The 72,089-nt window shown below is 48.1% G+C and overlaps 1 protein-coding gene across 4 annotated transcripts; it reads right to left on the reverse strand.

Moving 5' to 3' along the window:
* Nucleotides 1–14,975: 14,975 nt before the first annotated feature.
* LOC122370335 (sodium/nucleoside cotransporter 1-like) lies at nucleotides 14,976–56,273 on the reverse strand. Of its 4 annotated transcripts, none has more exons than XM_043345829.1 (6): nucleotides 55,992–56,273; nucleotides 19,710–19,823; nucleotides 18,789–19,234; nucleotides 17,994–18,147; nucleotides 17,504–17,710; nucleotides 14,976–16,638 (listed from the first exon to the last, which is right to left on the reverse strand). In XM_043345829.1, the coding sequence occupies exons 1-6, from the start codon at nucleotides 56,064–56,066 to the stop codon at nucleotides 15,502–15,504; spliced, it is 2,133 nt and encodes a 710-aa protein (XP_043201764.1). In that variant the 5' UTR covers nucleotides 56,067–56,273; the 3' UTR covers nucleotides 14,976–15,501. The 4 variants fall into 4 exon arrangements, with proteins under 4 accessions (XP_043201764.1, XP_043201762.1, XP_043201766.1 ...); XM_043345827.1 differs by having other exon boundaries at nucleotides 18,789–19,237; nucleotides 55,992–56,269; XM_043345831.1 differs by lacking the exon at nucleotides 55,992–56,273 and adding an exon at nucleotides 26,373–26,934.
* Nucleotides 56,274–72,089: the final 15,816 nt, after the last annotated feature.

A 72,089-nucleotide genomic window follows, 5' to 3' on the forward strand; every position in this document is an offset into this window, starting at 1 on the left:
GATGATGCTGTTTGTTAGTTGATGTTCTTGGATTGTGGTGTATGCTGTGTAGATGGCGTATAGCTCTGCTGTGTATACAGATGTGTGGTCTGGGAGGCGGGCCCTGAAGGTGATTGTCGGTTATGCTTGGTGTCGGTGAAGAATGGTTGCTGCGGCTGTTCTGTCGTTGTGCTTTGAGCCGTCAGTGAAAAAGATGTTGGTCGGTTTGTGATGGTGTATGTATTCGAGGAAACTTTGCTGTATTTCTGTGTCTGTGTGTGTTTGCACTTTTTGCCGATCTTTTTAATGTATTTGTAGGTATCACCCCGAAGAACAAACTTGACGGTTCTCTGGCCTGCCCTTCCATGAAGATTTCCATTTGTGCTTCATCGTCATTGAGTGCAATTTTCCTCCACCCAATGAAAGGTAACTTTGTCGACTCAGAAGCAATAAGTGGCAGCTTAGGGGCAGCGCGCGCTGCAAATAGAGACAATACTGGCGCAGCAGAATGCGTAAACGGCGTAAACTATCAATTTATGTTAGGCGGCCTTGCATTAATTGATCGGTTACTGGCATAGGCGTAGGAACAGGGGGCAGGGGGCAATGGTCCCCCACTTTCGAATGGGGGCCAGCAATGTTAACCTTCGCCCCAGTGGGGGGGGGGGGCATATCCCAGTAAACATGCCGACGTCGGCCCAACGTCGGTTCAACCTCGGCCCGACATCGGCTGGACGTCGGATATGCCCGCATGTTCCGACGTCCAGCCGAAGTCCAGCCGACGTCGAGCCGACGTCGGGCCGAGATCGTTTGCCGAGGTTGACGAGATCGTTTGTCGTTGGACCGACGGGGCCGACGTCGGCATGTTTATTGGGACAACGCGCCAAAAATATCAACCGGCGGCGGGATTCGAGCCCCCCAGTCGCCGACGTCGGCATATTTACTGGGACAACACGCCAAAAGCATCAGCCGGCGATGGGATTCGAACCCCGTGTCATTCGAACGCGAGGCTAGTGCGCTAACCACTACACCACGCAACCGGCTAACAGATTAGGTTTGTTTTGTTGCCTTATGCCCTTTCGGTCTGACAAGACCATTTCAGAGCCGGGAGGATCATAGGATGGAGAGTCGGAGACATTGGTCTTCTTGGCGAGCACCCTGGGTCCAGTTCATATAGAGTCCCAGGTCCCTGGTCCCATTGCTGTTACGTGACACTTATTGGAAAGGGCGACCCCACAATGGATTCATATAGCCACTCTTACACACCTGCACCAACGTTTCCCAAAGTGTCCCTTTGATAAGTGGCACTTTGGCAAAGTGACACTTGCCGACTGGCCTTTCTATATGAACTGGGCCCGGCCCTGGTGAGTTGCCTGGGCTGAGCCTGACCAAAGGATAGGCCGAGCAGCCCCCAAGCACTCACTGCACCCGGCTACGGGCGAGCTCGGCTTACGGGCAATCCCAAATGGGATAAAGTTTCCTGTCCAGTCCGGATCAGGGGGTTGCGGCGTGGAGGAAGATTTGAGTTTCCTGAGGATATTTTGAATACAGAAGCTCTTTATGAAACATGAAACATGTATTTTATATTATTTTAACGGTCAAAAACAGCGGCCGATGTCGGTCCGACGTCGGCCCGACGTCGGTTGGACCTCAGCAATTGATCTCGGTCCGACGTCGGCCCGACGTCGGCTGGACCTCGGCTGGACGTCGGAACATGCGGGCATATCCGACATCCAGCCGACGTCGTGCCGAGGTTGGACCGACGTCGGGCCGACGTCGGCATGCCGATGCCGAGTTGCCGACGTCACCCCGACGTCGGCATGTTTACTGGGATGTTACCACCCTGTCGCGTTTTTTGCGTGTAAATAAAAAACCGCGGCGCGCAGCGCCGCGCCTCTTGGGGTACCTTTTTGTACATCAATTTTGGACAATGTGTGAATTTTTTGACCCCAGGTCATGTCAGGTCAGGTCACCAGGTCAAGTTAACTGACCAAGCCTAAAAAAGTTTGCAATCATGTCCAGCCTGCAGTGTTTGTCAGAAAGGTTTCAAACTTGGTTGATTGCATGATAATATGGGCGCCTACAATTTGTATATCTCGGATTTTTTATATCCGTGACCTAAGGTCAGGTCAGTGGCGTGACCTTACCATTATAAGTCATAGGAGAAAAATGAAAATGCCTCTAGATCCGTGTGTACGCATAGGAACAGTCCAAATATTTCAGAATCACCATGATTTGGACCACCCGTGATGACCAAGGTGTCATTTTTGCTGATAGCCTCTACAAAGGTCATCCGAGGTCATTTGAGGCTACAAACAGCGTTTTGCCAATAACTCGCGATTGGAAAGAGATAGAACGCTGTGGGTGGTCTCATTGTGTTTGTCTTGTTGAGACGCATCGACTGACATACAACATGACCTTTTCCGGTCAGGTCATGACCTTGACCTGAGGTCAAATTTTCAAGTTGACCTTTCGAGGTCAGATTATAGTTCATTCGACGCGTCTCGGCGAGAGGAACACGATTCTGGCAATAGAAATGTCGTGGCTTTTTTTAGTCAAAAGTTATTGTCGAAAAACACTTTTTGTAAAAACAGCTATTTTTGGAGTTTTTGCCCTCTGGAGGCTAAACCGTTGACCTGAGGTCAATTTTGATGATGACCTTTTCAAAAGAAGAGTTTAAAAGCTATCGATTGCTGTTCCATGCGTTTTTCTAGCTATCATAGTTCCTGAGATAAATGCATGTTTTCTGAAAAATATTATGACTTTTGGCAAATTTTGACCTTTGATGACCTCCAGTGACCCCAATGTTGCTCTAAGATGAAAATGACCTTACTACTTTCAAACGTACGCATCGAGAGCTATCGATTGCTTTTTTCCGCATCTTTCTAGCCCTCTTAGTTTTTGAGTTAGAGGTGGGTGGTAACATATGCCCCCCCCCCCACTAGGGCGAAGTTGGCTAAGACCGCCACTGGGGCGCGGGTTAACTGCCCCCCCCCCCCCCCACACACACACCTTTCGCTGACTTTTCACTTCTCACGTTTCACGCTCGCTCGTAATAGAAAATATTTTTGGATGCTTCTGGAATTCGCATGGGTGCCAACCATTGGCGGATCCAAGGTGCCCAGTAAACATGCCGACGTTGGCCCAACGTCGGTTCAACCTCGGCCCGACATCGGCTGGACGTCGGATATGCCCGCATGTTCCGACGTCCGGCCGAAGTCGAGGTCGTTTGCCGAGGTTGACGAGATTGTTTGTCGTTGGACCGACGGGGCCGACGTCGGCATGTTTATTGGGACAACGCGCCAAAAATATCAACCGGCGGCGGGATTCGAGCCCCCCAGTCGCCGACGTCGGCATGTTTACTGGGACAGCACGCCAAAAGCATCAGCCGGCGTCGGCGATGGGATTCGAACCCCGTGTCATTTGAACGCGAGGTTAGTGCGCTAACCACTACACCACTCAGCCAGATAGCAAATTTACTTTGTTTTGTTGGGTTATGCCCTTTCGGTCTGACAAGACCATTTCAGAGCCGGAAGGATGATAGGATGGAGACATTGGTCTTCTTGGCGAGCACCCTGGGTCCAGTTCATATAGAGTCCCTGGTCCCATTGCTGTTACGTGACACTTATTGGAAAGGGCGACCCCACAATGGATTCATATACCTAGCTGTTACAGTTAGTATGCGAAATCCGTTAGTTTGCAACGCAACTAGTTTCGTTGCAAACTACCTGACCGGCCAGGTAGCTTGCAACGAAACTAGTTCCGTTGCAAACTAACTGACCGTCCAGTTAGTTTGCAAACTAACTAGTTAGGATGCAAACTACCTAGGTACAGGTCCCGCGGGTTTTAAGCGTAGGTTTTGCCTTTCCGGCTATATCTTTTTCGTCTTCAGCTTTGTAGGCCTGAAGATGTGACCGATTTATTCGTATAGCTCCCTCCCATGATCATGGAAAAAGGTTTGATCGTATGCCGGCTAGTTTCGGAGAAATTAAAAGAAAACCTCAAAATTCGCCGTTTGGGGCATTCTGACCGCGGCTTTCCTGCAGTCGCCTATGACTACAGTGGTGCCACCCAACGGGTAGGACGCTGAAACACAGAGGCATGAATGAATCCAGCGCGTGATGAACGGTGGATAGAGGCGGGACTCGGCGGAGGCTATCACTGCGGCCCGCGCAGGGCGTCCTTGGACAGCGGGCGAGCCTTCGGGCGGTGAGGCCAGAGGTCACGACAGCCAGGCGCTGTTTGGCATGAAGGGAGGGGAGGCGCTCGCCTCAGCCAGCCTCGCCTCGGCCAACTCAGCCAGTTTGGTGGTAGTGGTGGTGGTGGTGGTGGTGGGGGGGGGGGGGGGGGGGGCAGGCGAGAGGGGCTAGAACGAACGGTATAAAATAGAATTGAAATGTCGTGCCATGGTCAACTTACAATATTATTTACCTAATAAGCATTTATTTCCATTACAAATGAACTCACCATATTAAATTGAGAAATATACGGATGTGATTTATCGATGTTACCATTTACATTTAATGAAAACCCTACTTTTTATTAGGGGTGATAAAATGAACCCCTCTCCTTGGTTTTTCCTGAATAACTCGCGTAAATAGTGGCGGATAGCAGCGAAGCTTTCAGTGCCGTGATTTGACCTTTAAGGTCAAATATTTTTAATAAGGTAAATATAAGGGAACTCGAGATTCTGACCCTAGCTATCGAATGCGACCATCAGAAATTGGATCGGACGATCGGTGTAGAAAAAATAGGGGGACACAAAATTTCAATCCGTGATTTGACCTTTAAGGTCAAATATTTTTAATAAGGTATATATAAGGGAATTCGAGATTCTGACCCTAGCTATCGAATGCAACCTTCAGAAATCGGATCGGACGATCGGTGTAGAAAAAATCGGGGGACTCAATATTTCAATCCGTGATGTGACCTTTAAGGTCAAATATCCGTGATTTGACCTTTAAGGTCAAATATTTATAACAAGGTATATATTAGGGAACTCGAAGTTCTGACCCTAGCTATCGAATGCGACCATCAGAAATCGGATCGGACGATCGGTGTAGAAAAAATAGGGGGACTCAAAATTTCAATCCGTGATTTGACCTTTAAGGTCAAATATTTTTAATAAGGTATGTATTAGGGAACTCGAGATTCTGACATTAGCTATCGAATGCGACCATCAGAAATTGGATCGGACGATCGGTGTAGAAGTAATTGGGGGACTCAAAATTTCAATCCGTGATTTGACATTTAAGGTCAAATATTTTTAATAAGGTATATTTTAGGGAACTCGAGATTCTGACCTTAGCTATCGAATGCGACCATCAGAAATTGGATCGGCCGATCGGTGTAGAAAAAATAGGGGACTCAAAATTTCAATCCGTGATTTGACCTTTAAGGTCAAATATTTTTAATAGTGTATATATAGGGAATTCGAGATTCTGACCCTAGCTTTCGAATGCGACCTTCAGAAATCGAATCGGACGATCGGTGTAGGAAAAATCGGGGACTCAATTTCAATCCGTGATTTGACCTTTAAGGTCAAATATTTTTAATAAGGTATATATTAGGGAATTCGAGATTCTGACCCTAGCTATCGAATGCGACTTTCAGAAATGGGATCGGACGATCGATGTAGAAAAAATCGGGGGACTCAAAATTTCAATCCGTGATTTGACCTTTAAGGTCAAAAATTTTTAATAAGGTATATATAAGGGAACTCGAGATTCTGACCCTAGCTATCGAATGCGACCATCAAAATTTGGATCGGACGATTGGTTAAGAAAAAATCGGGGACTCAAAATTTCAATCCGTGATTTGACCTTTAAGGTCAAATATTTTTAATAGGGTATATATTAGGGAATTCGAGATTCTGACCCTAGCTATCGAATGCAAACTTAAGAAATCGGATCGGACGATCGGTGTAGAAAAAAATCGGGGGACTCAAAATTTCAATCCGTGATGTGACCTTTAAGGTCAAATATCCGTGATTTGACCTTTAAGGTCAAATATTTATAACAAGGTATATATTAGGGAACTCGAGATTCTGACCCTAGCTATCGAATGCGACCATCAGAAATCGGATCGGACGATCGGTGTAGAAAAAATTGAGGGACTCAAAATTTCAATCCGTGATTTGACCTTTAAGGTCAAATATTTTTAGTAAGGTATATATTAGGGAACTCGAGATTCTGACCCTAGCTATCGAATGCGACCATCAGAAATTGGATCGGACGATCGGTGTAGAAAAAATAGGGAGACTCAAAATTTCAATCCGTGATTTGACCTTTAAGGTCAAATATTTTTGATAAGGTATATATAAGGGAATTCTAGATTCTGACCCTAGCTATCGAATAATCGGATCGGACGATCGGTGTAGAAAAAAATCGGGGGACTCAAAATTTCAATCCGTGATGTGACCTTTAAGGTCGAATATCCGTGATTTGACCTTTAAGGTCAAATATTTTTAATAAGGTATATATTATGGAACTCGAGATTCTGACCCTAGCTATCGAATGCGACCATCAGAAATTGGATCGTACGATCGGTGTAGAAAAAATAGGGGACTCAAAATTTCAATCCGTGATTTGACCTTTAAGGTCAAATATTTTTAATAAGGTATATACTAGGGAATTCGAGATTCTGACCCTAGCTTTCGAATGCGACCTTCAGAAATCGGATCGGACGATCGGTGTAGGAAAAATCGGGGACTCAATTTCAATCCGTGATTTGACCTTTAAGGTCACATATTTTTAATAAGGTATATATTAGGGAATTCGAGATTCTGACCCTAGCTATCGAATGCGACCTTCAGATATCGGATCGGACGATCGGTGTAGAAAAAATCGGGGACTCAAAATTTCAATCCGTGATGTGACCTTTAAGGTCAAATATCCGTGATTTGACCTTTAAGGTCAAATATTTATAACAAGGTATATATAAGGGAACTCGAGATTCTGACCCTAGCTATCGAATGCGACCATCAGAAATCGGATCGGACGATCGGTGTAGAAATAATAGGGGACTCACAATTTCAATCCCTGATTTGACCTTTAAGGTCAAATATTTTTAATAAGGTATGTATTAGGGAACTCGAGATTCTGACCCTAGCTATCGAATGCGACCTTCAGAAATCGGATCGGACGATCGGTGTAGAAAAAATCGGGGGACTCAAAATTTCAATCCGTGATGTGACCTTCAAGGTCGAATATCCGTGATTTGACCTTTAAGGTCAAATATTTTTAATAAGGTATATATTAGGGAACTCGAGATTCTGACCCTAGCTATCGAATGCGACCATCAGAAATTGGATCGGACGATCGGTGTAGAAAAAATAGGGGGACTCAAAATTTCAATCCGTGATTTGACCTTTAAGGTCAAATATTTTTAATAAGGTATATATTAGGGAATTCGAGATTCTGACCCTAGCTATCGAATGCGACCTTCAGAAATCGGATCGGACGATCGGTGTAGAAAAAATCGGGGGACTCAAAATTTCAATGCGTGATGTGACCTTTAAGGTCGAATATCCGTGATTTGACCTTTAAGGTCAAATATTTTTAATAAGGTATATTTTAGGGAACTCGAGATTCTGACCCTAGCTATCGAATGCGACCATCAGAAATTGGATCGGACGATCGGTGTAGAAAAAATAGGGGGACTCAAAATTTCAATCCGTGATGTGACCTTTAAGGTCGAATATCCGTGATTTGACCTTTAAGGTCAAATATTTTTCATAAGGTATATATTAGGGAACTCGAGATTCTGACCCTAGCCCGCGCCCTGGTGGGGGGGGGGGGCTATTTTTTGCCCCCCCTCCAGACTTTTCGTCATATCTCCAGAACCGCTGCGCCGATCGTCACCAAACTTTCAGTACCCTCCCGGACATCAATTTTACACATTGTGACCAAAAATTTTTCCAAAGGCTATGATAGGTTGGCCGGAAATGACGTCAGAGTGACGTCATGTTCTGCCGTTTTCGACCTAAAAAAGGGTTTCGCGGGAAGAGCTGTCAGGCCTATAGCTTTGCAAATACAGAAAAATGATAAGGACATAAAAGCTGTAGAATTGACAGGGCTACAAAACTGTAATCTCGGATTTTTGAAATTTCTGGATTTTGACCCCCAAAAATCAAAAAATAGATTTTTTGAATATAATAGCAAAAAAATCCAAAAAGTTTTTGGAATTTCGCAAAAACCGGAATATATGTGATAGTTCTTACCGCCTTCTATCCACATACCAAATTTCAGATTGATACCTCTTTTTTTGGCGAAGTTTTAGCGGAAAAACTGTTCAAAATTGATGACGTCAAATTTTCAAACTCAATTTTTAGCAATTCTAGACCCCGTAGCGCAAAACAAAGACCACCATTAGACTCCCCGTGACGAGCTGCATCGAATCAATACCCATTTTATGCAAAACTATCAACTTTAAAATTTGACCTTTTTTGACCTGACCTTGACCTGACCTTCACCAGAAAGTGACCTAAGCCGTACCTGATAATCTTATAACCAACACCATTGAATTGGAAATGAAAAATTAGCCATAAAACATGCATCGCACAACCTTAGTACCTAAAGTTAGGTTCATGTGACCTGACCTGTGACCTTTGGTGACCTGACCTGTGACCTGACCTTGTATAGTGAGCTCTTATAGCAACATATGTACTAGGCAACTGACGCCCTATCGCTGATTCTCGACAAAATGCGTTTTCTTCGGTGTTATAGCGCATTCCCTAGATGACCCGTGAACGGTGAAACATTGCACCTTTGACCTGACCTGTGACGTCATCGGTGACCCCGAGGTCAATGAAATTTGGTTTCCCCCGACAAATTTGACAGGGCTATCGAACGCCGTTTGAATTTTGCGGATCCGTCCAGTAGTTTCGGAGATACGAGGGGGGGCAAAAAATAGCCCCCCCCCCACCACCAGGTCGCGTTATAAACAGACCCCACCAGGGCGCGGGCTAGCTATCGAATGCGACCATCAGAAATCGGATCGAACGATCGGTGTAGAAAAAATAGGGGGACTCAAAATTTCAATCCGTGATTTGACCTTTAAGGTCAAATATTTTTTATAAGGTATTTATTAGGGAACTCGAGATTCTGACCCTAGCTATCGAATGCGACCATCATAAATTGGATCGGACGATCGGTGTAGAAAAAATAGGGGACTCAAAATTTCAATCCGTGATTTGACCTTTAAGGTCAAATATTTTTAATAAGGTTTGTATTAGGGAACTCGAGATTCTGACCTTAGCTATCGAATGCGACCATCAGAAATTGGATCGGACGATCGGTGTAGAAAAAAATAGGGGGACTCAAAATTTCAATCCGTGATTTGACCTTTAAGGTCAAATATTTTTAATAATGTATATATTAGGGAACTCGAGATTCTGACCCTAGCTATCGAATGCGACCATCAGAAATTGGATCGGACGATCGGTGTAGAAAAAATAGGGGGACTCAAAATTTCAATCCGTGATTTGACCTTTCAGGTCAAATATTTTTAATAAGGTATATGTTAGGGAATTCGAGATTCTGACCCTAGCTTTCGAATGCGACCTTCAGAAATCGGATCGGACGATCGGTGTAGGAAAAATCGGGGACTCAATTTTAATCCGTGATTTGACCTTGAAGATGACCTTGAAATTTGAAATGAATACGATGTTCGGAATCAGCGTCCCAAACTGCATCGGATAGGTTGGGTTTAGTTGAAATTCGGACTCGACGCTGAATCCGTCGCGGAATACGACGCTAACTTCACGGACGTCCTTGATAAGTGGCACTTTGGCAAAGTGACACTTGCCGACTGGCCTTTCTATATGAACTGGGCCCGGCCCTGGTAAGTTGCCGGGGCTGAGCCTGACCAAAGGATAGGCCGAGCAGCCCCCAAGCACTCACTGCACCCGGCTACGGGCGAGCTCGGCTTACGGGCAATCCCAAATGGGATAAAGTTTCCCGTCCAGTCCGGATCAGGGGGTTGCGGCGTGAAGGAGGATTTGACTTTCCTGAGGATATTTTGAATACAGAAGCTCTTTATGATAGGTACATGAAACATGCATTTTATATTATTTTAACCTTCAAAACAGCGGCCGATGTCGGTCCGACGTCGCCCCGACGTCGGCCCGACGTCGGCTCGACCTCAGCAATTGATCTCGGTCCGACGTCGGCTCGACGTCGGCTGGACCTCGGCTGGACGTCGGTACATGCGGGCGTACCCCCTAATTCAATATACCCTGGGCGTACCCGACATCCAGCCGACGTCGTGCCGAGGTTGGACCGACGTCGGCATGCCGATGCCGAGATGTCGACGTCACCCCGACGTCGGGCCGACGTCGGCATGTTTACTGGGTAGCAAGTAGCTTGGAAGCGATTGTGGCGCACCGTGCCATTATTGTCCTGAGGCCACCTAAGAATGTCATCAAAGGTGGAGTGACATGGGCCTGAGTGTACCATGGCTCATCCCACGCAGTGAGAGTATGTGACTAACAAGGAAGGAGCACACTCTAATCTCTATGTACTTGCAACCCTCCAGCAAAAGAGTGGTTGGTTAGGCTATGTGCTTTTGGTGTAATAACTTTGAATGACAGAGCCACTCCTGTAAAATGACTCAATAGAAATGAGAAGAGGGTTCGTGCACACAATTCGGCAATTCAACACCCATTAGACGTATTCATCAATACAGATCGCTTATTGTGATGTTGGCAACCAACCACCAACCACCTGGAGGGCCGTACACTAAATCTCGGCATAGACTGGCGGTACAGCTCTACGTAACATAGCAATTTCTTGTGTCGCAAAAAATATGCGCCTGTTGGGATGGCTGCCACCACTGCCAGCCAACAGCTTGTCAGTAAGCATGATTCGGCCATCGCTAATGTGGCAACGGGCAACCAGGGTTTCGTAGTCGTGGTAGTGCTCTTCCGACTCAGACTCCGACTCCGGGTTCCCGACCGACTCCGACTCCGACTCCGACTCCGACTCCGGGTCTGATACAAAGGGCAATGGTGGCTGCCAAAGTTCCGCGTGATATGACGCGCCATGTTAGGTCTACAGAGTGTCCAGAAAGTCCTGGCGCTTTTCAACATTTTTAAAATAAATGCCTTTGGTCCATAGATACTCAACAATATAACAAAACAATGACCAGGAACACCAAGCCACATGCTTCTGCTCAGTGCCCATTCATTGTAACCACCGTCTGTGCCGACGACGGCCTCGACGCAAGGGCAGAAACGCCTGCGGGTTTTGACGATGCAGGACATTTCCTGTCCTCCCATGCTGTAATGATGCAAGTCTTCAGCGACTCCAGGCGGGGATGAGAGGTGGCCTAGAGCTTATTCTGCAAAACGCGTAGCGTAGCATGCCTTAGTCGAGCGGGTTAACCCGCGCCCCACTGGGGGGGGGGGCTATTCATAGCCCCCTCCGTTTTTCAGCAATAACTTCCAAACCACTTGACCTATCGACGCCAAACTTTCAGTACCTTCGGCGGCATCAATTTGACACCTTGTGTCAAAATTTGAACTTCGTAACTACCATAGGTCGGCCGGAAATGACGTCAGAGTGACGTCATGTTCGGCCGATTTCGACGCAAAACGTTGAACCAAGGCAATCGCTCCTAAGAGCTCAGTGTTTAAGCTAGATCCAATTTCTTTGCAAGAGAGGACTCAGAATTGATTGTGCTATCATACTGCTATCTCGGATTTTCAAAATTTTGAAAATTTTGAAAATGTTAAATAATAAATTTTTTATTGTTATATATTTTTCAAAAGTTTTTGACTTTTCGAAAAACCGGAATATATGTGACAGAACGCATGCTTATGACTGACTCTAGCAAGTTATAGCTAAATATCTTAAAAAATGGCCAAGTTATACGCATTATTGAAAAAAATCACAATTATTAATTTTTCAAATTAAATTTTCAGTATCTATTTGACATCGTACACCAATATAAATAGCACCATCGTGTTTCTGAGCTCAAACTGCAGCCAATAAACACCTTTGTTGTTGAAAAAATTCAACTTCAAAATTTGACCTTTTTTGACCTGAAAGTGACCTGACCTAAGCTAAATTCGACTCAAAATGACCTCAAATGACACAGACGACATCAAATTCGAAATCTATGGCCTAAATGGACCATAAAACATGTGTCACGTGACCGACGCATGATATAATATTTCCGTGACCTGTGATGACCTGACCCTGACCTGAAAATCAAAGTACAAGTTTGGTACCCTCAGGGTATCTAGAGCATCTGTTCACGAGTGTGGCAACCAAAAATGAGCCTGATCTGACTTGTAAGACGGCGGCCAGAGCCCAAAATGTGAACAAGCCAAAATGCTGATAATTTTTACTTTGACCTGACCTGTGACGTCATCGGTGACCTCGAGGTCAATGAAATTAGGTTTTGCTCTACAGTTTTTCCGGGGCTATCAAACGCCGTTTGAATTTTGACGATCGACCCAGTAGTTTCGGAGTTAGGAGGGGGGCTATGGAGAGTCCCCCCCCCACCCCAGTAGGGCGTGTTATACGCAGACCCCATTGGGGCGCGGGTTAAGGCTGGGATAATAAGGTGACCTAATCTTATTTCACCACGGTGATCTGTCAGTTTGGTTTGGACGGCAGCGGCGTTGTTGGAGGGCGCTCCGTGCTGTTGAAGTGCGAAATGACCCTTAGGGCAAGTCGCCTTGATTGTCGTGTCCAGGAACCCCTCGTGGACCAGCCTGTCAGTCATTTATTTGACCTTGACGAAGATGATGGAACATTTGTGTCAATCTGACCCCAGATTTTCTTTGATTGCCGCTGAAATGCTGCTTCAGTCTCAGCAGCTTTGGCATACCGTGGTCGTAACTGAATGATAATATTTTCTAAGAAATTTCCGATCCGGAATGCACCTTTGCCTGCTCAACCGTTCGCCGGGAAACGCCGCATCGCGCTGCAACTCGCGCCTCGTTCAAGCCGCACCGGGCCCCCGCGCGCGGGCTGTCAGCGACAAGGCGCATCTATTCTTAGCCCATATACCTAGCACTGAAAACGGTTTCAAGGTCATATTTACGCGACCCCTAGCTGAGCGGTGAAGGGTGAGGTGAGGTGAAGGGTGAGGTGAAGGGAGAGAGCGGAGCGGTGAGGGGTCATATCTGCGGTGATTGGTTGAAAGTCCAATAATCATAGCGCGCGTTAGACGACGTCCAAAAGAGGCGCCAGAACTTTCCGGTCACCCTGCTCGCGCACCGGGAGATCGCTCCGGTTTCGTTCATGCGGTCACCATTTCTCCCACGTGGACGAAGCTGAATCCTTAGAGACCAGCGGCCGGCGGCCAGCTTAAAAACCCGCCGAGAAGCACGAGTGTAGCCGTATCATGTCCACGGGCATCGCCATCATGTCGGTCTGTGTTTGTGTTAGGCACTTTTTGGAGCAATAAAAGACGAAAGCAAACATTCAGTTGTTATTAAGTCTTTGGCACTGGATAGTAGAAGTTATAACGCGAGCGCAAAATGCTTGCCTACTTAACCCGCGCCGGGCAGGTGCTCTAAGATTCCGCGCCGGGCCGGGGGGGGGGGTGTGTGTCTGAACACCCCCCCTTCTAACTCGGCTCCTGAGCCACGTAGCGACACGCGGTAAGCGGCAATCGAAAGAACGTCCAAAATCAGGACGAAAACACTTCGGTCATTTTTTGGGTCAGGTCAAAGGCCAGGTTACCAGAGGTCACCAAAGGTCAAATGTCCACTATTTCAACATTCTGGAAACTGCCAACGGCTATCTCGGGAACCGATAGAGCTACAGCGCCGCGGAAAAGCGCATTCGATAGCCCTTTTACAGACCTTTCTTGGTAATGTTCTCAGATTTGACCTCAGGTCAACGGTTTAGCCTCCAGGGGGCAAAAACTCCAAAAATAGCCGTTTTTACGAAAAACATTTTTTCGGCAATAACTTTTGACTCAAAAGAGTCATGACATTACTTTTGCCACCATCGTGTTCCTCTCGTCGAGACGCGTCGAATGAACTATAATTTGACCTTGAAAGGTCAACTTGAAAATTTGACCTCAGGTTAAGGTCATGACCTGACCGGAAAAGGTCATGATGTATATCAGTCGATCCGCAACGTCGAGCCGAACACATCTAAGGCGTTTTCAGCGCTCTAGCGCGTCTCTATCAGAAGTTATTAGCGAAAAAACTGTTAGATTCTGTTCGTGACCTGAGATGACCTTGGTGACATAACGAGGGGTCACAGTTGTCATTTTCCGGTTCAGTGTGTCCATTTTACCTACATCTCGATGTTTGAGAGTGTCTAGAATAACGTTCGTGCAAAACAGACGCTTTTCAATTTTCTCCCATTGACTTATAATGGAGAGGTCGCAAAATTGACCTGACCTTAGGTCACCGATATCAAAATTCCGAGATAAGCATTTTATAGATATTGTTGCTCTAATCAATCGCTGAAAGTTTCAAGGCAATCGATCGATCGGTGTAGCTATGACGAGCATTCTTATTTTTCTGAGGTGAGGTCACTTGGCGTGACCTGGTGACCTGACCTAAGGTGACCTGGATCTGAAATTTTCACAACATGTGCGGAAAAGATGCACGAACAGGTGTGCCAAAAACGATATCTTTTTCGATTTTTGAGATATCTGTGAAAAACCGCAGGGGGTGTTCAAACACCCCCCGGCCCGGTGCGGGTGAATCATGACACAGGCTTGAAATTTGCAAGATGCAGTGTTAGCTTTTCAGAACAAAAACAAGATGTGTGAAAAAATAACTTATTTGTGATCACCGGAAGCGAATTTTGCCGTGAGGCCACTGGTTAAAAACAACTGAAAAGTGATACCACGGATTCTAGACTTCACTTATCTTTCCGGAGTCGGAGTCGAGGCAGCTGGACCGACTCCGACTCCGACTCCGGCTCCTGGCTGCTTGCCACGACTCCGGGCGACTCCGACTCCGAAACCCTGGTGGCAACCATAAAAATAGCGGCAAACTGCAATGACGTACGATACAAAATGCATCAGTTCTGTGACTTGTGTATTCTGGCTACGGGGAAGCCTATGAATATGAATAAAGCTAAAATGATATGGTCATTAAACTCTTAGCTGAGTCCCTGCTAAAATCTAGCATTTTGATTCGGGTGGACGGACATGGCACGATTAGCGAGCGGTGATCAAACTGTTAGCTAAATTTCCATTCAAACCTTTTCCGATATGCTGCTTTCATTATTATTACAGACACTTGACATATTACGGACACTTGGATGTAAAAATGATGGCTGGCACTTTCTCAGCTATCGTGATATAGCACATTATACATTCCTCACTCACGCATGTATATAATGGACTGGAATACCTGACACGTCATAACGTAAAATTGGCGACCGGCTTTTCCATTTCACAACCACGGCTGTTGGACGAAACCCGCGCGATAAAGCACTGTGAATAGCTGCCCGGGAAAAGCAGCTCTCTTCATAACTAGTTCCGACAGCGGGCGTCCTGAGCAATCGGCGTCAGCGCTCCGTGAGTCAGCTCTCAGCCGCCGGGCTACGTCAGCGGCGCCGCTGTGGTCGCCAGCGTGACGACCGACTCGGCCAGCGCGGTGGCGTTCGCGGCCAGCGCGGTGGCGTTCGCGGCCAGCGCGGTGGCGTTCTCGGCCAGCGCGGTGGCGTTTTCGGCCAGCGCGGTGGCGGCCGAGCCGGCCAGCGCGGCGCCGACCGCGCTCGGATCGCTGACCAGGGCGCCGGCGATGCAGGCGGTGAGGAAGCAGGCCACATTTCCGGCCAGCATGGCGCTGAAGGCCAGCCGCGCCAGGTCGGAGCGCCGCTCGGGCGCCAGCGCCGAGATGCCGCTGATCTGGATGCCCATGGCGCCCAGGTTGGAGAAGCCGCAGAGCGCGTACGTGGCGATGACGGTGCCGCGCGCCGACAGCTCGCCGGCGTCCACCATCTCCTTGAGGCGCGAGTAGGCCACGAACTCGTTCAGGATCGTCTTCAACGCGATCAGCTCCCCGAGCTGGTCGCAGTCCTCCCAGGGGGCGCCCATCAGCCAGGCCACCGGCTTGAACACCTTGGAGGCGATGTACTCGAACGAGAGGGCCGCTCCGGCCGCCTCCTCGAAACTGACCAGCTCGCCCAGCCAGCCCAGCACGCCGTTCACGAACGCGATGAAGGCGATGAAGGCGATCAGCGAGGCTGCGATGTAGCCGCAGATTTTCACCACGGACATGGCGCCGCGGGAGGCGGCGTCCAGGGCGTTCACCTCGTCCCCCTTCTCCACGTTGATGTCGTCGACGGTGGTGCGCGAGCGGCGAGTCTCCGGGTAGACGAGCTTTGAGACGGCGAGCGCGGCCGGCGCCGACATGACGCTGGCCGAGAGCAGGTGCGACGGTGACACGCCGAACGAGATGTAGGCGGCCAGCACCGAGCCGGCGATGGTGGCGAAGCCGCCCGTCATGATAGCGTGCAGCTCGGACATGGTCAGCTTGGAGATGAACGGCTTGATGAGCAGCGGTGCCTCCGACTGGCCGATGAAGATGTTGGCGGCGGCGTTGAGCGACTCGCAGGCGGTGGTGCCGACAGTGACCTGCAGCAGCCAGCCGATCTGCACGATCACCCGCTGCATGATGCCGTAGTAGTACAAAATCTGGATGGCGAAGCTGAAGAACACTATCACCGGCAGCACCTGCGGCATGGCGAGTACCAGGATCAGATGCAGAGTTTGGGCACTAGAGTTAGAGCTATAACATGCTTCAGTGCATCAGAGAGACACGTGACAGTGACCTGTCTGTCCAGACCGACACGTCTGTCCAGACAGACACATCTGTCCAGACAGACACATCTGTCCAGACACAGACACATCTGTCCAGACACAGACACGTCTGGCACGTCACAGACACGTCTGTCCAGACATACACGTCTGGCACGTCACAGACACGTCTGTCCAGACAGACACGTCTGGAACGGCACAGACACATCTGTCCAGACACGTCTGTAACGGCACAGACACGTCTGTCCAGACACGTCTGGAACGGCACAGACACATCTGTCCAGACACAGACACGTCTGGCACGTCACAGACACGTCTGTCCAGACACGTCTGGCACGTCACAGACACATCTGTCCAGACAGACACGTCTGGAACGGCACAGACACATCTGTCCAGACACGTCTGGAACGGCGCAGATGCAGCTGTCCAGACACAGACACGTCTGGAACGGCACAGACACATCTGTCCAGACACGTCTGTAACGGCACAGACACGTCTGTCCAGACACAGACAAAGCGACAAACAGGCACGTGCCCGTCGCTGACTCGTGTCTGCGATGATGTGTGATGATGATGTGTGATGATGATTCATGATGAAGTTAACTGAAGTTAATTGGGTAAAGAACACCAAATTGAAGCATTATTGCAGAACATCAGAATTTCTCACAGTAATCAGGACGAAAGAATATAAAAATGTGCAACAGTAAATACACTATATAAAAACACTTGGCTGATAAATCCTTCTTCTAGCTCACTCAACTCATTAAGTAGCGCATAATCACCTGGAAGGCGAAGACGTAGATGTCGGGGTCGGGATTGTCGACTAGAAAGCCGAAGACGAACTTGCTGCCCTCGTCGGTGTAGGAGAGGAAGGTGTTGACCTTGTCGCCGATGCACTGGAACACCTGCTGGCCGACCTCCCAGCGGAGGATGAGCAGGCCGAAGCACAGCTGCAGGCCCAGACCCCACAGAACGTGTCGCCAGACGACCTGAAACGCCGCAGTGACGGCCGTCAGCACGTCCCGTATCCGGTCCCGTATAATCAGAGTAAACGTCAGCAGCTCAGCCAGAAACACAAACAGGCGCCATCGACATGCGCTGGCAAAGGTCGATTGATGTGGCTTAGCGCTGCGATGTCTCGACTCCTAGGATTACAAACACTGCACGATTAGATGTGGCACAATCAGAGAGCGCCTCGCTGGCGTTCATGGCGCGTGCCTTGGGCCACCCGGTCGGTCCGAGACGGGCGCCCGTTCGGTGGCACCTACATACCTTGCCGGGATGGTGGGAGCAGAGCCAGCAGAGCAGTACGAACACCACGGCGCCCAGCGCCGAGACCAGGCGCGCCCGCTCGCCCACCGTGTCCAGTATCAGGTAGACGAGGATGCCGCCTGCGACCAGCAGAGCGCTGAGGTACCGGACAGCCCTGGAACCGCCCAGGACAGGCGTCAGCTCCGGAGCTCCGGTCTGGGGCCGCTGCTCCCGCCGGAGCGGGGCAGGCCGACCGGAAGTCCGGCCGGCAGCCGGCGCGTCCTCGATAGCGCGACGCGCCGGATTACCAGTGGAGTGCGAAAGGAAGCCGATCGGCCCGAGCGCGGCCTTGGACACGTTTGTTGGAAGCAAATGTCGGCCCAGGCCGTTACGAAAAATGTAGCTCATTGAAACTGCTTTATATATATATATATATATATATATATATATATATATATATATATATATATATATATATATATATATATATATATATATATATATATATATATATATATATATATATATATATATGTATATATCGGTATGTTCTCTGTTGTGAGTTAAGGTTCTTAAAATCAAATTAACAACAATAAAATTAATGTTAAGCGCATAATCATAATGAGAACAATATGATAAGGATGACTTCAAAAGACTTACTTTCATTTGAGCTTGACACATTCTGAAAACAATTTGTTCACGCCTTCTGGACACAACTAAATACAAAAGGAAGCCGTATCGTTTTATATACTCGTAGGTGTGTGAAAAGTTGCTTCCCGTGGCCACGAGTGTGTCCGCAGGTCTGGCAGAACGTACCTGTGGGACCACAGTGCGGCGCCCATCGTGCTGGCCGGCTGCAGCACGCCTGTGTGGACCGCCTCGCCGCAGCACGGCTTCAGGGCGTAGTAGTAGAGCGCGCCGGCGTACGCCAGCACCGTGATGATGATGAGGAAGCCCACGCCGTCGCAGTAGTCGATGGGTTCGCCGCGCTGTACGGTGTTCACGATGGCGCCGATCAAGTAGGCGTTGTAGGCCAGGAACAGCAGCGTCTTGACGGCGATCCAGAAGGAGCGCGTGTGCCGTCGGTAGAGGCCGACCAGCGCGGCGCGCGAGCTCACCACGGCGCGCGTCAGGCAGCCGTCCGCGGCCGGCTCGTCGTGCTCCGGGACAGCGTCCTGGCCGTCCGGCGGCACTCGGCCGGCCTCCGGGGGCACTCGGCCGGCCTCCGGGTCCGCCAGGTAGCGCAGCTTGGCCGGGTCACTCTGCTGGCAGGGCGGCGACCGTCAGCGACCGGCGGCGACTGCAGTGACACGGTCTGGGAGCGGCACGGCGGCCTCCCACTCACGGAAACTGCCTGATCCCAGCGGCCACCGGAGCCGACAACAGCACTGCACCAGCGGCCACCGGAGCCGACAACAACACTGCACCAGCGGCCACCGGAGCCGACAACAACACTGCACCAGCGGCCACCGGAGCCGACAACAACACTGCACCAGCGGCCACCGGAGCCGACAACAACACTGCACCAGCGGCCACCGGAACCGACAACAACACTGCACCAGCGGCCACCGGAGCCGACAACAACACTGCACCGGCGGCCACCGGAGCCGACAACAACACTGCACTCCAACCAAGGTGTGCAAGGCAATAATGCATGCAATACCGTTTCTCAATCTATGACCGCAAACTGGAGCACGATGGGATGTTACTAGCGTGTGGTGACGGTGATGTGCCTACCTGGAACTCGTCCGCAGGCCCTCCCAGATCGACTGTGGCGAGTCCGTTGGCGGCGCCGTCCGGCTGCAGCGCCGGGTTGTCGTAGGCGGCCATCTCGATACTGAGCGGCACCACCTGCAGCACCAGCGGGCACCACCGTCAGCACACACACACCGTCCGTCTCTGTCAGACCAGTCACTGGACACACGGACAGTCACACGCAGTCACACCCCGGGTAGTGAAGAGCAACGCGCAGCTCAGCTGCTCATGGGCATGGGCGAATCCTGATGGTCATTGTTTTTCACTCGGTTAGCCGGGCGGTGCCGCCGCGTTTGGCGTACCTATGCCGTCAGCAAGGGACGACCTCTCGCCTGGGTGCGCTCTCACAGGTGCGAGAGGCGACCGTGACAGGTGCCACTTGTCGGTGGAGTTCAGGATCCCCCGTATCAACACGTCGGCCCACCACAGCTGCTACCCTAACCGAACAGAATGCGGCTAGTACAACTTTACCAAGCGTGTGTTCGGCCTCCGGAAAATGGTGAATTATTTTCTGGGGTCACCGACAATGATTGGGAATCAACTTTGGTATCGGGAGGATGGAAAGTTATCGCAGATGTTTTCCACCACTGGAAAGGATCCTCAGAGCAGGGTCGCAGGGACATCATTCCTTTGTCGTCAGCTGGTAGCCAAGACGCGACGTGCAACTGGTAGGTACGAGTGTGTGCGTCGGAATTCGTACTCCGTGTGGGCGCATCGGACCACACGCCCCCACAACTTCGCTGGTAGGAATGTAAATAAAAAATACTGGTACCCAACTTACCAGTATTTACCAGTACCTACCCAAATTCAATAAACCTTTTCCATGACGCCTTAGAGCCCTGCCTAGGTACATCAATGATCAATATGGCATCAGTTGTCATTGATGACGCATGAGACGAAATACACCGAGGTGGCGAACGTTTGTTTTGCGAAAAAAAAGTATCCAGCAAACAATGCTCCCTAAAACTGGACATACTGCACGTATTTTATCGTAAATAATTTTCCGACGGCGAAAACCGAGGGACAACATTTTCCGGGTGCCGAACACACTCAACGTAGGACGATGGTACCGCGTCTGACACTTTAGGGGGAGGCAATTCAAGTTCAAGTTAATGCATTAGGAAGGGTCCAAATGGTGGGTATTCTGCACCCAGTTTACACCCAGCACACAAACAATGTGAGACAGTGCAGGACAGTACTCGTATAATGCATGGTACAGGTCTCGGCGCGAGATAAGTGGGAAAAGCGTGGGACACGGGAAAGGCATCACGGACAGTCTCGGCGCTTCCAGTGGCGGACTGTCACGGACAGTGGACGGACAGTGGCGGCACGGTAGCGGAACTGTCGCTGTGGCCTGTCTGGATGTAAGCCTCACGCGCGGAAGGTGAAGTTCCGCCAACGGTTGTCCAATTTTCATGACGTCACGACACACAACAATTTTTAAAAATGATTTTTTTTGGAACTTCTAGACCTCGTTCGTAAACAAAAATAGCACCATTAAATTCACCGTGAAAAACTGCATCAGAGAGACACCTTTTACTTAGAAAATTGACCTCACTTGACCTGACCTTGACCTGGCCTCGACCTGAAATTCATCCAGATGTGGTCCATATCACTTATTGAGTGTGTCTATTGAATTCTATGAATAAAATGACATATGAAACATGTGTCGCACATGCCCTTTTCTATATTTCGTTTTTGGTGACCTGACCTGACCGGACCTTGACCTTGACCTTTGCATGCTATTGTATGCAACGAATATTGTCTTGGTAGTCTAAAGAGACGTTTTGGACTATCAGTCTCAGTCCATTCTTCGGCAACTACGGTGCAAGGCCGATAATAATGTAGAAGCTTGCATTTTGTACCCTTGACTTGACCTTGACCTGACCTCTGACCTACTAAAGCAAAAAACAAATCGGCTCTTAAGATCCGCCTTGTTGAGAGCTTTCGATTGCCGTTTTCCCCGTCTTTCCAAGACCATCGATTCGGAAGTTAGGCAGGGGGGGGGGGGTGGCAGAGTCTGCCTCCCCAGAAGGGCGCGTATGGCTGAATAGCCCATCGGGGCGCGGGATAGAGGTCACGAAAAATTCTGAGAAAATTTGGCTGAATGGCTCAAAATTTAAAATATGTTCAATTTTAACGTGTTTGTGTTGTAACACCTCAGATTACATCACTTCAAAAATGGTGTCATTGTGTCCCCTGTGATCAGCCGAATCGAATGACATGTGACATGCTCAATTTTGATGAGCTCATGAACCTTTGAGTTTAATTAATTAATTTAAAACCACTTGATTTTTAGTGGTCAGGTAAATGACCCAAAAGTCGGGAAAAGCGGGACCTGCTAGAACGTCTTATAGTGTGGCTGCTATGGGGTTTTTCGGGATGCTGATCACGAATATCATGTTATTTACAGGGTGTCCCATAAGTTCGTTCTCACATTTTATTTGCATGTTGAACAGAGTACTTTGCGTTTTGATATATTTATGACCCCTCAATGTGCTCCCCATTTAATAGGCAAACACATGAACACATGCTGCGGCATGCCAACCGGCATGTTTGGCTGCATAGCAGGCTTAAAGTTAAACCAGACTGACTTGACATGCGCCGTGAGCTCCTCGAGGCTGGAACAGCGCTACGCTTCGACGAGCCTAAATTTCAGCATAACCAACAATTTTTTTATGAAATTTTGATCCGATGAGGTGCCTGGCATGTGGTCTTGCCACAAACGCCTGTCACAGTCTCCTTCCACCGCTTTTAAGCTTTGCTTGGCCTGTGCACTGATGCACTGTCTTGCCTGAAGATGGGCCTACGACCTCTCGGATGCCATTTTCTCCTCTATAAATGTGTTCATACTCGCGGTTCGAGTTCAGCTTGAGGGCTGAAACTCCTCCTAGATTTTCTTGGAAAAGCATTATGCTTCCCAAAGCTGTTTCTGGGACACCAATCGCAACCTGGTCAGCGTCTGGACGCCTATAACCCTACAATACCGTGATCTTGGCCTTTCGCATAGGAACATAACGGGACGAAACGGAGGCCTCCTCCTTCGCCCTTATGGGGTTGTTTTCGGGTTTGGACGGGTGTTTCATCTCGAACGTGGACTAGTTAGTCCAGATGACCTGGTTGATGTCCTCAGCCCTTTAGTTTTTTTTTTTTAGCCTCAGGCATAACGAAACTCATGTTTGGCCATTTTAAGACGTTTTTGACTGTTTTGAGCCCTCCGGTAAGCAAAGCTTAAGTCACCTTGAGTTATGTACCCCGTAAGAACAATTTTAGACAGCTGGTAATCCATCCTGAAAAGTCTGCTTACCAACTTTCTAACCCTTTGACCTTTTTGATGGCCACTTTGGCGCCACGCAGTTTTGGCCACATGGCTCACTCCTGAGAGCTGACAAAAAATAGGATAAACTTGCAATGATTGACTCCCGACAAATCATCGGTGTCACTTGCTGACTGTGCGTCCAGTTAGCGATGGACATTGTCTACAGACTGGTAGGCCTCAATCACCCTCAATCGTCGCGAATGGTCACGTGCTGACTAAATACCGAGACGTACCCGTATTGGAGACCTCTATGTTGCGGCGTTAGCCGTCTGTGTAGGAAACGGGCTCTCTAGCAAAAACTATTTTGTCTACAGAAATTAGTTACTGTGGAGCAATGAGCATATTTCTACCAGCCATGGCAACCACGTAAGCTCAGTAACGAAGCAATTTCAGCGTGTCTTTAAGCAAGAGAGCCTAAAAACGTAAAATTTAGGTGAGAACGAACTTATGGGACACCCTGTATGATCATAGATGATGTCTTCATGCAATTACACCAGGTCAGGTCAAGTCAGGTCAGGTCAACCAGTAGGGGTCCTGCCGGGTAGAAGTGTCTACCGCCTCTGGAAGCTTCGTAACATGTTACGAAGGCATCAGATCTACTCTGTAAATGTTCAATCAGTTGCTAAATTCGAATTCAGCTCCAAAAACTAAAACTAAAAAACTAAAACTAAAACTAGCCTAAAACGAGTTTCCGAGTATAAAACTCAAAAAAGTAAACTGAGGTCATCAAAGGTCTATGACCTGACCAGACCTTCAGGTGACTTTGACACCTACCCTAATGCATGGGACCAACATCATATGTTTGAACGCTTGAAACCACGAAAAGACTGCACAACGCGCGGCTAATGCGAGCCGACATACGACGAATTGCGATTCGGGCCAAACATGATCTCGAGAAATAGGCCACAGATCAAAGATCATTTGGGTCAGGGTCATGAAACTTTCAGGGTAGGTGTAAAATTGATCAACTCTCGAGCGTACTGAAAGTTTCGTCGCGATCGGCTCCTTAGGGGAAGTTGGGGGAACGCCGAATACTTTTTTTCTGACGCCCGTAGCACGCAAGGTAGACAACATAAGCTATTCTTGTTGGCGTCATTCGAGAGGCCAGTCTTTTGCCTTTCAAACATACCAGGCGCATTTGATGAATTCGCATACCGTTAAGCGCACAAACTAAAAATATCAAAGAAGTGACTTTTTCGGCGTTGCCCCGGACTGCGGGGAAAGCCGAAAATGGGAGAAATGATCTACGGGAATGCCGAAATTGATGTTTTGCTATTTTATCTCAAATTTTGTCCAGAATTCGTCAAAGCTGACACGCGTTTTAAGAGCTTAAGGACGCTTGGTGCACACTGGAAGTTATAATTGTGTGATATAGTAAGAAAAGGGCAGGTAAATCATTCCTTATGGTAACAGGCCGTTGTGTCGGTTAAAAGTGTAATTTGTGTGACTAAAAATACGCGTTGCTAATTCTACAGCGGTAAAGTTCACGTAGCGTGCTTTAACGCGCGTAATTGCACGTTTTCGGCATTACCCCAGCCAGCCATACTTTCATTTGCAGGCCCATAACTTTTCAACGTGCTGTATAAATTTCAAATAGGCAGCACACTTATGCAAAGACGTGCTGAAGATTACTTGACTGAATTGGCCAGACAAACGGTAGCATAATGAGTAGGAAATGCAGCTTCGAAGACGCATGTAGTACAAAGGAAACGTACCTTGAAAACGCTCTTGGCGCCCTCACAGCCGAAGTATTCCGAATGACGACTGGTAACAAACATGCGATAATTGGTAGTCACTTAAGCTTCAGAGCATCACTGACAGGTGGCATCCATGTCGTACGGTTTTCGAAATATCTCGAATTTTGGCTTTGCCCCAACTCCGGCATTGCCCCAACTTCCCCTATTACGCGAGCTATTCGCGAAAAACCGAGGGCCGGGGTGGGGGGCCGTTCGACCCCCCTCCCCTCCTATACGGGTGAGGGTTTAATTGGTAACAAGGTACGAGTATACCATTCGATGAGCGGTTGACGTGCTGAGTTCACTGATGCTTTTATTCTTGCTCTGTCTTTATTAGATCAAAAGTTATAGGCAAAAAACTTGTGACGAGCTTTAGCAATATTTTTACCTTTAAACCCCTAAAACCCCCCTTAATGATGAGCTAGAGTAAAAAAATTAGCACAAGAGAGATATTTTATATGGGCCCATCCGTACCCTGTAAATTCAGTGTTTCTAAGTCCAATAGGTGCCCATCGCCAGGGGGATCGTAGCCCCCGGCCGTCCTTGTTATGAAAAAGGCTTGCGATGGTTAAGGGCCAAGGGGAAATGTCACTTCCCGAAACGGTGATGGAGAAGCCATTTACTTTTCCGATTGAAGCTTTGGCAATTGGCACCAACTAACGTTAGTTCAGTTTTTGTCGGGGATCATTTTGAGTCCGTTTTGGACGGACCAGTCTTGAAGACACTGCATTTTCTTTGCAAGCCGAGTTTTAAGTTTTGCTTGACCTTCGTTGCCCACAGTCCCGCAGAATCTAATGACTGAGTGTCATCAGCGTATGATGTAATTCCACCGTGAGCAGGAAAGTCGGGGAGATTATTTTCATTGATAAATATGAGGAAGAGGATTGGACGGACTAGTGACCCTTGGGGTACACCGTGCAGTAATGGCAGCAATTTTGATCCTGTCTGCCCTGGGTTCGTCAGGTAGCTTGCGAACCAGTAGGAGGTGATACCATACCACTCTAATTTGTTTAGGAGCGCTGGGTGGCTTACACTATCGAACATTTGACTTAGATCGATAGTTGTAAGTGGTGCTGTTTGACCTTGGTCAGTGGCACGTGTGACGTAGTCGACAACACTTCTGTGAGATTCATGGGTGTTTAGAAGCATTAACTGCATTTGTTTGTGTCATGTCATTGTCCTTTTTATCACTGGAGAGTGATCCCTTGCAAGCCGTTGGTAAAATATGTGCGATAAGCATAATACCTTACCTATCGCGGGACAGAACCGCCAGGCGGATATACGCTAGATTAGGCGCCGACGGCCGCTGCAATCGCTAAAGGAGCTCGAAAGTTCCGTCCACGCTCCGCTGCGTTTAACGTGGACCTGGTGTATGTGTGTGTGTGTGGGGGGGGGGGGAGGGCCTGGGAGACCAAGTAAAAGCATATCCACGTGCCCGATGGCGACTGGGGGCACTGTGGCCGAGGTTGGGATGCCGCCCGCCGCGCCGGCCGGGACGCCGGCGACGGCACCTGCTTCGGATGCGAACGGACAAACTCGCTCGCTGCCACAGCTGCAGCTGATTCTCACTGACGATGACGCCTGCCTCACCTGGTCACTGGCCACCATGATGAAACCTTTCGCTGATTGCTGCTGTCAATCACAAGCCGATGCACTTCTCAATCTCTCACTGGCTGCTGGATCTGAGATCACTCGTCTGACTCGCTCCTCGATCACTGATTAGTGGTGCTGAACAGCTCACCCTCGAAGCGCCTCTCCAGTCGCGGTTCGGCACCTATTGACCCCTAGGGCCGCCGGCCGGCAGCTTTATTCGCACGCACACCGCCCGCGGAAATGACGTGCAGCGGCGGCGGTCGGATTCCCTGGCGGCCGCCGCTTTTTCTCAGGGTGCGTTCTTTGCACGGAAATTTAACGTGAAATGTCACGGCTCAGTCACCTCCCGGCCGCGGACGTCCCGGTGTGACGTCACGGTGAGCGGTGACGTCACCGACCGGCGGACGGACACACGGACCGGTCTGCAGTCGATGACGTCACGCTGCGCCGGAGACGTCCCGTTACACTGCAGACTACAAACACCGTCCGGGCTCCAGCGCACACCACCCGTACAGACACCGTCCGGGCTCCAGCGCACACCACCCGTACAGACACCGTCGACACTGCTATCATGGATTTTTGTTGTTGTGAATCTTACCCTCGCCCGCACATGCCATTTTCCCATCCTAGAACGAACGCACATAGGGGGGAGGGTGCCACCCCCGCGCCATTTCATCCCGGTTGGAGATAGAGCTTCGTGGTAAGACCAAAAAGATTCCTTGGGAAGAGAAGAATCCAATGATACCCAGTTTTGCCTCCTCAGGTCAGTCATTGTCCTTCCAGGTCAGGTCAAACTAAAAATGTTGCTGTTTTGTGTCACCGTTGGATATTAAGTGCGCTGCCCATCATTCACCGATGACGATGCCGAATTGTGGTGCCAAGCCAGCTAGAACCTCTTTGTTACACTATCCGACCAGGTTTTTGCTGCTGAGGTCATTTCAGGTCATTTTAGGTCAAGGTCACTGATATGTGTTTGAATGTCTGTGTGTCTGTGTGTATACTTATCCCTCGCCCCGTTGGGGGGGCATTTTGGCCCCCCCCCTGTGGTTTTTCCTGAATAGCAAGAAAACGGCGGCGCGCAGCGCCGCCAAATTTTCAGTACCTTCCCGGGCATCAATTTGACACCTTCACACCAAATTTCAAGACTTAGGTCATCTTAGGTCAGGAGTTATTGAGGTCAAACTGAGGTCATGTTCGAGCAAAAATGAGCAAAAAACATGCAATCTTGAAACGCTCACCAAACCTACAATTATCAAGCAATTTCAAAGTTCTTTATATGGTCTAGTAGACAAAAAGCGGTGCTACAAAACTGCTATCTCGGATTTTCAAAATTTTGGGTTTTTGACCCCTAAAAATTTAAAAAAAAATGATTTTTTTTAGAAAAACTAAAAAAAATCCAAAACTTTTCCGAATTTCGAAAAAACCGGAACATATGTGATAGTCCCTGCGCTCTTCTATGTACATACCAAATTTCAGATCAATATCTTGCTTTTTGGCCAAGGTATAGCGAAAAAACTGTTTAAAAATGATGACGTCAAATTTTTTAACTCAATTTTTAGCGATTCTAGACCACGTACGGCGAAACAAAGACCACCATTGAACTCCCCGTGACAAGCTGCATCGATTCGATACCAATTTTATGCAAAAATATTAACTTTGAAATTTTACCTAATTTGACCTGACCTTGACCTGACCTTGACCTGACCTTGACCAAAACGTGACTTAAGCTGGCCCCAAAGGCTGCCTGACCCACATAATCGCATTTGTCATGTAAAATGGACCATAAAACATGCATCACACGACACTTTCATATTGTGACCCCCCAGTGACCTGACCTCTGTGACCTGACCTGGTATCAGTGACCTCAAATAGCAAAATATGTGTTTGAAGAACATTTCCCCATCGATGATTTTCAATGAAATGCATTTTACTGTCTGTGAACGGTGAAAATCTGACGTTTGACCTGACCTGTGACGTTATCGGTTTGACCTAGGTCAGTGAAATTTGGTCACATGACACATGGTAGTTCCCGGGTGGAGCTATCGAACGCCGTTTGAATGTTTGCACGAAACTGCCCCAGGTATGGGGCACTCGACAGTCATAAATTGCAAAAAAAAAAAACAACAACAAAAAACAAACACGAATGTGCCCCTAGGCATTGCGTACACGAACCTGCCCCACGACGTTTTTTGTAATACATTCCATTTTTTTTTTGCTGTTGAAAAATGACACTTTTTTAACAAACAAGCTTGCAACAGTTCCGTCATCCGTGAATAGGGTGAGGTTCTTACCCGCGAATTTTGAAAAGCTGAACCGCATTTCCGAGTCAGGATCACGAAAATGAATGCTATGAAAAAAGCTTGAAAAAACGCACGAATAATACAACCTAGGGTTTTTATCAAGCAGTATAGCAGGTACAGTGTTGTCTTGTACAGTGAACGGGGGGGGGGGGGGGGGAGGGCGGCAATGATAGCCATGTTTTTTATAATTTACCTTTAGCTTCGGCAGCCACTCGTGTTTCAGTGGCGGCGGAACACCTTCAATTAAGGGGGGACACTGCCGACTTTTGGTACCAATCTTAGGGCCAATGTTAAAATGACAAAATCAAAGGGGGCACGGTGCCCCGGTGCCCTCCCCGTTCCGCCGCCTATGTCGTGTTTCCATAAACTGCCGGAAGCGTATGTGCCCCATGCACGAAAGTGCCCCGCTCTCCCCTAGTCGAAAATGGACCAACTGTTAAATTAGTGGTATCCATAATAATCTTGAGTTAGCGTAGCCAAGCCAGCACTACACTTAAAAAGCTAACTTCTTCTCTACTCGGTTAAAAGGAATTGGGCGACGGTTTTGCATGTTGGGACATATGATGCAACGCAGACGATGTCTCGTGCTGTTTCAGTATCCGACCGCAGAGATCAGACACTGTTTGTAAGGCTGACCCGCAATATACACTGTTCCATGTAGGTTTACGTACCTTCTATCATACTAAGTACTAACGTACTAGCGCAAAACATCTCTGAATATCAGTGGAGCGATTCAAGGCCAGACTAGACCGCATTGCTCCTGTGGCACGCGAGTTGCACGTATCTACTCGGTTCTGTTTTTACAAATACCTAACTGGATGACGGGTCTGTCGCTTTGGACCGACCGTACCACTAACTAGTACCGGAGGCGCGGCCCCCGAGGACGGCGGCCAGCAGGCGGAGCACAATGGGAGGCTGGTGACGAACCAGTGGGCCGTGCCCTACAATCCGCTGCTCAGCCTTCGCTACGAGTGTCACATCAACGTGGAGGTGTGCTCCTCTGTGGACGGAGTTAAAGGGACCCTCCCACCTTCAAAAAAGTTTATGAATTGGCATGGAAGTGATGTCGCTCGGTTCAGAAAGAGCGAAAACGAATATCTACCAAATTTCACCGAAAAATATTCACCGGTTTTCAAGATATTAGACTTTTACTTTTGTTTACTTTTTTGGGATCTCCGCTGTTTCTAGCGACTTTATTTTAGAATTGCGGCGTTTGCGGCAGATGTTGCGCGCAAATAGCATATACCACCGCGTGCTACAAAACGTTTTAGTCAAACATTTAAAAATCGTTAGATATCTGCGCTGACGTCACACATTCAGAGGGGTATTCCTAAGCATTAGCCCCTCTGAATCAAAATGCTGCAATTTTGAAATTCAATATTTCCGATTTAAGGCATTTCTCGATGTTGTGAGTGCCGAAACCGGTCATTGTGAGCCAGGGACCCCATTTTGGCTATCTCAACTCAAATCTAATGTTAAGGTGGGAGGGTCCCTTTAAGTACATTTTTATGTACAGGGTGGGGCAGCATAATCGGGAATGCTTTTTGGGCTCTAATCATGAGTAGGCATGACATTATTTTGATAAATTATAGCATGGCAATGAAACGCCCAAAAGTTGTGCATCATCTAACATGACTACATCCATGAGCATGCAACCTCCTGGAAAAGAGCAGCAAAATAGTTCGACGGTGCTCCAAGTGCTTTGCGCGCGCCCATAGACACTAATGTTAAACGAGTAAAACAAGAACATTTTGTTGAAACCCCTGCAATTCCACGTAGGGGAGAGTGGGGCAATGGCGGACGGTGGGTAATGCCGGCCACCCATCTCTAGTGAGTACTTTGTCCATCACTAATCAGTTGATGTTGTTTACATTTCAGTTGAGCGCCATTCTAGCACGTGGTGCAAGTTTGTCACGGTAGCTCCATTATTTTCATTTTTATAGCGTTAAATGTGTTTTTCGTATCTGATTTTTAATTTTTGTTGCATCTATTTGCTGACTGTGAAATGTGTTAACGCATTTTCAGAAGTGCTGCTTTGCAATGACCTTCAATTAAGCCTTTTTTAGGCGACTGCTGGATGTGAGGCGTTTGCGGCGCAATGCCTTTGACTGCTGCCTGCTTTCTTAAAATAAAGCTGACCTCGGGGTAATACCGGACACGTGTCCGGAATGACTCCACGCGGTTTTGTTTGCGACTTCTGTCGTTAAAGCTCAACGTTTCGGGTTGCTGTGTTTACAGCTGTGTTAGTTTGCTTGCTGTGTTTACGGTTGTGTTAGTTTGCTGCTCTGTTGGCGCCGCGCTGTTGTGTTGCAGCGAGTGCAGTGTTGTGTTGCAGTGCAGTGTACTGTTAACTGCTGAATACAGTTGTCGTTTCTTAATTCTCACTTAAATTTCCATCGAAAGAACGGTTTAAGGATGATTACCAGTGACGATATTTTGACTTTTTGTGCTATTGCACTTAGTGGCCGGCATTACCCCTCGCTTTTTTGCACCTCCATTTTTCACCACATTTTCGCGTAGGCTCTGAATCTGTCATCAGTGATCTGAGATACTAAAACTGGGTGCTATCTGAAAGCCTATTCCTTTGGCTATAACCACAGTCAAAATCACCATAAAATAGCTTCAAATAGCTAAGCTATTGAGCAAAATGCTTATGGTGTCGCCATTGCCCCACTCTCCCCTAAAGGTTGCTGGACAGGTCAACGTGTTATCACGGACAATAAGGATTGTGTGGGAATACTTAGGACAAAAGGTTAACGTAATCGTCGTAAAATAACTCTTAGCAGAGGACATACAGATGACTCACTTGAATATAAGGAAGACGCTCTTGAGCATATTAAAAAGAAACAATGTTCAAAACTTCAGCGACCAAAAATCTCACCACCGACTGGAATACGACAAAAAAGAATGGCAAGCCATATAGGGGATTGTATCGAGAATATTCCAGCGGTCATGCAAAGTAAACATCCTGTTGGGGTGATGGACCTATGGGTGGTCTTCAAGGGAGGTGCACGTGGTGCACCCTACTTCATCGAGCCCAGATAAAATGAGCACCTCTGGTAAATACATCCGCACTGTGGCAGACTCATGTGGAGCCGTCGGAACAGAGGATCACTGACGGTCCAGATCACGTCTTACGAGGACTCTGTCCGTGCTGGTACTGCAGTGAGGACGACATGTTATTGTGTAGGGCACCTCCACCTGAGATGAACCAAAAACTTCTGGTCCTTCAACTCCGCCGATTTAAATCCGACCAAATTCTTTACATGGAGCGTTTTTTGGTAGAAGGTTAATGAACAACTTATCATCAGTAAAGACGGTCTTCAGTGCAAGGTACGATGCTGATGGGCGATCATGGCGATCATGGACAAGCAGGAGGTTGCACGTGCATGCGCGTGCTTTTGGACCCGCCTTGAGAAGGTCATCGACGCCGAGGGCGGTCACATAGGATGAGAGATAGGTAAAAGGTGACCAATTGATGGGATGTTGCTAAAATAGTGCTTGGAGTTGTATTTTTAAATTCATGACCAAATAATCCCGTTTGATATTTATTCCCGATTATGCTGCCCCACCCTGTACATTTACAAGGGCTCCGACCGGCAAATGGTCCGGGCAGATCAGCTGATCGAGGCCAGCCAGGACGAGGTGGCAGCCTTCCGAGACCTCCGCTCCATTGGTGCGATCGAAGCATGCTGGCGGCTGTTCAGCTTCGAGATGAGCGACCGGTCACCAGCGGTGCTGGCGCTACAGGCTCATCTCGAAGACCATCAGCTGATCTTCTTCCAGCCTGGGGAGGAGCGGCAGGCAGTGGCTGGGGAGCCGCGCCACACGCAGCTGACTGCCTGGATGACCTACAACCGGGCGTCGGCCGGCGAGGACCCCGAGGGCCTCCGGGTCAGGCCCATGTCACTCCACTTTTGATGACATCATAAGGGGGCCTCAGGACAATTAATGGCGCGGTGCGCCACAATCGCTCCCAAGCTACTGGCCAACAGATGCCATTTTTGAAAATATTATTTTGAAATAAAGTTTCAAGTAATGAAAATATTGCAATGAAGTTGTAACTTAAATCAATACCATATCTAAAAACTTACTGAAAAATATAAAAAAACGACAATATATTCAAATACACAATTAATATATTGTCGTTTTTTATATATATCTGTCATGGATAACACACAATTACTGAAAATTGATTTATCCATAGTAAAAATATAAGCTCGATGCGTTTTTACGTTGCTTTCCTACTGCTGCAGAGGGTTTTTAAATCGTCTATATCTTCAAAACCGGCCATTTCTTAGGATATTGCTGCTTTTTTTGTCGCTGTAAAATTAGTTGGGCTTTCCATTGATATCAACGGCTGAGCGGTATGTGCAGAGTGCCATCAATAATCTTCAAATGAAGTTAGTCACTTTTAAGTACGTTGCAAAGGAATGGAGTACCCCTTTCGAGCATCAGGGATGACGTCACTCAGGATCTGTCTCTGATTGGTCGGCGGGGGAGTGACTGTACCTTCTGTAGATGGCCTTGCTCCGGGTGCTCTACCCGGACTTCCCCCTGAAGTACCGCTGGGACGCCGGCCAGAAGCGGTGGCACCGGCGCCGCAACATGCAGGCGGCGCCCACCATCGCACAGTGGCCCTTTTTCAGAATTAGCACGCATAAATTCAAAATATTTTTTCTCTTCTTTTGAGTAAAAAGCAGTCTAATCGTGTGCAAAACATTCCAAACTATCCGATGGTGCCATTTTTACCTCCTAAAAAATAATTATCTTTGGTAAAACTGACCGCAAAATCGAAGTTTGTCGAGAGGCGCGCGGACACCACCGGCGGACCCTAAAAAGTAGGGTGATATGAACATCAATTTGTAAGGCTTTCGGTGAGAAAATATTAAAAATTAGTGGCATGGCTGTGAAGCTGAGTTTACGTAGAAGCCCTAGAAACCACAATTTTCATTATATAAACTGAAATAGACCACTTTTGCCGAATATTGTGGACACAATAACAGGACAATTATTAACTGGAGATGGCGGCATACATATGAAGCTTTATGTTAAGTAGCACACTCTGGAACATGTCGTATTATACATCGTTCGAATCGCCGATCTCTTCTGACCATGTCCACCAAAGGGCATCGCGCCATTTTGCGCCATTTTGCTTCTACGGTGGAGAACGTGAGCCAGTTCAGTCCGCGAGCGGCTGAGGCTCCTGCTCGATACGACTAAGCTCATTGACCTGGCTCGAAGCTGGTGTCACCTGGTGGGCGCCTAAATGTGGCTTGACTTTTGCCATAAGATGTGCTTATTGAAATGTCATGTAGGCATAACGCTGTGCTCAAGAAAAACTGTCCGATTTCTTGTCGCGTTTGATGTCCAAGCCGCACAAGTCCCGTGGTCGGCTTAAGATCTAACGTCAAAAGCGCCTATGTGTTTGTATTGTTCGCGTCGCGCTGACCTTAGTTGCTGCCCGGCCGGGGCCGACTAACGGTGGCTGGCAACAGCTGCAGATGCGGTCACGTGACGCCCTGGGGCGTCCTGGCGGTCAGTGCAGCGCGGTCGGCTGGCGGGCTCGCCACACTTGCGTTCGGAGCGGCCTGGGCCGGCGGGCGAGCCGTGCGAACGTGCGCCAAATCTTGGGCCGAGCGGCCTGTCGCTGTTGGGCCGAATCTCCTTGGGCAGTTCGTTTCTTTTCTTGTCTTTGCATTGGCAGGGAATACGTCCTTGATCACGTGGTGATGTCTTGCACCACTTTCAGGCAGGGGTGTCGATTTTTCAAAATGGTTGGGGGTGCTCAACCCCTGCACCGGGTGAAAAATTGCAGCTTTGCCATGGGGCACGACCGTACAAGGCAGGGTTGGTTATCCCCATAAGTTACTGATAATGCCGGGATTTCCACTAACATTTCCCAAGGGCAGAACGTTCTTCTTGAAAATCATTCTGCTCGTCCTAGTACATGGCTACCTTATTACATTAACATCTTTCCGAAAAAAGTCGTATATTTGCCGGCAGCATGGCAGCAGCCCCGACACCTCTGTAATAAGGTGACAGAAACCAATGACGGCGATTAGCACCGGTGCAGCAGCCGCTGCGGTCCGCAGGGGCGGACATTGCGCGGAGGCAACGGTGGCTACGAGGCTCTGGCGGTAATCAGACGATCCCAATAATGATCGCTGAAAAATGACAGGTGATCGCATTTGATATTTACGGGTTTACGATTTTCCTCAGTGGCGTAGCCAGGTGGGCCGTGAGGCACGTGCCCCCCCCCCCCCATCAGGTTCGGGCCCCTCGGGTTATTCGGGCTTGAGGGGCCCTGAGGCGCCATTGGCCGCTACGAGTCAATGTTGGTCATATTTGGACAAAGAAGGATCCACGGGGCTCGTAAAAAAACCTCATGGGCCCACAAGTACCAACACTAAGATCTCCATAAGGGCCCCAAGCCAGTCTCTGAGGGCCCCTTGGCGGCCTCTGAGGGCCCCTTACCGGCTTCGGAGGGCCACATGTCGGACTCTGGGGGTCTTAGCCGGCTTATTCCCAGCCAGCTAATTTGGTCTTGGCCGTAGCTGGTTTTACGCTGGCTAGCTCCGGCATTTGCTCCGGCTAAAGTACGGGCAAGGTCTGGGGCTCTACTGGAGCTGACACACGAACCCGGAGCTCGCCCGCATCACAGCCGGACTTATGCCACACCAGCCGTGCCGTACCTCCACCGTACTTCAGCCACAGTAAGCCAGAGCAGCTATGGGGTGCAGCCGGACCGGTCGTAGGGAGCCGGACTTGAGCCATGGCAGGGAGCCTGACTTGAGCCAGACTTGGCGGTCCGGAACCATACCAACCCGGGAGCGCTACAGCAAATACTGGCTAGCCGGAATAGAGTCGTATCGACCCAAACCCCGGATTTGACGGCGTTCCGTTTATACCGGCCCAAGTCTGGCATGTCGCAGTTGCCGGAGCAAAACGGACTTGCGCCGAACCAAATTGCTGGCTGGGTAAGGGCGCCAGCTCTAGGAGCTCCGCACCCGCCTGTAATGGCCCCACACCCATTTCTCTGAGGGCCCCTACAACGGCGACTGTGAGGGCCCTCACCGACGCCCCTGAGCGCCACACCGGCGTCTCTGAGGCCCTACACCAATGCCTTTAAAACCCCTACATGGGCGGTTCTGAGGGCCCTCGTCAGGTACCAGCGACCCTGACGGTCCCACACAGGTGGCTCGGAGGGTCCCAGCGGCGTCTGAGAGCACCATGCCGGTCTCTGAGAACCCCACAAGGCTCCTGAAGGCACCGGTGACCTCTTGCTATCTTCTTGTCGGCCTATGAAGGGTCCGTTCCGTAACAGCAGTTCTGAGGGCCACACGCGCGCCTGTGATGGCCCTAAACCAGTGTCTCTGAGAGCCCCCACAACGGCGCCTGTGAGGGCCATCACCGGCAACTGTGAAGCCCCTACACCGGCGCCTCGGAGGGCCATACATTGCCATATCTGAGGGCCCCGCAAAAGTGCCTCTTAAGGCCCTATATCGGCGGCTCTGAGGGCCCAACACCGTCGCTTCTGAGGGCCCCACAAGTGCACATGACGGCCACCCACCGGTGACATTTGAAGGCCCCACACCGGCGACTCTGAGGGCCCCATCGGCGTCCGAGTCCGTGCCGGTCTCTAAAGACGACCCCACAGGGTTTCTGAAGGTACCACCGGCCTCTGATGGCCTTTGCCGGCCTCTGAGGGCCCGTCGCCGGTCTCTGGAGCCCACACCAGTGTCTTTGCAACTGAACGTCTTTTTTTCGCCCTGCTTCTTAAGACTAACTTTTCTTTTCTTTACATCTTATTTCATGCATTGTAAATTGCGTAATTGTTTTATTTTTAGTAGTGAAAGACTGCGGAACGAATTATTTTCCTCAAACAGAGTTAGTGGGAGTTATTGAGGGACAAAATGATTGGGGTTGCTAACTGGAACATTTGGGGGTGCCCGGAAAACCATTGGGGGTGCTCCTTTGAGCATTGGGGGTGCTGCAGCACCCCCAAAAGTATACAAATCGACACCCATGCTTTCAGGTAATGTGGGAATTAATGCGTGCTAATTCTGAAAAAGGGCCACTGTGCATCGGCCGGGTGGCGAGTCTTCACGCAGGCTCGGGGACGTGTTCTACCTTCGGGTGCTTTTACACGCCGCTCCCGGTGCCACGACCTTCGCCGATCTGTGCACCGGTGACGGCCCTCTCAGATCATTATTTATCGCGTCATTATTTATACCCCAGTCATGTGTGCGAGAGAGAGAGAGAGAGAGAGAGAGAGAGAGAGAGAGAGAGAGAGAGAGAGAGGGGGGGGAGGGAGAGAGCGAGAGAGGAGAGAGAGAGCATCTATCCGAGACAGATGGATGGTCTTTAGCCATTTTCACGACGGGCTATATGGCGAATGTACCTAATTTGACCAAATCTGCACCAAATCTCTTTTACAACACACATCTTTGTATCATGAATTGCGTTCAGTGTTTTAATCGAAAATAATGTTTTACAGTCTCATAAATGTGGTATATAAGCATCTCTGCAACCCGAACTGATCCTTTTAAGAAACACAATAACCTATTTTGACCAAATCTGCGCCAAATCTGCACCGAATTTGCACCAAATGCGTACCAGATGTCCGTCGTGAAAAGGGCTATGTTATTTGGATCCGACAGCACCAGCACGTCCTAGTCCATGCAGTAGAGAGGTCTGCCGAACAGCTCGGCTATTTGGAGGCCGCATTTCGCGGCAGACAATGGGCCGGCCGCTGTAGGTACAGGCACAGCGGAGCGCGTGGCGGCCGTCTGGGCAGCGCGGCTCGTGCAATCAGCCTCCAGCGGCCGAGGCGCAGCCGGCGGTAGGTCGCTGATGAGGCGGGTTACCCAGCAGCCCCGATAGTCCCGCTGACCGAGCCGGCCGGCTGCCTGCACTGCTGATGCAAACTGCGCCCTGCTGACGCCGGTATCACAGCGCGCGGCCTATCGCACTGTGCCGCGCGGACGAGGTCGTGTTGTGCAACAACTATCGTTCGGTCCCGCGTCGCGGCCGTGTGCGGTGCCTTTCGCTGACTGTGTGTGCAATGGCTGCTCCCGACAATGTGCCAGAGGGGATGTGCAGACCAACCAGGGCTGCGGCGATTGCGGGGGGGGGGGGGGGGGGCGTGATGAGTACTGTTTAGGCCCAAGAGAGCCATAAATCGCTTTTGTAACAGCCGAATGAATGAGACGCATGCATACACATCGTATGCGGGGGCCTTTAAAAACTGTTTGCCGAAATCAAGAGTAGAAATCAAGAGTATCGCCGTGCCTACCATTACCGAATTAGCAATAGCGAGTAGCGGTAAACAAGACAAAATTTCGCTCAACGTAAGCACGCAAATTTCTGATGGTTTCGGGACCAGCCCAAATATTATTACTACCTATACGCCATTCCGATTATTACCTTCTCATGTAAATATGCTGCACATTCCCTTCCCCCGTCTAACTCGGCTCCTGGGCCACGTAGCGACACGCTGTAAGCGATAGCTCTTAGTAGCGTTCTTTCCGAGACAAGCTCTCATATTTGACATTAGATCAACAGCTTAGCCCCCAGTGGCCAAAAACTAAAACAGCGGTTTTTACAAAAAAAAGTAAAAAACTTCGATTCAAGAATGGTACGACATTGCTTTTGATACCCGCGTCTTCCTCTCGTCAGTACTTACATACGTGTAGAATTAACCCGCCCCCCAATGGGGTCTGCGTATAACACGTCCTACTGGGGGGGGGGGGGGCTTTTCAAAGCCCCCCTCCTAACTCCGAAAAAACTGTCGAACAAAACCTAATTTCATGGACATCAAGTTCACCGATGACGTTACAGGTCAGGTCCAATAGAAAATTATCGTTGTTTGGTTTATATATATAAATGCAATGAATACCCTAAGCCTCATGCTAATAATTGTATTCAAAATAGGGCCAAGAAGACCTGACGATGTGCTATGCACGAAACAGTTGTCTCATTTTCTTGGCCCTATTTTGAATACAATTATTAGCATGAGGCTTAGGGTTTTCATTGCATTTATATATATAATCATGAGCCTTAAAACCGCGCTTTCTTTCATCATTGTTTGGTTTGCTCACATTTTGGGCTCCCGCTGTCTTGCAAGTCAGATCAGGCTCATTTTTGGTTTACCTACACACTCGTAAGCAGCCATGCTTTAGATACCCTGAGGTTACCGAGCTTTTACTTTAATCCGCGCCCCAGTGGCGGTCTCAGCCAACTTCGCCCTAGTGGGGGGGGGGGGGGGGCATATGTTACCACCCACCTCTAACTCAAAAACTAAGAAAGCTAGAAAGACGCGGTAAAAAGCAGTCGATAGCTCTCAATGCGTACGTTTGAAAGTATGTCGGTCATTTTTCACCTTAGAGCAATATTGGGGTCACCAGAGGTCATCAAAGGTCAAAATTTGCCTATTGTCATTATATTTTTCAGAAAACATGCCGCTATCTCAGGAACTATGGTAGCTAGAAAAACGCATGGAACAGCAAACGATACCTTTTGAGCTTTTCTTTTGAAAAGGTCATTATCAATATTGACTTCAGGTCAACGGTTTAGCCTTTAGATGGCAAAAACTCCAAAAATAGCTGTTTTTACGAAAAGTGTTTTTTCGACAATAACTTTCGACTACAAAAAGCCACGACATTTCTATTGCCAGAATCGTGTTCCCCTCGCCGAGACGTGTCGAATGAACTATAATTTGACCTTGAAGGGTCAACTTGAAAATGTGACCTCAGGTTAACCCGCGCCCTGATGGGGGGGGGGGCATTTTGGCCCCCCCCCTGTGGTTTTTCTTAAATAGCGAGAAAACGGCGGCGCGCAGCGCCGCCAAATTTTGGGTACCTTACCGGGCATCAATTTGACACCTTCACACAAAATTTCAAGTCACAGGTCACCTCAGGTCAGGAGTTATTGAGGTCAAACTGAGGTCATGTTCGAGTAAAAATGAGCAAAAAACATGACATCTTGAAACGCTCACCAATTCTACAGTTAACAAGCAATTTTAAAGTTCTTTTTGTGGTTGTGTAGACAAAAGACGGCGCTACAAAACTGCTATCTCGGATTTTCGACATTTTGGGATTTTGACCCCAAAAAATCAAAAAAAATGATTTTTTTAGAAAAACTCAAAAATTTTCCAAAAATTTTTCGAATTTCGAAAAATCCGGAAAATATGTGATAATCCCTGCGCTCTTCGATATACATACCAAATTTTAGCTCGATACCTCTTTTTTTGGCCAAGTTATAGCGAAAAAACTGTTAAAAATTGATGACGTCAAATTTTTGAACTCATTTTTTAGCAATTCTAGACCTGGTAGCACAAAACGGAGACCACCATTGAACTCCCCGTGACGAGCTGCATCGAATCGATACCCATTTTATGCAAAAATATCAACTTTGAAATTTGACCTAATTTGACCTGACCTTGACCTGACCTTGACCTGACCTTGACCAAAACGTGACCTAAGCTGGCCCTTAAGTCTGTCTGACCCACATAATCGCATTTGTCATGTAAAATGGACCATAAAACATGTATCACATGACACTTTCATATTGTGACCCCCCAGTGACCTGACCTCTGTGACCTGACCTGGTATCAGTGACCTCAAATAGCAAAATATGTGTTTGAAGAACATTTCCCCATCGATGATTTTCAATGAAATGCATTTTACACGATTTTACAACGCATTTCTTGAAATGCCTGTAAACGGTGAAAATTCGACCTTTGACCTGACCTGTGACGTCATCGGTTTGACCGAGGTCAATGAAATTGGGTCACAAGGTAGTTCCCCGTTGGGGCTATCCAACACCGTTTACCGCTTGTCGCTATGTTGCGTGGTTCTCGAGATCTTAGGGGGGGGGGCCAAAATGGCCCCCCCCCATCAGACCGCGTTGCTCGGCAGACCCCATCTGGGCGCGGGTTAAGGTCATGACCTTACCGGAAAAGGTCATGTTGCATATCAGTCGATGCGTCTCAACAAGACAAACACAATGAGACCATTCCCAGCGTTCTATCTCTTTCCAATCGCGAGTTATTGGCAAAAAAACTGTTTGTAGCCTCAAGTGACCTCGGATGACCTGTCTAGAGGCTATCAGCAAAAATGACACCTTGGTCATCACGAGTGGACTAAATCATTGTGATTCTAAAATATTTGGACTGTTCCAATGCGTACACACCAATCTAGAGGCATTTTCATTTTTCTCCATTGACTTGTAATGGAAAGGTCACGCCACTGACCTGACCTTAGGTCACGGATATAAAAAAAAATCCGAGATATACAAATTGTAGGCGCCCATAACAGCATGCAATCCACCAAGTTTAAAACCTTTCTAACAAACACTGCAGGCTGGACATGATTGCAAACTTTTTTAGGCTTGGTCAGTAAGCTTGACCTGGTGACCTGACCTGACATGACCTGGGGTCAAGAATTTTACACCTTGTCCAAAATCGATGTACCAAAAGCTACCCCTTTATTCACACGCAAAAAACGCGACAGGGTGGTAACATATGCCCCCCCCCCCACTGGGGCGAAGGTTAATTCTCAGGTCAGGGTCAAGTCATCACAGGTCACGGAAATCTTATATCATGGATCGGTTATTTGACACATGTTTTGTGGTACATTTTCATAGGCCATAGAGTTCAATTTCAATGTCATTTATGTCATTTGAGGTCATTTTGAGTTTACTTTAGCATAGGTCAAGCCACTTTTAGGTCGAAAAGGTCAAATTTTAAAGTTCCAACAAAAGAGAGGTCTATCGCATGCAGTTTGAGCTCAGAAACACGATGGTTACGAGCGAGCGAGCGCAGCGAGCGAAGCGAAGTCTTTTCAATACCTATAACGTAAAAATCTCAGTATGAGTGGCCCGGCCCGGCCCGGCCCGGCCCGGCCTGTAACGCTTTTGAGAGGCTTATATCTCAGCAACCGCTGGACCGATTGGCCTGCGGTCTTTTTTGCTGGATAGCCCCATTCCTTCTACCCCGTAATTGACTACTTTTGATACATCTCAGTGACCGTCGTGGTGAAAAGTCAAGGGTGTTCAAGAAGTTTTGCAAAAGTAGTGATTTTGAGAGGCCCATATCTCAGCAGCGGCTGGGGCGATTGTCTTGCGGTAATTTTTTTTTATAGAGTAGCTGCATCCCTTCTACCAAAGGTCGGATACTCTTGATCTATGTGAGTGACCCCCGCTGCACGTGCAAAATGCAAAAAGAAGAGGTGCCAAATTTGTTCCCATTTCAGTAACTCGGTAATTACTTGGGCGATTTCGCTGAAACTTGGCATACAGGTAGGCACCCACCAGGCAATACATTCCCATGTGTTGCGGATAGGGTGCTACTGCACGTGCGCACGTGCAGGGGGCGTTTCCAGATCTCGAGAACGGCTGAGCCGATTGCGCTCAAATTTGGTACACGGTTGGGGACCGGTTATTAGGGTGCCGTGCAAAAGTCATTTTGGACCCCGTTTGCACGTGCGCACGTGCAGGATGCCGCTTCCAGATCTCAGGAACGGCTGGGCCGATTGCGTTCAAATTTGGCACACCGCTAGCGACCGGTTAGAGGGGTGCTTTGCACAAGCCCGTTGGAAGTACACTCTCGCCCTTTCGCACGTGCAGGGCTCACTATCTCGCTCGCTCGTTCTTCGCCCAAAAGGCGTTTTACTGGTGCTATTTATATTGGTGTACGACGTCAAATACGTAGGTACTGAAAATGGATTTGAAAAATTCATAATTGTAATTTCTTTTTGCTATAATGCGTATAACTGCCATTTTTGAAGATATATGACTAAAACTTGCTTGAGTGAGTCATATGCATATCTTCTATTACATATTTTCGTTTTTTTCGAAATGTCAAAATCCTTTTGAAAGAAAGATGAAGATATAAGTTTTGAATTTTGATATGTATAATTTTCAAAATTTTCAAAATCTTGAAAATCCGAGATATCAGTTTGATAACGCAGTCTATTTTGAGTCCTCTCATGCAAAGAAATTGGATCTAGCTTAAAAACTGAGCTCTTGGGAGCGACTGCCGTGGCTCAATGTTTTGCGTCGAAATCGGCCGAACATGACGTTACTCTGACGTAATTTCCGGCCGACCTATGGTAGCTACGAAGTTAAAAAAAATTATACAGGTATCAAATTGATGCAGCTAATGGTACTGAAAGTTTGGCGTTTATACGTTAAGTGGCTTAGAAAGCATTGCAGAAAAACGGGAGGAGGGGCTATGAATAGACCCCCCAGTGGGGCGCGGGTTAACTATAATTTGACCTTAACCCTCGCCGGCACAGGGGGGGGGGTTGATGCAACCCCCCCCTAAGGTTTTTCGCAAATAACTCACGTAAAAGGCGGCCGATCGCGACGAAACTTTCAGTACCCTCGCATTGATCAATTTTACACATACCCTGAAACTTTCATGACCCTGACCCCAATGACCTTTGACCTGTGACCTCTTTTCTGTGACCATGTTTGGCCGAAATCGCGGTTCGGCGCATGTCGGCTCGCATTAGCCGCGCGTTTGCAAGCTTTTCGTGGTTTCAAACGTTCAAACATGTGATTTGATGTTGCTCCGATGCATTAGGGTGTGTTTCAAGGTCACCTGAAGGTCAGGTCAGGTCATTGACCTTTGGTGACCTCGGGTGACCTCGGTTCACTTTTTCGAGTTTTACATGTTTCTAGGCTAGTTTTTGGAGCTGAATTCGAATTTAGCAACCGTTTGAACATTTACGAAGTAGTTTTGGTGCCTTTGTAACATGTTACGAAGCTGTCCGAGGCGGTTGACACGTATTACGAATACCCGTCACAACCCCTACCGGTTGACCTGACCTGACCTGACCCGACCTGGTCTAAATGATTAAAGACATCATCTCTGATCAAAACTAACACGATATTCCTGATCAGCACCCCGGAAAACCACGTAGCAGCCACACTTTACGACTTTCTAACAGGTCCCGATTTTCCCGGTTTTCGGGTCATTGACCTGACCTTGAAGGTCACCCGATGACCTAGGACCTTAAAATTGGGTATCATCGGCTTCCTCTCGTGACGGGCAACACGCTCATTTTTTCCGCGAAGCTCTAGCTCGATCAGGGGCCAAACGCGAGGGGGGGGGGTCGTACCAACCCCCCCCCCTTGTGCCGTCGAAGGACTCAAAATGGCCTGTGCCGGGGAGGGTTAAAAGCAATTTGATCGAAGGTCAAGATCCTGACCGGACCGGAAAAGATCATGCTGCATGTCAGTCGATCCGTATCGTCAGTCTGAGCAGATATAAGGCATTTTCATCGCTCTTACATGTGCATATCAAAAGTCATTGTCACTAAAAAAAAAAAAAAACTGGACGACCATAACAAGGTGCCACAGGTACAATGCGCCGATGCAGTGGGCCACTTTCGACTGCAATCCGACGTTTCAGAGTGTTTAGAATGGCATTCGTCCAAGAGAGGCGCCTTTCAATTTTCTCCCATTTACTCATAATGGGAAGGTCGCAAAATTGACGTGACCTTAGGTCACCGATATCAAAATTCCGAGACATACATTTTGTACATACTGCTGCTCAAAGGTTAAAGCGATCGGCCACTCGGTGGAGCTATGACAGACATTAAAACTTTTTTTTCTGAGGTAAGGTCACTTGTCATGACCTAGTGACCCGGCTTTGAGTGACCTTGGTCTGATATTATAATAACATAACATAACATGTGTAGAAAAGATGCATGGTAAGGTTAGTCCATGGCGTTAGTATGAGTCCACGCCATCGGTGGTCACCCTTTCCCCCACCCCACCCCACCCCATCTGCCAGCGAATGGTGGCCCGCACGGGCGTCACGTCTGTGACCCGACTGTGGCTACGTGACGCTGTGTGGCGGCAGCCGCCACTGGGCCGTGACGTCACGTGACGCTGACATCACCCGGGGAGGCCGGGAGACAGTGACATGAACTGAGACCACCTGACATGACGTGTAGAGACAGTGACATGAACTGAGACCACCTGATAGGACGCGTAGAGACAGTGATGTATGTAGAGACCTGTGAAGACATGAACTTTGGAGACCTTTGTAGACAGTGAGCTCTCCATCGTGTGAGCGAGCCTATCCTAACTGAAGAGCATGCTGTAACTGCACGCTTACAGTGCCCACCGTTCAGCTCTACTCGAGCGAGGCTGGAGCACGACTCTGAAATAGGAGGGGCATTCCACGATAGATCGTACCAGGCCCGTCACCCTCATCTCTCAGATTTTAATGAAAATCGGTCCTATGGGTAATCATAGGCCCCAAAGACGCCTGGCAAAATATCAGACTTCTCAGATCAAAACTTTTTGAGTTATATTGCATTACATTTTTTTAACTTCGGTATGTAACGGTGAGTTTGATGGCCTATAACTCAAAAACGGGTTAAGCAACCAACAAAAAGTAAACAACACTAAGCTTGCGATGAATCAAAAATTAATATTACTATTTCAAAATTCCAAAGAAAAAATTTCATTGTTGAGCAAAAACCTTAATCTTTTTTTCATTTGCCTTAATGACTTTTGGGACCAAAATTTTTCACATTTTTATTTTTTTTCAAAATAAACTTCATGTCATTGCGAATCGACATGCAAAAAATTAGAAAGGTGTTCTTTCTATAAGTTCCTCATTTTCCCGCAAACAAAATGGGTTTCGGAGGGGTTGATACGACCCCAGCACGCCGTTTCGCTTCTAATAGAGCTAGAGCCTCGCGGAAAAAACGAGCGTGTGTGCCGTTACAAGTCGCAGCGATTGGTACCCGATTTTAAGGTCTCAGGCTAACCGGTAGCGTCTGAGGTCAGGTCACGTGACTGAAGTTACGGGTTCGGTTTTTAGTAAATAACTTCGCAAAAAATGGCCGCAGAGCCGCGATTTTGGCATAATTGTGTTCGCCTAGCTCAGGTGCATCGAATGGTATACTTTTTGCTAGGGTGAGGTCAACTTAAGTAGTTGACCTCGGGTCAAGGTCAGGTCAGAGCCTCTCAGGTCACGAAGCTGGGCAAAGGGTATCATATGGCATATCATTCGATTCGGAAGGTCTTCCCGAGTCCATTGGTGGCTTTCCTGACTCTCTAGCTCCATTTGATCGGGAGTTATTGACGAAAAACTCGTACGACCCTAGTGACGTCATAAATGACGTCACGCAAGGTTAACAATGCAAAAGTAAAGCATTGGAATTTGCGAGGAGTGCATGAAATCACGATACCATGTACGTGGGATAGTTTTAGATCATTCTCGGCGCCAAAATAACAGTTTTTATATTTCCCCATTGATTTATAACAGTGATGTCACGTGACCGACCTGACCTCATGTAACCTTGAAAAATTCCCAGACATACAAGTTTTGAGACCTCTGGAGGACACCATGTATGCGTCCTGTAACTTTTATCTCGGACAGCTATGGTCATTGGCGTCCAAAACAATGTCAGAACCAAACAGCCTTTTTCACCCTCGCGCTTATAGGAAAGAGGGTTGAATGAACCCTCTTTTCACTTTTTTCTGATGACTCAGACTTAAATTGAAATTTCAGTAACCCGTGATGTCACTAGGCAGCTTTACCACGCCATTTGTAAGCTCCCCTCCCGAAATCACTATTCGAAACCGTTATCGTGACGTAAAATAAATACATTTATAGAAAGAACACCTTCCTAATTTTTCGCATACTTCTTAACAATGAGCCAAATATTTTTGTAAAGAAATAAAAATTCAAAAAAAATTGGTCCCAAAGTCCAAAAAATACAAATGAAAGAAAACTCGATATGTCATATATCAAAAATAGCGTATTTTTCGAAATTTCAAAAATACATATTAATTTCTCGTTCATTGCAAGTTCAATGTTATATAACATTTGGCATTTGAATAATCCGTCTTAGAGTTACAGCCCGGCAAACTTAGCGCTGCAAAGCAAGATCCAAAAAATGTTATACACCATAACTCAAAAAATACTTATCTGATAAGCCTGAAATTGTTACAGGTGGATTCAGAGCCCCTGATTACCCCTGAGACCAATTCTCGTCAAATTCCGAGAGATGAGGGTGTCAAATTGGAAAAAAGTGGTACGATCTATCGTGGAATGCCCCACGAATGTCTGCTCATTCCAAATATTGACATGATGGTGCACGTAGACTTATCCTTCGCCCCAGTGGGGGGGGGGGGGGCATATGTTACCACCCTGTCGCGTTTTTTGCGTGTGAATAAGAAACCGCGGCGCGTAGCGCCGCGCCGCTTGGGGTGGCTTTTGGTACATCAATTTTGGACAATGTGTGAAATTTTGACCCCAGGTCATGTCAGGTCAGGTCACCAGGTCAAGTTAACTGACCAAGCCTAAAAAAGTTTGAAATCATGTCCAGCCTGCAGTGTTTGTCAGAAAGGTTTTAAACTTGGTGGATTGCATGCTGTTATGGGCGCCTACAATTTGTATATCTCGGATTTTTTATATCCGTGACCTAAGGTCAGGTCAGTGGCGTGACCTTTCCATTACAAGTCAATGGAGAAAAATGAAAATGCCTCTAGATCCGTGTGTACGCATAGGAACAGTCCAAATATTTCAGAATCATAATGATTTAGGCCATTCGTGATGACCAAGGTGTCATTTTTGCTGATAGCCTCTAGAAAGGTCATCCGAGGTCATTTGAGGCTACAGTTTTTTTTTTGCCAATAACTCGCGATTGGAAAGAGATAGAACACTGATGATGGTCTCATTGTGTTTGTCTTGTTGAGACACATCGACTGATATGCAACATGACCTTTTCCGGTCAGGTCATGACCTTGACCTGAGGTCAAATTTTTAAGTTGACCTTTCAAGGTCAAATTATAGTTCATTCGACGCGTCTCGGCGAGGGGAACAGGATTCTGGCAATAGAAATGTCGTGGCTTTTCGGAGTCGAAAGTTATTGTCGAAAAACACTTTTCGTAAAAACAGCTATTTTTGGAGTTTTTGCCCTCTGGAGGCTAAACCGTTGACCTGAGGTCAATATTGATAATGAGCTTTTCAAAAGAAGAGTTCAAAAAGTATCGATTGCACTTCCATGCGTTTTTCTAGCTACCATAGTTACTGAGATAGCGGCATGCTTTCTGAAAAATATAATGACAATTGGCAAATTTTGACCTTTGATGACCTCTGGTGACCCCAATACTGCTCTAAGGTGAAAAATGACCGAAATACTTTCAAACGTACGTATTAAGAGCTATCGACTGCTTTTTACTGCGTCTTTCTAGCCCTCTTAGTTTTTGAGTTAGAGGTGGGTGGTAACATATGCCCCCCCCCCCCCCCACTAGGGCGAAGTTGGCTGAGACCACCACTGGGGCGCGGGATAACTAGGAAGGGAGTCTCAACATGCGTAAGGTAGTGTACCTAAACATTACACCGAGCCATTTCGACTTTGATAACCCAATCTCAAATCTGCATCGGCTCGGGATTAACATACCAAGACTTTGGTATCCAAATGATATTTCTGGTGCCGTAAGGTGGGGCTATTTGAAATGGAATTTACAGTTTTTGGCCTTTCCCTTTAAAAGGATTCATATTTCTTATTGCGTGTAAACCACAAAAATGCAGTTCCCTGTGACCTCTTTCAGATGCAGCATTTCGTTGCAGCTAGTGATAATGGTGAAAATTGTTTTTTGGATGAAGCCTGCCTCAAATAGCCCTATAGGGTGGGACTATTTAAGACAGTTTTAGTTTCAAAGAAATTGAAGGAAATCGGTCACGATAAGGATGATTTTCTTGACGACATGCAATTCGAAATTAGATTTGGATCCTTCTGAACAAATCTTTCAAATACTGTTATATTACCTCCGAAAAACCTCAAAACAAGCTCACTTTACGAAGGTCTAATAGGTCCCGATTTTCCTGACGTTTGAGTCCTTGACCTGGAAGGTCAACCAATGACCTAGGACCTAAAAAGCAGGTACCTATCATCGGCTTTCTCTTGTCACGGACAGCACGCTTGTTTTTTTTCGTGAAGCTCTAGCTTGATCAGGGGCCGTACGGCACATGGGTCCAACCAACAGAGCCCCCCCCCCCCACACCCCCCTACAAGGTAACCAGGAGCCTGCCACTATAGGATTAACCCTCGCCGGACCTATTGGTTTTCTACATACGCGCCGGCCAGGGGGGGGGGGACGGGTACGACCCCCCTCGCCGTTTCGCCCCTGGTGGAGCTAGCGCGTCGCGGAATGCCGCGGACATTAGCCGGGCTCGTTGCCAGATAGTGGAATTCCGATACCGAGACATTTATTTCACTAACGAGACATTTCAGGCACATTCCGCTAGTTCTGACGACTTATCCGGCCAGAAGGCGAGATAGGTCGTCAGAACCAGCGGAATGTGCCTGAAATGTCTCGTTAGTGGAATAAATGTCCGTTATCGGAATTCCACTATCTGGCAACTAGCCCTATGTAAACTCGCGGCTATTAGCTCCTAACTGCAGTCAATGCAGATCGATCTGAAAACTGACGTAACAATATCGGCAGGAAAGTCGAACAGGCACTCTGGTTGTAAAGTCATTTACGGCCACTACTAGCTTCCCGAGTTCTTTTGCCGTCATTTACGGAGCGTTTCACTTCAAACTTGCGTTCTACACCTGAGCTAGCGCACTGAATATCAAAGGGCGCTGAATGACTGCACTAAAAATCGTCAGCACAAAACGTCCCACAACGCCTTACAGCTGGGGCCGGAACAATGGCGGCGGCGACTCGTGTCTGCGACCGTGGCCAAGGCCGCGCGCCGGGCGCTCACAGTGGCCGAGGAGGGCCGCGGCACAAGGCGCCAAAGCACCGAGACCCAGCAGGACGAATGAAGAGTGTTCTCGACCGTCATCTAGGTAAACGAGATTGTGCGTTGTCATTACGGAAATAAATGTTCCTCTGAAGCTAATGTTGTCTCACATGTTACAACAATGTCCGTTAAAAATGTGCCTCTAGGGCACGTTCGGGTGTTTGCGTTGCATTCAGCAGGTCGTTGAATGTTTTTTTTTTTTTACAACATTGCGGGGTAGGCCGATGTTCCCTGTCTGTCAGTCACTTGGCTGGGAGTAGTGCTGAAATGATGACGAGCCACGCTGTAGAGGTGGCCATATACCTACACATTTTTAGCGCGCAGCGTACCCTATCTCAGCCAGCAGCGCACCCACCCTCAGTCACCCAGCCTCGGTCACCCACCCTCGGTCACCCAGCCTCGGTCACCCAGCCTCGGCCACCCACCCTCAGTCAACCAGCCTCGGTCACCCACCACAGTCACCCACCCTCGGTCACCCAGCCTCGGTCACTCACCCTCAGTCACCCACCGTCAGTCACCCAGCCTCGGTCACTCACCCTCGGTCACCCAGCCTCAGTCACCCAGCCTCGGCCACCCACCCTCAGTCAACCAGCCTCGGTCACCCACCACAGTCACCCAGCCTCAGTCACCCAGCCTCGGTCACCCAGCCTCAGTCACCCACCACAGTCACCCAGCCTCAGTCACCCAGCCTCGGTCACCCAGCCTCAGTCACCCAGCCTCGGTCACCCACCCTCAGTCACCCAATCTCAGTCTTGTATGCTAGTATGGCAACTTTGGCCCAGCAAAAAATATGCGCTAAAAGATTTATGGTTTCCGCCTTTTTTACTCACTTTTGCCGACCGTATGACAACATTAGCCGTTTTCACGACGGCCATCTGGTACACATCTGGTGCACATTCGGTGCAGATTAGGTGCAAATTTGGTCAAATCAGGTTCAGTGTGTCTCTTACTAGCTATCAGCTAGGGTTGCACTAATTGCTTATATGCCTGCTTTGTCATATTATCAGAGAGTATCATCGAGGAAAACACTGAAATAAATTCATAAAATACAGATAGTTGCTGTAGAAGAGATTAGGTGCAGATTTGGTCAAATTAGGTGCACTCGCCGGATAGCGCGTCGTGAAATCGGCCATTACCTACCTTAGCGAGTTTAAAAAACACACACACACAAAAATCACACAAAAGACAGCGTGTATTCAAAGGCCAAGGCTAAGTTTCCAACACTACCTTAACCTGTAGGGGAGAGTGGGGTAATTTGGCCGGTGGTGTAAATTGGCCGCCCCCACCTGTACGATGTCTAATAAAAGTGAGTGAAATAACTCTAGTCTCTATTCATTTGTCATGGGTAGAAACAACTGGAGGACAAATGTCAAAACTTTGCCCCTCGTAGTTTTATTCAAAATTAATAAAACGTTAATTTCATTAGAAAATGGTAACTTTTACTTCTGTTTATAAAGTTGTATAACATGTAGTATTTGGGCTAAAAACGAATTCAGACATTATAGCGCCATTCTTGGAGGTGTTCAGCGGTTCCAAGAGCAATTTCATCTTATTCCGTATAGCCGTGATGACTTTATACACAAAATTTTTCAGAATGGCAATATGGGGTAATTTGGCCGGGACTAGCGGGGCGACTTGGCCGGTGCGCTCATGGTCACTATGCTGGGACGGCCGAGTTTTCATGGTCAATTGTACCATAAATGACATGATTCATGACCAACTTTGACTACTTTGATGCCTTGCTTCCGATTGGTCAACTGTAAGAGCATGTGACGTCATCAAAGGTTACCAAACGTTTTTTGCTAATAAATCCTTACATAAAAATGGTACAGCCGCACAAATGGTCTCATTCTGTTCAGCTCGCCAAAGCGCATCGAATGATATGCATGATGACCTTGAACTCACGTAACCTTGAGGTCAAGCGACCTGAGGTAACGTGACCTGAAGCCAAACTTGACTTTGACCTTGACCTTGACCTCTCGAGGTCAACACATACATGTTTCGATGCGGACTGACGAGAGAATTACGATGGTGTTCGAAGTTTTGGCCTAGCTTGATTACTTCAAAAGTTATTCGTAAAAAAACTGTGATCGCATCTAGAGCCGCTAATTTGGCTATTTTGACCCCTGTGACCCCTGAGCCAACCTCCAAAATGCGGCAAATGCGTCATAGGACACACGTCATTGCTGAATCTGAAGCTGACTCGCAATATAACAGAAAATCCCGACCGCAAACTAACACCGGCCAAATTGCCCCACACCCCCGGCCAAATAACCCTGCTAGTGGGGCAATTTGGCCGCCTTGCAGACCTTTGTAATACGTCACAATTTCAATATAAGTAATTATTCTATCATTTCAAGTTCACTGTCCAGTAAAGTAAAATGAATGCGACACCTGCCAGCGTTGAGAAAATGCAGAAATGTGTCGTCAATTTTAAGTTATATCGTTTTCTAAAAAAGCGGCCAAATTACCCCACTCTCCCCTACAAAAAGAGCATTCTGGCAGAATCCAAGCGCAAACCCCTAAAAACGCACTGGCATCAGTACCTGCCACTCGGTACTCAGTGCTGTCAGTACCTATGTCAGTACTGCTTCTCAAATCGGGACCAGACAGGCAAAGACCTCGAGACGCCCTCGACCTCGAGATGTCTCGAGACGCACTCGGTATTTCGTTTTCCAACCAAAGGAAGGCGCTACACGGTTAACCCTCGCCCCGAGGGGGGCGGCACCCTATGGGGTGCCGCTCTCCCCCCATAGTTTTTTTTTCGCGATAGCTCCAAACACGCTGGCGATAGAGAGCTGAAACGTGGCATACCAGACGTTTGCTTCAAGACAAATCTTTTGACCCCCACGACATTTTCGGGTCAGGTCAGATTACTGACCTATGACGTCATAAGTGATCCTCTTCACGGTCTTCAGATGTCGCAACTTCGCAACGCCCTCACTGCCAGAGGAGCTTCCACAGTGAAATGAAACTTGCAGTATCTAGTATCCATTGACGTCACGCACATCTTGTACGTCTCGGATTTTTACTAAAGCTCATATGAGGTCAGGTCATTTTAGTGACCTCGCCATTATAAGTCAATGGGGAAAAATAAAAACTGCTCTTCTGGCGCCGGGAACGATCTCCAACTATCTCAAGCACACAGAATCGTGATTTGATGCACTCTTTGCAAGGTCAGATGCGTCACTTTTGCAATGCTGACCTTGCGTGACGTCAGTTATGACGTCATTAGGGTCATATTAGTTTTTCGCCAATAACTCAGGATCAAATTAAACTAGCGAGCAGACATGCGCATGGATCCGAGTGATGGATCTATGATCTCAGTGGATCTCGAAGCAAACTGCAGGTTCGGATCTATGATCCCACCGGATCCGGCGTGAAAAATTTATCCTGGATCTATGATCTCTCAGGATCTGATGATAAACCAAGAACATGGATCTATGATCTGAGTGGATCCCACCATGCACAACATTTTAAACCAAGTTTGCAAGTGTTTCTATGTCAATAAGTGCCATAAAACCACTGGCGGATCAAGGGGGGGGCCACGGGGGCCATGGCCCCCCCAAAGGCCTAAAGTGGCCTGTTTGGCCCCCCCCAAAACGTAAGAAAAATTGCTAAGAAAATATACCTTGATGGAGGTTTTTAGCCACTTGGTGAAGTAAAGCTTTCCACAGCATAATATGGAAGCAATATGGTAGCAGTGAGGGTCAGTCAAAAGTTGCGCGAGTGGAGTCGACCTTCAAAAAGACTTGTTGGCACGTGTTTATGGCGCGGTAGCTGGGAGTTGGCGGTGTTTCGCGTGGTGTGGCATCACTGGCGGATCCGGGGGGGGGGGGCACGGGAGCCTGAGGTGCCCCTGACAGACCCGTGGTGCCCTTGGTAGGTCTGTGGTGCCCCTGGACCCTGGCAGGCCTGTGGTGCCTCTGGCGGGCCTAGGGTGCCCCTGCTAGGCTGCTGATGCCCCTGGGACCTGACAGGACTGTGGTGCCCCTGACAAGCCTAAAGTGCCCCCAACAGGCCCGTGATGCCCCCGACAGGCCCAAGGTGCCCCTGCGTGATGCCGTGATGCCTGCGAGGCCGGTGGTGCCCCTGCGAGGTCGGTGGGGCCCCTGACAGGCCCATGGTGCCCCTGCGAGGCCGGTGGTGCCCCTGCTAGACCGGTGGTGCCCCTGGCAGGCCTGTGGTGCCCCTGGCAGGCCTGTGGTGCCCCTGCTAGGCCGCTGGTGCCCCTGGGCCCTGACAGGACTGTGGTGCCCCTGACAGGCCCAAGGTGCCCCTGTAAGGCCTGTGGTACACCTGCTAGGCCTCTGGTGCCCCTGACAGGCCCATGGTGCCACTGCAAGGCCGGCAGCGCCCCTGGCAGGTCTCTGGTGTCCCTGACAGACCTGGGGTGCCCCTGACAAGCCTAGCCTGTGGGGCCCCTCACAGGCCCGTGGTGCCCTTGTTAGGCCTGTGGTGCCCCTGGCGGACTGGTAGTGCCCCTGCTAGGCCGGTGGTGCCCCTGACAGGCCTGTGGTGCCCCCGGGCACCAAGGGGGGTCATGACCCATGTGGCCCCCCTTGGATCTGCCACTGGTACATATTATATTGATTTGTAATGGCGTTATGGCTTATGCAATATGCAATTGCAGGCACTTGGTATCCCTCACTTATCCCTCATTGGGGCTCTGGCGGGCTCCTGAGGGCCCACGTCTATCTCCGGGAGCCCTAGACAGGCTCCTTTGGGTCCTTTCAGTCCACTATAGCATAAGAGGTCTCCATGCGCGTCCTATACATCTGAGGACGTACCCTGACGTCTGAGGTACCCAACTGCAGCTCCAATGGTCTCTTTAACACTGGCGGATCCAGGGAGGGGGCATTTAGGGCCATGCCCCCTTCCCAGATGCCTAAAGTGGCCCGTTTGCCCCCTCCCCCAAGCGATAATGAAGCACAGTTCAATCAGTGCCTGGCCCAGGAGCCGAGTTAGACCACCTCCCGTTTTACCACCTCCCGGCCCGCAAAGGGACCCAAGCACTGACTCGAAGCGGGTTAACTGGTCGACAAAAGCAATAGTAAGTGTTTAAAAAGTAATATAAAGGCATGGGTCGGGTGGGCTACCATTTATATATTTTTATTTTTAGTTAAAAAAAATATTCATAGTGTCAGGGCTGTGACGAAAAATAAGTGGCCTAAATCCGATGAGAAAACAGGATTTGGGGGTACCCTAGGTTTGGCTCCTGCATGAGTTGGCCCCCCCCCCAAAACGCAAGTCTGGATCCGCCAGTGCATAAAACTATGGCTTATGATTTGTTATCACATAAATCACTAAATAAGAACGTTTGTGAGTTGCAACGAGCGATTTTTTGGGATTTCTGTGTTGACAATAAATAAATGAGGATCTATGATCTCACTGGATCTCAAGCAAAAATATTAGACTCGGATCTATGATCCCTACGGATCTGTCGATAAATTTAAGAACTGGATCTATGATCCCAACGGATCCGAAATCAGGATCCGTGGGATCAGATCCCAGATCTATTTTTTTCGGATCCACACACATGTCTGCTAGCGAGTCGGGAAAGCCACCAATTGACTCAGAAAGATCTGTCAAATCGAATGATAGGCGAGATGACCTCCTTCGACCAGCTTCGTGACCTGGGGGTGCTGACCTGACCGTGACTTGAGGTCAACACTCAACACCCTAAGGTGACCTCTTCCAAACAAAAGTACATCATTCGACGCGCTTGAGCGAGGCAAGCACGATCCTGCCAAAGTCACGACTCTGCGGCCGTTTTTTGCGAAGTTCTTCACAAAAAAACGGAACCGTACCTTGGGGCACTTGTCCTGACCTCAGAGGTCACCAGTTGACCGAGGACCTTAAAATCAGGCATCAATCTCTGCGTCTCGTAACGGCGCACACGCTCGTTTTTTCCGCGACGCGCTAGCTCCACCAGGGGCGAAACGGCGAGGGGGTCATGCCCGTCCCTCCCCCTCGGCCGGCGCGTATGTAGTAGGTACCTAAACCAATAGGTCCGGCGAGTAAAGGAATCTTGGGTCCGGCGAGGGCAGCGCCTTTCTTTGGTTGCTAAAACGAAACACGCTCTCCACCTATTTTATCATTTTAAAGAAAGCAGTTACCATTCTGAATATTTTTGTATTCTGAGCTTACCTTAACCAGTACAAGTTGGAAACCACAAGTTGACTACTGGCGCACTCGTTTACCGTCCTCACTGGATCCCAGCCTACCCTGATTTTCCGTTAATTTGTCATGTGCTGTTTTAACCCCTCCTAGCCCTTCAACTTGGCCCTAGGACCAACTCAGCAGGTAAGTGTAAAACGCTACAGCAAAACAAAATATTTTTCCAGGCGTGGGCCAAAGTTGCCCTTGGTGGCCAAAGTTGCACAAAACTACGGTAGCGCACCGAATTTCAGTCAGCCCAGCTCGATAGGTCTCCGTGTGCCTGGCGGTGCAGCCGGCGTGTCCCGGCTTTGGTCGGGCCCGGCCGGTCGGGTCAGTGTCTGTCTGCTGTCCCCGGCCCCTGCTCACCTGGTTCTGCCGCTGCCTCTGCGTGGATCCGTAGTCGGTGGAGTCCAAGCTCAGCTGGCCGCTGTTGCGCGGCATAGAGCCGACCTGGAGTGCTGAGGTGCTCTGTCCTCTCTTTATGCTGCCGCGGGCGCCGTCAGCGGGTCCCCCTCGCTGCCGGCTGCTGGCGCCGTCAGCGGGTCCCCCTCGCTGTCTGCTGCTGGCGGCCTCAGTCCGTCGTGGCCGCTCACCTCCGCACGGCTCGGCCGCCGGCCGCCGTCTGCTGGTGGCACCTGCCCCACAGGTGTACCCGGCACGAGCCGACCGGGCCGCTGCGTCTACAGGTGAACTTGGCCGCACAGCGCTCGAGCCGCGCACAACAACGGACCAAAGCCTGATCTGTGGGAAACTGAATGAGCTTAACCTGCGCCCCGTGGGGCTATTCACGACACTAAAACCCGTGTGGGGGGAAGCATTTCGTCCCCCCTAAGATTTCGGAAAGAAACTGACTGATTTTCAAAATTCAAACGGCTTTTGAAAACCCAGCACATGAATTATCAGAAAAGCATTTCAAAATTTTACTTCCAGGTCACTGATGACGTCACGGATCGAATAAAAGTAAAAATTATCAACATTTTGGCTGGCTTGTTCACACTTGGAGCTCTGACCGCCGCCAAACAAGTCACAGCTAGCTCAATTTTGGTTTAGGTATACACTCTAAATCAGTTGCAAAACTACGAGGTGGAAATCCAAATATTGATCCTTCAATAGATGGATTTTTTATGACCATGGTGCAGGGTCCAGCAAAAGTTTTGTCCTCTAAATACGACAACGCTTATCCTGTGCCTAATCGTTTCCACCCCTAGTGGTCCTGGTCGCACCCCTACATTGTACGGTTCTAGGCCGCCGAGGGTGGGGTCATGTTCTGATCTCTGGCCATCCGCCATGGGTCACCTAGACATGGCCAGTTTCACACAGATTGTATACCCGAGTGACCGCGTCGCAAAATGAATGTCAGAAACTTCGATCTCGGGAGCAAAAGCAGGCAAAAAAGGTCGGCCTGTGGGTATGCTACAGGCAAAGGCAAAGCTATGACTTATAAGCTATTACGAGCAGGAGTCGCCACGCATTTTGTATGTGGATCAGCCTTAACCCTCGCCGGACCTATTGGTTTTCTACATACGCGCCGGCCGAGGCACGGTTCGTCGGAAGGTCATCTCAGGCTCAAAAGAAACGATTTATACCATTCGAAAACTGACGATGCGCTGAATCCGAAATGTAATCTTTTATCAAAATCGATCGAGCGCCTTTTCGGAAAATTCCGTTTTTGTAAAAACTTTATAATTTTTTAGTCAACTTTATAATTTTTAATGTCCCAGACATTCTTGAAAATATAAACATGTATTTTTGACTTCCAGTGAAAGCTGAACGCCAAAAGAACAATATTTAGCGGAGCAATATTTTTAAACATTAGTATGCGTCTCCCACAGCCGATAATACGGCGCAATTACACAGCTCAGTGTCACGATGGACCAAAGTCAGCCACACAGAAGCGTGAAATGACCCTTATCGACTCGCAGACCAGGCGCTCTCGGCCCGCCTGACCGGCCACGGCAAGGAGGTTCGGCTGTCGTTCTACTAAACAGACGTCATATTTGTCAGTTTAACGATTCAAGTCGGTACTTGAGTTATTCAGGATACATGAGCAGAAAATTCATTGCTCAGTCATCTTCACATCATGCATTAATTTGCATTTGTTCATGTCTACTTTGCTCAATTGAGCTCGGTATCATGCCCATACCTATACCTAAGGAAAATTGGCCGCGCTGAAATGTCAGAGGTTGCACCGGCCTCAGCTCCGGTGGAGTGGGGGTAGCGCCCGGTGGGGCAGGGTAACCTTTGACCGGTCGCACGGCCGAGCAGCTCTGTCACCAGTACAGACTCTGACGGTGAAACCCCGCTCACTTCTCCTGCGCACTCACTTCTCCTGGATGAAACAAAACATGTATAAGAAAAATGTTAAATTAAAGCATGTTGTAAATCGAGCAGAACAATGAATTTTCTTCACAGGTATCCTGAATAACTTGAATAGCGATGTAGATAGATAAACTAACAAATATGACATGTGTTTAGTAGAACGAGAGCCGAACGTTCTTTCCGTGGCTGGTCAGGCGGGCCAAGAGCGCCGGGTCTGCGAGTCGATAAGGGTCATTTCACGCTTCTGTGTGGTTGGCTTTGGTCCATCGTGACACTGAGCTGTGTGATTGCGCCTTATTGTCGGCTGTGGCCTGGGAGACGCATATTAACCCGCGCACCGACGGGGGTCTGCGCCAACTTCGCACCGACGGGGGGGGGGGGGGGGCGGCGGATGACCGCCCCCCTGAGATCTCGAGAACGAAGCAAGATAGCGACAAGCAGTAAACGGCATCGGATACGCACGGTCAAGATCTACAATTTTTACAAAGGTCATTTTCAGGTCAGGTCAAAGATGACGTCACAGGGGTCGAAAAAGTCAAAATGGCGGCGCTGGATATTGAGAGTTTTTCTCGAATAACTTTCGAATTAGTCAAGATAGGAACAAACTAAGGGCATCATCGTAATCCTCTCGTCAATCCGCATCGAATGATATATATCTTGACCTCGACAGGTCAAGGTCAAAGGTTGACCTCAGGTCACGTGACCTCGAGGTCATCATGTATATCATTCGATGCGTCTTGACGAGCTGAACACAATGAGACCATCCACGCGGCTGTATCTTGTTCCTGTACGGAGTTATTGGCCAAAAACCTTTGGTGACCTTTGATGACGTCACATGACCTCATAGCTGCCCAACAGCAAAACAGACCTCAAGGTAGTGAAGGTTGATCGTATATAAAGGCATGTATGGTATATGGGGCCATTCCGACCCGTTTTAGTGGTAAAAATAGGGAGTTGATTTTTCCCCCATTGACTTATAATGGGGAGGTCGCGAAATTGACCTGATCTTAGGTCACCGATATCAAAATTCTGAGATAAACAAATTGTAGCTACGAATGACCTAATAACATCCTGCGACTTTCAAAGGCCTCCGACATCTACTGTAGCTCTGGCACGGTGACAAAGTTGCAAAAAAGTGACTTGAGGTTGGGTCATTCGAAGTGACCTGGTGACCTGACCTTAAAAGGTAGGAGGTTCAAACTTGCACACCATGTGTAAAATTGATGAGGGAATAGTCGTATCAAATTTCGCGGAGCTACGCGCCGCGGTTTTCCCGCTATTCGCGAAAAACCTCAGGGGGGCGGATATCCGCCCCCCCGTCGGTGCGCGGGTTAATGTTAGGAAATATTGCTTCGCTAAATATTGTTCTTTTGGCGTTCAGCTTTCACTGGAACTCGGAAAAACATTTTTATTTTTCAAGAATGCCTGGGATTAAAAAATTGATCAGATGATTAAAAAATTAAAAAGTTTTTACAAAAATGCAATTTTCAAAAAAGGCCAACGATCGATTTGGATAAAAAATACATTTTTGGATTCAGCTCACCGTCAGCTTTTGAATGGTATATACCGTTTCTTTTGAGCCTGAGATGACCTTCCAACGAACCGTGGAGGGGTGGGCGGTTACGACCCCCTTCGCCATTTCACCCCTGGTGGAGCTAGCGCGTCGCGGAAAAAAAAACGAACGTGTGCGCCGTTACGAGACGCAGAGATTGATACTCGATTTTAAGGTCCTAGGTCAACCGGTGACCTCTGAGGTCAGGTCAAGTGCCCTAAGGTACGGTTTAGTTTTTGGTGAATAACTTCGCAAAAAACGATCGCAGAGCGCCGATTTTGGCAGCATCGTGTTCGCCTCGCTCAGGCGCGTTGAATGATATACTTTTTGTTTGGGTCAGGTCAACCTAGCCCGCGCCCCGTAGGGGGGGGGGGGTGGCGAAACGGCCCCCCCTGTCCTTTTCCGTCGATATCTCCTAAACGGCTGGAGATATCGCCACCAAACTTTCAGGACCTTTCCGGGCATCAATTTTACGCATTAGGACAAAAAAATTTCCAGAGGCTATGATAGGTTGGCGACAAATGACGTCAGAATGACGTCATGTTTTGCCATTTTCGACCGAAAAAGACCTTCGCGAGAAGAGCTGTCATGCCTACAGCTTTGAAGATATAGAAAAATGATCAGCCATAAAAGGTGTAGAATTCACAGGGCTAAAAACTGCTATCTCGGATTTTTGACATTTTTTAGTTTTGACCCCCAAACATAAAAAATGCGATTTTTTTATATATTAGCCAAAAAATCCACAAAGTTTTTTGAGTTTCGAAAAAAACAGAATATATGGGATAGTACCTACCGTCTTCTATCTACATACCAAATGTCAGATCGATATCTCGTCTTTTGGCCAAGTTATAGCGAAGAAACTGTTCAAAAATAATGACGTCAAATTTTCAAACTCAATTTTTGGCAATTCTAGACCACGTAGGGCAAAACAAAGACCACCATTGGACTCCCCGTGACGAGCTGCATCGAATTGATACCCATTTTATGCAAAAATATCAACTTTGAAGTTTGACCTAATATGACCTGACCTTGACCTGACCTTCACCAAGACGTGACCTAAGCTGGCCCCAAAGGCTGCCTGACCCACATAATCGCATTTGCCATGTAAAATGGACCATAAAACATGCATCACACGACACTTTCATATTGTGACCCCAGGTGACCCCCAGTGACCTGACCTCTGTGACCTGACCTGGTATCAGTGACCTCAGATAGCGAAGTATGTGTTTGACGAACAATGTACCATCGATGGTTTTCAATAACTTACCAATTTACTCGATTTCACAACACATTTTATGAAATGCCTGTGAACGGTGAAAATCCAACCTTTGACCTGACCTGTGACGTCATCGGTTTGACCTAGGTCAATGAAATTTGGTCACAAGGTAGTTCCCGGGTGGGGCTATCGAACGCCGTTTGAATTTTGAAAATAGGCCGGTAAATTTCCTAGATCTTAGGGGGGGGGGGGTGCCGAAACGCCCCCCCCCCTACGGGTGGTAGGGTCCGCCGGTAGCCTTACGGGGCGCGGGTTAGGGTGTTGACCTCAGGTCAAGGTCAGGTCAGCGCCCCAGGTCACGAAGTTGATCGAAAGAGGTCATGTCGCATAGCATTCGATTCGGCAGATCTTCCTGGGGCTATTGGTGGCTTTCATGACTCGCTAGCTCAATTTGATCGAGAGTTATTGACGAAAAACTAATATGACCTTGATGACGTCATAAATGACATCACGCAAGGTCAACACTGCAAAAGTGACGCGTCTAACCTTGCAAGAAGTGCATCAAATCACGATTCTGTGTGCTTGAGATAGTTGGAGATCGTTCCCGGCGCCAGAATAGCAGTTTTCATTTTTCTCCGGCCCATTGACTTATAATGGTGAGGTGTGAGGTCACGAAAATGACCTGACCTCATATGACCTTTAGGAAAAATCCGAGATACACAAGTTGTGAGACTCGTAATGGATACTAGATCCTGCAAGTTTCATTTCCCTGTGAAAGCTTCTCTGGCAGTGAGGGCGTTGCGAAGTTGCGACGTCTGAAGACCGTGCAGAGATTCACTTATGACGTTATAGGTCAGTGACCTGACCTCACCCGAAAATGCGGTTGATGTCAAAAGATCCGGCTTGAAACAAAGGTCAAGTATGCCAAGTTTCAGCCCTCTATCACCAGCGTGTTGGGAGCTATCGCGAAAAAATTCTATTGGGGCGGCACCCGTCCCCCCTCGGCCGGCGAGGGTTAAACGAAAACTATCAAATGAACCCGTCGGCGACTTGACTCTTACTCAGAGCAAGAGTCATTTCGCATGGTCAGGTCACTGCTGAGTTGAGAACAGATACCACTGATATGCATTCATCCAATTTTCCAGCTTCTAACATTAAAAAAGAAACTGTGCGAGGCGCGAGCAGATATAGCGAAAAAATAGATGTCCGAATAATTTCGTTACACCCTGTAATATGTAAAAATTAGCCAAGTCGAAGGTGGCAAGTTTTTTTGCAATTCAGATTTTACTGGTTTAGTTCAGGGCCTAATAACTTTCAAGATCACTTCAATTAAATTTTATAGTTCGAAATTAAATACAAATCAATTGCCTACGAAACCCTGTTGACCCGCGCGGGCCGGGGGGGGTGTTTGAACACCCCCTGCAGTTTTCGCTGATATCTCAAAAACAGCGCCGCCGTTTTTAGCACACCTGTTCATGCATCTTTTTCACACATGTGAAAATTTCAGACCCAGGGCTCTCAAGGTCAGTTTACCAGGTCAGGTCAAGTGACCTCACCTCAGTGACCAAGCGGAAGTCGCGGAGCACCGGCCCGGCGCGGGTTAATATTATTTCGATACTATAAAAGGAACCAGCGCTATAGGCATTTAAAAAATTGATGTGTGGCTTTATTGGCTATATTCGATAACCTATGTCTCAGCGATACGTTATCAAATTTCGAAAATAATAGACGTAACTAAGTATTGAACCATGCCCAGTCTGCCTACAAATTTTCAGAATCTTCATGCGGGGCGGAGCGCCACCTCAAAGTCCCTGGAAGAATGAAAAGTGATGCCGATAGATCCTCCTATCCTTCTCGGCTAACTCATAGCTTGGAACTAGCTCCTATCCCATTTTCATCAAAAGCAGGAGGTGAATGAAAAGAGTCAAAGACATCCGCCGCAAGCACCGCCCAACTGTAGTCACAGCTGGCGGCGGGTGTCTGGTCAAGACGGCGTTGATCCCTGATAAAACCCAGTGTGTTGGAGAGCTTGGTGACTGGAATGCTCCCGTGCATTCGTAACTGTGTTGCTATGAACGGCGGCTATATTGTCATTTAAAAGAAAAAATACCAGATTGTTTTGCCTTTTAATTCCAACGGAAAAAGAGGTGTGCGGATAATTTCGTTACAGCCGGTATGCCGTCATGCAGAGTCCTGTGTAGTTGTCTTTATCATCAGCCAGCACTGACTGAGATAGATACTCGTATTCGGAGCCCGGCGAGTGAGCTAACCGTGTGACGCACCGATCAGCATTGGACGAGGCAGAAAGGCCAGCCGTCCGTGCTGATGTAACTCGCCCCCCCCCCCCTACTTCCGCCGTGGCTGTTTTGGTTCTGTTACGCGCTATGCGTTCGTGTATCGCGCTCGTGACGTCACGTCATTCTGCCGGGGGGCCCGGAAGCGGTGTACTCGGTACTCAGGCGGCGCGGCGGTCCGGGGACGGCGGCGCCCGCCGCGCCCGCCGCGCCGGCCTACCCGGAGGCGATCGGTCGGCGGCACTCACCACAGTCGGCCGGTGACTCGCCAGCTTGTCCCGCGGCGCGGTGCGGCGGCTGGAGGACACGGGCACGGCACGCGGCCGCCTACGGGACCCCGCCGCGGCGACCTTGGAGGAGTTGTGACGAGCCGGCCATTCCCAGCCCGCTCAGGAATCGTGACGCCGCCGCAGCAATGCGCAGTGGGGATTTTTACGATCTGCCGCGTCTTTATTCGAAATACCCTTTTTTCGCTTTGGATTATTTTTGGTGTTGTTTTGCCTGCATCTTTACAGCAAGACAATGGAAACGTGTCCAAAATTCACATTCATACGTGACTGTTCAATGGGCTCAGTGCACAGTGATGCAAAGGGGGTTCACGAGTGGCCATAAATACGAAAAAGGCCCAAAATTCAAGTTCACTTAATCGAACAAATCGTAATATGGTCAGTCAGGCAAATGTTTGGGGTGTCTGAAAAAGTATGATTTTAATGTTTTTGTCAAAACCGGCCTCGTGTAGGATTGTCAGAAGTCGAGGCATTTTCGATGTCGTAAAATGACTGTCAGGTACTTGAAATTCAAGTGCCGCTAGCGTGCGTTCATGTCATAAAAACTGCAAAAATTATACATGAAAATGATCCCCGAAACCTGCTGCTTCTAATGCTACGTCATAAAAAGCCGTATCTATTTTGGTTTGGCGGTGAGCTAACTATTTGTAATCATGTTGCAACCGCAGTTTTTTACCAAAAAGATTTGCTTTTAATTCACCTACAGCACTTCACACAGTGTGTGCCCGTTAGTGCACCATATCATAGCATTCCCTAATCATTTCTGAGTCGCATCGTGAAAGAATTAAGGCGCTAGCACAGGGCTGACCGGCGCTACAGAAGTTTTCGTCCGGCACGGTCTGGTGCCGCAGCGCAGCGGGCGGCCCGGGCGGCCGCGCCGCCGCGCCGCCCGGACGCCGCGCGGCGGCACCCACCCGCCCACTGCGCGCCCACTGCGGCACCCGACCGCCCGGACAAAAACCTCTGTAGCGCCGGTCAGCCCTGTGCTAGCGCCTTAATTCTTTCACGATGCGACTCAGAAATGATTAGGGAAGGCTATGGTATGGTGGACTAACGGGCACACACTGTGTTAAGTGCTGTAGGTGAAACGAAAGCATTTTTGTCTTAGTAAAAAACTGCGATTGCAACATGATGATAAATAGTCAGATTACCGCCAAAGCGAATGAGATACGGCTTTTTGTGACCCGGCATTAGAAGCAGAAGGCTTTGGGGATCATTCTCGTGCATAATTTTTTCTATTTGTACGAAATGAACGCAAACCAGCGGCGTTTGAACTTGCGAGTGTCTGACCGTCATTTTACGACCTAGAAAATGTCACGACTTCTGACGATTATACACGAGGCCGGTTTTGACAAAAACATGAAAACCATGTGATTCCAGATGCCCCAAACATTTGTCTACTCGGCCATATCGCAATTAACTCGATTTGGTAAACTTGACTTTTGGGTATTTATGGCCACTCGTGAACCCCATTTGCATCACTGTGCAGTGGGGCCCGAACATCTACCTCAATTGCATTGCCCTGTCCTGGTCGTTTTATTTTAATGTGTGACTGTTGTGTCCGTGCGTCACCGAGCTCCAGTTAACTCACAGCGGGCTCCGGGCTAACGTTTGTTGTTACGCGACAACAACACAATAACACATGGCGGGGGCCATTCCGGACCTTAGTGGTGCGGGACGGTTCGACCAAAGGCGCTGCACCGAACTCAGGTCCTCGTGCTACACGTGCACTTGGCTCTAACTATGAAATAAAAGACTAATGGTGCTCTACCAACCCAGTCTCTAAACAAACGTACATAAATCGTGGTTGAACAACGCCATACCTGTTCACCCAACCATACAGCTCATCACTAACTAAAACGACCGTAACCTTGCGCGGATCAGACATTTGTGGCGCATAGCCAGTTTAGCCACAACCCAACAGTGACTTCTTCTTAAAACTGTTATCTCTTCTGAATCGCACCTTCATTAGGAAGGGATGACCAACAGAAATTGTACCACAACCTCACTAGGTATGGTCACAAAAATGCATTTTCGAAGAACCCCACAGATGACTTTTTCAAGGAATGCAATTCTAAATAAATGTAGCTTATAGGAAATATACAATGTCTAAGCGATTCGTCACTCCAAAACATATCGTATGGAATTCGCCACTTTCTCCTACAGATGACAGCGCCTACTTTGGCTGCCGAAACTTGCCGAAACACAGAATATTCACAATAGGAATAGTAGGTACAGGGTGACACAAAAAAAGCGGTCATCACCAAAATTCGAATAACTTCGGAAGTTTTATTCAGATCATCACCAAACTTCGGCCACGTTAGGTCACACCTATGTAGCAGACATCCACCAAGTTTCAAGTCTTCACTACGAATACTTTTAGTACAGTGTGTGTTTTACGGGCGCTCCACAATGTGCTCCAGGTGAGCGCCCCGGCGCTGCAGGGCGTAGGCACACCTGCATCCGGCGGGCAAAGTTGCCGATAACCCGATAAGAATAACGTTTCAGGGGTAGCACACCCCCTGAGCACTGTCTCCAGAGGCCATTGCACTCTGTAAAGTGCACAGCCATCGGGTTATCGACAACTTTGCCCGCCGGATGCAAGTGTGCCTACGCCCTGCAGCGCCGTGGCGCTCACCTGGAGCACATTGTGGAGCGTCAGTAAAACGCACACTGTACTAAAAGTATTCGTAGTGAAGACTTGAAACTTGGTGGATGTATGCTACATAGGCGTGACGTTAAGTGGCAGAAGTTTGGTGATGATCTGAATAAAACTTTTAAAGTTATTCGAAATTTGGTGATGACCGTTTTTTTGTGTCACCCTGTATCTTATCCCCAACTCCCAGAGCGCTGGGACACATGCTCGTAGCACGCGATATGTCCCTGACCTAGAAAAAGACGTATTGTCCTTCCCGAATATTTCAATGTCTGACTTGTGTAGAAACACGTGTGGAAAAGACAAGGTGTAGAAGACAAGGACAAAGATGAACACAAGGTTACAACAAATGTCAGTTCGGCCCGGTCCGCGGCACGGGTCAGAGGTCGTCCCGCCCTACAGTGATGGCCTGGTAGCGCGGCCCAGTGTGGCGAGCCGACCCCGCGCGAACACAGCGAGTGATTCACTGAGGCGAGTGTATTGGTGACAATAGTTGCCGCAAGTGGCAATGTGCACCGTGTACTTAGTTGGTTTGTGAACAGTGCAACGATTGCAACTCAGTACCAACGTGACGAGTATGGCTACAGACTCCAGCGGTGAGGAGTCAGCCTTTACAGACTGTGCTTCGTCCGGCGTTGATCGGGGGCAGGGTGGCAACCGTAAGCGCCAGGTTTCCGTGCCGGAGCTTATGAAGCGGGCGGCGTCCCGAAAGTCGAAGCGTTCAGCTCCCGGCCGCGGCTCACGGTCGCCGCCCGATGCTGCGGCGCCCGCGGCTAAGCGTCCGGCCGCTCCGGCTGCGGGCGGGCCGCCGGCCGCTGGGGACGGGCCGCCGGCCGCTGGGGACGGGCCGCCGGCCGCTGCGAGCGGCCCGCCCGCGCCGGCCGGCCCCGCGGCTCCGGCTCCGGCGACTGTGGAGCTGAGTGCAGCTGCACTCGGTGCGATCCAGCGCCTGATTGACGTCGGTAACGCCCGGGTGATTTCTGCTCTCGAAGCAAAGATTGATGTCCTCGAAAGAAGAGTAAACATACTGGAAGGAGAGTGTATGGACAAGGACGCCGAGATCAGTCGTCTGAACGAGCGCCTCGAGCAGCGAGGGAAGGCGCTGGAAGACCTGCAGGCACGAGTCGAAGGCATCGACGCAAACCGTAGATTGTCGTCCCTCATTCTCACCTGCGAGGACTTTACAGCCTCCAATCCAGACGAAGATATCGAAGAGAAAGCGGTCCAAGTGATCAAGAGAAGACTCCCAAACATCAACATTTCGGGAGCCGACATTCAAGCAGCTCATCGACTTCAAGGCAAGAACAAAGTGATCGTCCGCTTTGTAAAACGCCGACTGCGTGACGAGATATACGAGAGCCGCTTCCAACTGTTCAGCGGTACAGCTGAGCAGAGGCAGCGCAGCACGGCCCCGCTCTACATCACCGAGAGTCTCACCCCCAGCAACAGACTCATCTACTCTGCCCTGCTCGACGCTAGAAGGCCGGAGAACGGAGGGAAGATCGCCTCCGTATTCACCCGACGAGGACAAGTCTTCTGCAGACTGGAGAAAGGCGGCGTCAACATTCGAGTGCCGGACTGGGAGCGTCTGGAGAACATTCTGGATGGTCAGAGACGCTCGGACCCGCCTGCCGGGCCCCCGGCGACTCCGGGGCGCCGCGGCGGCCCCCTTCCGTCGGCCGTCGGCCGGGGTGCCTCGCGGGCGCCGGTGGTCGACCGTGGACTTCTGTCGGCGCCCGTGGCGGATCGTCGTTCGGCGTCGTCGCTGGATCCTGGACTGCGGCCGGCGCCTGGGTCGTCGCCGGGTGGTGGCGCCTCGGAGTCGCCGCGGCGGGAGGGTCTGGGAGACCCCAGCGGTCCCCCGGCAGCGCTGGCATCCGAGCCTGAGGCCGCACCAGTCGGGCCCAGTCCCAGTGCTGATCCCACCACTAGCATGGACCAATGAGGTACCTACTCTGAGCGACGGGAGTGATCCGACCCAACGGTAGGTGACATTTATTTCCACTCCTCCGGGCGTCTCGAAGTGAGTTTGCGCCGGCAGCTCGGATAAGTGGTCGGGAGGGAGGGGTATAATAAGAGAATTGTACTGAACCTGGGAGGAGGTTTTCTTAGTGTTTGCTTAGTGTTTGCTTAGTGTTAGTGTTTTCTTAATGTTTGCTGTCGTCGGGCGTTTTTTTTTATTGTGTATAGCTAAGTGTATGTTAACCACTCGAGTCATGATATGATGATTTATATGTTAGCTGGGCCTACACCACTCGAGCTGGTCGCGAGCGATTAGCGACGCTGATTTAAACCGCACGCTTCTATGAATATCTAATAGATATCGTGCTAGCGTACTGCCAAAGCTGGCTGAAAACGGTATTCAGGACATAATACAGCATTCGTACACTGCTTCTTTTCTCTCGTGTTGTTTTGTTTTTGTCCCGTGATCTTCTTTTTTTCATTGATTTCACTAGAACTTCACACTTGTCGCCCGGGGCGCGCTCGCCGCGAGTAGCCGCGAACCACCCGGGTGCTCGGAGAGTCCGGTTCTCCGAATCGATATGTCATTGATAACACACACACACACACGCACACACACACGCACACACACACGCACACACACACACACACGCACACACACACACTCACACCTGCTCACACACCAAACACACACGTACACAGACCAGGCGCGTTGCAGATTTTCTGTATATACACCATGCTTTGTGTTTTTCACTATATTGGATCACCCGATCGCTTTTCGGTTTGATACCATATCTAAAAATCTGTAATGGATAAGATAACTATTATGTCAATGAATTGTCAAGGTCTTGGCGACGCAAGAAAACGCAGAGATGTCATGCACTTTATTAGAAGTAAAGCCTATAACATAGTGTTCCTCCAAGACACGCATTTAACGACAAAGTCAATTCCATATTTCAAAAACCTTTGGTCTGGTAGTGCCTTTCACTCATGTTTCTCCTCACGAAGTCGAGGAACGAGTATTCTCATAAACAACAATTTACCATACACATTTATATCTAGTAAGTCTTATGATAGTGGAAACTTAAATATACTAGCTTGTAAAATATATAATGAATCGTATCTACTTGTGAACGTTTACGGGCCAAACGAGGACAATCCAACTTTTTACCGACAACTTGATGACACATTAAATAAGTTTGAGGTTGATCACATTGTAGTCGCCGGAGATTTCAACTTTGTGATGTCTGCAGAGTTGGACTCGTTTAATTATATCCACGAAAACAACAAACGTGCCAAAGAGGTGTTTCAAGAGCTCGCGTATAAGCATAACTTAATAGACACATGGCGTCACATTAATCCGTCTGAGCGTAAATATACATGGCTACGAAAGAATCCCATAAAAGCTAGCAGACTAGATATGTTCTTTACAAGTGAAGAAATGTTGAACTCATTGAGCCAAGTAGATATTATACCAGGGTATCGAACAGATCATAATGCAATCACATTATCAATCCGTCAAAAACAAACAAGAGGAAAAGGCTTGTGGAAAATGAACACATCACTTTTAGACGATGAAGTATATGTAATCAAAATTAAAAGATACATTAGCGATATCGTCAAACAATACGCCATACCAGTGTACAACGAAGAAATCTTCAACAACGTAAAAAATTACCAATCCGTTCAATTAACAGTTAAAGATCAACTCTTTTATGAAACACTTATCATGCTCATTAGAGGCGAAACAGTTAAATACTCAAAACAGAAAGCGAAAAAAACACGCGCAAAAGAGATTGATTTGCTTGCTAAAATCAAAGACACTGAAGAACAGCTTGTAAGGTCCAGGGAAGAAAGAGACGCCGAAAAATTGGAAAAGCTAAAAAAGGAACTTGAAGAATTAAGAGCTCCCATTATAGACGGATTAATTATCCGCTCCCAGGTGGCATGGTATGAAAAAGGCGAAAGAAGCTCAAAGTATTTTCTCTCACTAGAAAAAAGAAATGCATCTAATAAAAGTATACAATATATTAAAGATGGAGAAACGATCATTTGAAACAATAAAAATATCATTGAAGGCTTCTCAAACTTATACAAAAATAAATACAACAAAGATGAAAATATCAAGCCAGAGGCATTTTACATAACAAGAAATATATCAAATAAATTAAGCATAAAAGAAAGTATTGAACTTGACGAGCCCATTTGTATGAATGAATTGACAAATGCACTCAACACCATGAAAAAAGGAAAAACTCCAGGTTCTAATGGCTTCCCAGTCGAATTCTTCCGATGCTTCTGGTTGGAAATAGGACCATTTTTATTCAGAGCTGTTAAAAGATCAATTGATGAAGATGAAGATCTCTTTACACACCGAGAAGGCATAATCACCCTTATACCAAAGAAAGGAAAATCGCCTCACATATATAAAGGATGGAGGCCCATAACTCTTTTAAACGTAGATTATAAAATAGTTTCTACAGCAATCTCGAATAGGTTAAAAAAAGTCATAGGTAAACTCATAAGACCGACACAGACCGCTTATACCTCGGGGAGATACATCGGAGAAAATACAAGACTAACTTACGACATAATACATTGGGCAAATAAAAACAAAAAACCAGGAGTGATACTTGCTGCCGATTTCGAAGCAGCGTTTGAATCGGTCGCTTGGGAATATTTGAGCAAAGTTATAAAGGAATTGAACTTTGGGCCATATTTACGAGGGATCATAGATCATCTATATTTCAATACTAAGAATAACGCACGTATTCTTATAAACGGACATTTAGGCAACAAAATACACATGCAGAGAGGGATAAGACAGGGAGATCCCGCCTCAGGCTATCTTTTCAATTTAGCAGTGTCGACTCTTGCCGAACAAATCTATAACTCCACTAACTTGGCTGGAATAAAGATCAACCATAAAGAAATCAGAATCAGTCAATATGCTGATGACACTATTTTATTTCTAGACGGCTCAATCGACTCAGTTAAAGGGGCTCTAGTAGAATTCAAAGAATTTGGAACTCAGTCTGGCTTAAACATAAACATGGAAAAAACACTGTGCATGGGGATAGGAGGTTTCAACGAGAATCAAATAAACGCAAGCACAGGCGTAAATGTTACCTTTGTTGATACTTTAACGATTCTTGGCGTGAAATTCGAAAAAGACTTGAAAGATGTATCAGATAAAAATATACAACAAAAAATACCAGCTATAAAACGAGAAATAGAGCAATGGAAGCGTCGTAATCTGACACCGATAGGAAGAATTACTATTCTTAAATCCTTGCTCATAGCAAAACTAGTTCATCTTTTTATGTCACTACCAAATCCTTCAAAACAATGCATCAAACAATTGGAAAAAATATTTTACAATTTTGTGTGGAACTGTAAAAATGACAAGGTGAAACGCACAAAAGTAATACAAGACTATTACAAAGACGGTTTGAAAATGGTACACATTGGCTCATTTATTAAAAGCATAAAACTATCATGGTTACAACGCTATATGTCATCAAAAGCCGACTGGACGTTTGTGACGAATAGCGAGATTCCAGAACCAACGCAATTACTTACATACGGCACGAACAAATTAAACTTATTACGTGACAAAACTACTAATTTATTTTACACTGACATTCTGGATAGTCTCATAAAGTTTAATCATGAATATAACCCATCAGTAGAACAAATATTGTCAGAAAGTATATGGTTCTCCAATTGGACAAAATACGATACAACAATTGTCAAAAGGTGGGACAACAGTGGCATAAGATTTATATGTGATTTATACAATAATATGACCGGGAAAATATATTCAAAAGAAGAGCTGGAAACCATTTATGGAATACAAATGACTTGTTTATGTTACACAGCTTTACTGCGTAGCTTACCAACAACAATAAGCGCAAAGGTGGATAAAGCATTAATAAATTATCCAAATATACCATTCAAAATTTTGCTTGTAGGCAATTGCAAGCTACCCAAGGTTGCATATCACACATTTGTTGAAAAACTAACAGATGAGAATAAAAAAACTAACAAACATCTTGAAACCAAGTGGAAACTTGATATAAACGAATTTGAACAAGGAACGGTGCAACGAGTTACCAAAGCCACAAGATCAACATTTCTTATCTATCTTCATTTTAGGATAATTAACAGAATTTATG

Source organism: Amphibalanus amphitrite, unplaced genomic scaffold (assembly GCF_019059575.1).
Source record: "Amphibalanus amphitrite isolate SeventyFive unplaced genomic scaffold, NRLGWU_Aamphi_draft 001123F_arrow, whole genome shotgun sequence".
NCBI classification, from domain to species: domain Eukaryota; kingdom Metazoa; phylum Arthropoda; class Thecostraca; order Balanomorpha; family Balanidae; genus Amphibalanus; species Amphibalanus amphitrite.

Coding starts and splice junctions, on each gene's coding strand:
- LOC122370335 (XM_043345827.1), bottom strand. CDS start 56,066: ATGCCGCGCAACAGCGGCCAGCTGAGCTTGGACTCCACCGACTACGGA. Junction 19,824..55,991: donor AGAGGCAGCGGCAGAACCAG/GTGAGCAGGGGC, acceptor CTGGTGCTGCAG/GTGGTGCCGCTCAGTATCGA. Junction 16,639..17,503: donor TCTACGTCTTCGCCTTCCAG/GTGATTATGCGC, acceptor GCCATGCCGCAG/GTGCTGCCGGTGATAGTGTT.